The 70,580-nt window shown below is 33.6% G+C and overlaps 7 protein-coding genes across 16 annotated transcripts; 4 read left to right on the top strand and 3 right to left on the bottom strand.

Moving 5' to 3' along the window:
* Positions 1-7,294: 7,294 nt before the first annotated feature.
* Positions 7,295-17,742, top strand: LOC111012888 (P-loop containing nucleoside triphosphate hydrolases superfamily protein). 3 transcript variants are annotated; one of them, XM_088118624.1, is made up of 7 exons: positions 7,295-9,228; positions 11,326-11,466; positions 11,591-13,352; positions 13,871-14,095; positions 14,186-14,265; positions 15,594-16,444; positions 16,530-17,742. In XM_088118624.1, exons 1-7 carry the CDS (start codon positions 7,720-7,722, stop codon positions 17,698-17,700), a joined length of 5,739 nt encoding a protein of 1,912 aa, XP_087974750.1. In that variant the 5' UTR covers positions 7,295-7,719; the 3' UTR covers positions 17,701-17,742. The 3 variants fall into 3 exon arrangements, with proteins under 3 accessions (XP_087974750.1, XP_022142883.1, XP_022142880.1); XM_022287191.2 differs by having other exon boundaries at positions 13,871-14,265; positions 16,530-17,190; positions 17,330-17,484; XM_022287188.2 differs by having other exon boundaries at positions 13,871-14,265.
* A 1,782-nt stretch (positions 17,743-19,524) lies between these two features.
* On the top strand, positions 19,525-21,736 carry LOC111012817 (UDP-glycosyltransferase 79B6). The gene is made up of 2 exons (XM_088118978.1): positions 19,525-20,104; positions 20,535-21,736. The coding sequence occupies exons 1-2, from the start codon at positions 19,543-19,545 to the stop codon at positions 21,311-21,313; spliced, it is 1,341 nt and encodes a 446-aa protein (XP_087975104.1). The 5' UTR covers positions 19,525-19,542; the 3' UTR covers positions 21,314-21,736.
* Positions 21,737-30,843: 9,107 nt separating this feature from the next.
* On the top strand, positions 30,844-34,302 carry LOC111012857 (uncharacterized). Of its 2 annotated transcripts, none has more exons than XM_088117456.1 (4): positions 30,844-31,114; positions 31,228-32,320; positions 32,861-33,258; positions 33,831-34,302. In XM_088117456.1, exons 1-3 carry the CDS (start codon positions 31,092-31,094, stop codon positions 33,251-33,253), a joined length of 1,509 nt encoding a protein of 502 aa, XP_087973582.1. In that variant the 5' UTR covers positions 30,844-31,091; the 3' UTR covers positions 33,254-33,258; positions 33,831-34,302. The 2 variants fall into 2 exon arrangements, with proteins under 2 accessions (XP_087973582.1, XP_022142842.2); XM_022287150.2 differs by having other exon boundaries at positions 31,186-32,320.
* Positions 34,303-35,384: 1,082 nt separating this feature from the next.
* Positions 35,385-40,245, top strand: LOC111012858 (uncharacterized). Of its 4 annotated transcripts, none has more exons than XR_015788514.1 (6): positions 35,385-35,863; positions 37,356-37,574; positions 38,204-38,229; positions 38,309-38,553; positions 39,482-39,580; positions 39,886-40,245. XR_015788514.1 is itself a non-coding variant. In XM_022287154.2 (5 exons), the coding sequence occupies exons 1-4, from the start codon at positions 35,507-35,509 to the stop codon at positions 38,550-38,552; spliced, it is 846 nt and encodes a 281-aa protein (XP_022142846.1). In that variant the 5' UTR covers positions 35,385-35,506; the 3' UTR covers position 38,553; positions 39,482-40,245. The 4 variants fall into 4 exon arrangements, 1 of the variants encoding a protein (XP_022142846.1); XR_015788513.1 differs by having other exon boundaries at positions 35,386-35,863; positions 38,309-38,607; XM_022287154.2 differs by having other exon boundaries at positions 39,482-40,245.
* Positions 40,246-41,504: 1,259 nt separating this feature from the next.
* Positions 41,505-44,146, bottom strand: HCF243 (Serine/Threonine-kinase pakA-like protein). The gene has a single exon (XM_022287234.2). The coding sequence runs from the start codon at positions 43,949-43,951 to the stop codon at positions 41,696-41,698; it is 2,256 nt and encodes a 751-aa protein (XP_022142926.2). The 5' UTR covers positions 43,952-44,146; the 3' UTR covers positions 41,505-41,695.
* An 11,583-nt stretch (positions 44,147-55,729) lies between these two features.
* Positions 55,730-64,528, bottom strand: LOC111012829 (GroES-like zinc-binding alcohol dehydrogenase family protein). 3 transcript variants are annotated; one of them, XM_088118650.1, is made up of 7 exons: positions 64,389-64,528; positions 60,919-61,146; positions 59,007-59,080; positions 58,407-58,566; positions 58,143-58,262; positions 57,958-58,066; positions 55,730-56,218 (listed from the first exon to the last, which is right to left on the bottom strand). In XM_088118650.1, exons 1-7 carry the CDS (start codon positions 64,422-64,424, stop codon positions 56,031-56,033), a joined length of 915 nt encoding a protein of 304 aa, XP_087974776.1. In that variant the 5' UTR covers positions 64,425-64,528; the 3' UTR covers positions 55,730-56,030. The 3 variants fall into 3 exon arrangements, with proteins under 3 accessions (XP_087974776.1, XP_022142792.2, XP_087974775.1); XM_022287100.2 differs by lacking the exon at positions 64,389-64,528 and adding an exon at positions 61,418-61,793; XM_088118649.1 differs by lacking the exons at positions 55,730-56,218; positions 64,389-64,528 and adding exons at positions 56,347-56,378; positions 61,418-61,796.
* SHH2 (DNA-BINDING TRANSCRIPTION FACTOR 2) lies at positions 64,133-70,366 on the bottom strand. 2 transcript variants are annotated; one of them, XM_022287099.2, is made up of 10 exons: positions 70,033-70,366; positions 69,051-69,136; positions 68,868-68,913; positions 68,627-68,780; positions 67,635-67,704; positions 67,395-67,446; positions 66,505-66,648; positions 66,138-66,257; positions 64,787-64,996; positions 64,133-64,695 (listed from the first exon to the last, which is right to left on the bottom strand). In XM_022287099.2, the coding sequence occupies exons 1-10, from the start codon at positions 70,084-70,086 to the stop codon at positions 64,678-64,680; spliced, it is 954 nt and encodes a 317-aa protein (XP_022142791.1). In that variant the 5' UTR covers positions 70,087-70,366; the 3' UTR covers positions 64,133-64,677. The 2 variants fall into 2 exon arrangements, with proteins under 2 accessions (XP_022142791.1, XP_022142790.1); XM_022287098.2 differs by having other exon boundaries at positions 64,133-64,996; positions 70,033-70,365.
* Between the last annotated feature and the right edge of the window lie 214 nt (positions 70,367-70,580).

Below are 70,580 nucleotides of genomic sequence, written 5' to 3'. Positions count from 1 at the left end.
ACGGGTAAATTTGCTAAGTGGATTGAAGAGGAAGAGGGAGGAGAAAATCGAAGATTGAGAGGGAAAAAAAGTAGAGATTCAAAATGGAAGAAAATGAAACCGAAATCAATTTTAGTTAAATCCTCACGAACAGTCTCGTTTAAATGTTAAATTCATAAGTGTCCTAATTAAAATAAATATAATATTTTTTTAGTCCAATTATCTTATAACAAATTGTGTAAATAAGCTCAAATTCATGTGTCTTAAATAATAAGGTTTGGAGGCTAAGTATATACCAATTGCATGTCAATTTGAAGGTAAGAATTCAATTACATCACAGCAACTTAATCCATCATTTTTAAAAATTAAAAACCAAATTAAAACCATCTCATATATTTAGCTTAAAAAAATACATAAAGTGATTTTTTTTTTTGTCTACTTTTAGATTTAGATAAGGAAAAATAGCTCATACGCATCCAGGGCATTTGTATTTAAATCGGTGTTTTGATTCACTGTTTTGATATGATTTATTAAGTCTCTATTGGTTAAGTTTGAATTTGTTAAGTCTGTGTTTAAGTTGATGTAGGAAATAGATTTACTAAGTCTCGATTTGTTAAGTCTGTGTTTGATTGGTGTTAAGTTTGACTTTATTAAATATGTGTGTTTGTATTTTGTTAAATTGATTTTATTAAACTTGTGATGACTAGGTTGAGTTTTAATTTATTTTTTTAAAAAAATATAATTTATAAACAAATTATTTAATTAAAATTACATTTAAATTATTTTATAAAAGTCAAAATATTTATGAAAATAGGATACACTATTTTAAGGATATATAAAAATATTTTTAATACATTTATCCTCCAATTATTTTTTCCAATGATTAATTTTTAAAATAAATATTCAATTATTTATGAAAATATTTTTCATGTATTTATCAACGGCTAAACAAGAGTATACAAATTCATTCCATATAAATTTTAACGTAGAGAAAATGTTATCAACAATTTATTTAATTTTTCACTATTTACTATCTTAAGTAAATTTGATTACTTAATTATTCTAAAAGAATTGATTACTTAATTATCATCAATTTACTATTAAATTTCACTTATTTTTATTTGACAATTACGTTTTATTACAAAGTAAAAATATTTTAAATAATACTACAAAATTATAATATCTTTTACAAATATGATAGTGATAACAAAAAGTAAATAAAAATAGTAGAAACAAAATGAACAACTATATAAATTTTTTTAAAAAATAGCTAGAAATAGATACCAAAAACAAACAAAAAAAAAGTTAGTTTTTTCTGGGATAATTTGAGAAAAAAACTAGAGAAAATTTGTCTATATGAATTAATTATTTATACCATGTAAATTTAATTAAATTTTCATTTACTTAATTATAATTATAATTATAATTAATTAATTAATTTCCTCATTTATTAATATTTTTAATTAAAAAATTAATGCATTTAGAAGAGAGAATAGAGACAAAATATACACTGTAACTAGAGGTGTTCACGAGTTGGGTTGGATCGGGTCGGGGTATTTTTGGGACCAACCCGAATTTTCGGGTTGGGAATTTGTGGGAACCGTCGGGTTATAAAACGATGGCCAACCCAACCCAAATGGGTCGGGTTGGGTCGCTGGATTTTTTTTTAATTGATTAATTAATTTACTTTTGTTTTGTTTATAACATGGACAACAAAAATATAGAAAAATCAAAGCACAAATTCAAATCCTAATTGGAACCAATACGTAAGTCCTAATTTAATACAAATTTTAAAATTTTACATTATCCAAAGTTTATATAAAGTACAAATCCAAATTGAAACTAACATGTAAGCTCTAATTCAACAATATTAAAAGCTTACAACAGAGATGGGGGAGAGGAAAATGAAATTGAAAATGTTAGAAAAGAGAGAATCAATGATTCAAAATGAGATGATTGAATTGAAACCTAAAATCAATGGTTGAGATTTAATGAAATGGATGGATGAGATTGGAAATAAAAAATAAGATTTTAATTAATAATTATTAATTTATTATATATATGTAATATTAGATTATTAGTAAAAAAAATAAAAAAAATAAACCTTATAATCTCGGGTCGGGTCGACCCGGGATTTTCAAGGATCAACCCGAGACCTGACCCAATCCGGTCGAGTGGGATTTTTCCAACCCAATCCAACTCAATATTAGATTCAACCCAACCCAATCGGATTGGGTTGGATTTGTTGGGTTGTCGGGTTCCTTGAACCGTTGTAACAATTTGGAGAGTAAAGATAAAAGTATAAATCTAACTCCTCATTTTGAAAACCGGAAACCAAACGCCCCAAAAACAGTGACAAATTGAAAACTAACCCACAAAATTCCTAGTGGAAAAGAATAAAAATAAGACGTACATATTTGGCGGCAAATGTTTGGTACAACAGCGAGTCACAATACCGTACCCCACTCGCCACTTAAGCGCGTGCTTTTCACTGCTCATATTTTAAATCACGTGGAAAATTTCAAACTGTGTTATGGGCCCCCTGACCGTTGGATTTTCTTTTGGATTTTTCTTAAAATTAAAAATTCAAGTTTTTGGAACTTTAATTTTTGTAACGATTAAATTAAAAAAAAAGTAATACTTTAAATGAAAGGAAAGATAGAGAGATTTGTACTAAAAGAAAATGACAAAGTGATTATAATTTCACATTTATTTAGAATTAAAACCAGAAATATCAATTCCAAATGAACATAATTGGGGTTTGCAAAATATAAATAAACTTTAGATGTTTTATTTAAGGGTCAGTGACAAATATAGCAAAAATACTTAGTAAAATTGTTAAAATAGCAATCATATTTAGTTTCTTCAAATAAAGTATTGTTTTAGATCAAGATCCAATTTAAAAATGACAACTTTACCGAATGATATACATCTGTAATATATCTGATTACTGATATATATATCTGATATACTACTGATACGAGTGTCTTATATATACTTGCAATATGTATGTGATATATGTCTGACATACTACTGTTATATGAGTGCCGATATAAATCTAATATATTACGGATATGAGTGTCTAATATACTATAGTATCTGATATAAGTGTAAATTTTTGCTATATTTGAACATTTTAAAAATAGGTGACATATTTTGAAATACATAAAAGATTTTTACTACCTAGTGCAATTTCTTTTTTTTTTCTTTAATCCAACATAGTAATGTATTAGATTAAAATATAGTTTTGGACCTTTGCTCTTTGTCATTTACTTTCAACCATCAAATCTCTAAAATTTAAAAACCTCATGTTTTAGTCTTTCAAAATTAAATAAAATTTAACATCAGTCTATTACTTTTTAAAAATCTAAGCTGGGAATTGATGAAAAGATAACATGATATGTTATATTGTCTAATAATACCAATGTATAATTAATAGCAAAAATATAGACACATTATGCATTACTCGAATAGAATTTGAGAAAGTATTGGATTAGAATGTGTTTAATAGTCGAAGGAATAAGTTGAAATTTTTTAGTATTAATTAGGAAGTCAAAGTCGTACTATCACATATATCGAGTCTAGGGAAGTCCCAAATTAATTAGACATGATCAAGTCAAAGTCGTACCATCACGTATATCGAGTCTAGGGAAGTTCCAAATTAATTAGACATGATCGAGTAGTAGTTGAACCTTGAATTAGATTGTGTTTGAATCTATTATCTCAAAGTCTTTTTACTTTTTTCACATGCCTTCGCTACTAAAATTTTGAGCTTTTGTGACGTTAATGAACAGTAAAACACTGTTGAAATTTGATACAAATTATTGTATGGATTTTGGATTTTAATGCCAGGAAGGCCAAATGGTTTTTTAAATGAGAACGAGAATCAGATGAAAAGCATAAATTCGATACAAATTATTTTTCTAGGTTAAATATATGTTTTGTTTCTATTTATTTGTATGGATTATTTTTTTCAAGTTAACTCCTTATATTTTGTTTTTCAAATTACGATTATACCTTTTTCGTTGAATGTCAAATGTGGTTGGTGAAGCAAAGGTTAATGGCAATAGAGAGAGTCTGAGTATGACCATTGAAATGGGATTCACCCAATTGATTATTGAATTTGATTCTGCTAGGCTGTTATCGTTGATTCAAACAAACAAGGAATATTGTTTTCTAAACTAGAGTTGATTGTTCAAGAAATTATTACTTTAGTGAAAAATTTAAGGGAATTCGAGTTTTACCCATTGTCGAAGAAGATGTAATCGTGTGGTGCATGCAGCAGCGAAACTCGCAGTGGATGGGAGCGTGAAATTAAAAACTTTCACTTCCTAAGTAGTTTAGTTTTTCCCTTAAATTTACGCCAACTTTATAAGTATATCATGTCATAAGTTTTCATCAACCAACTTTGACATTCACCTATGGATAGGGCATAATTGAAAATCTTTAAAACACTAGGGAGTAAATTAAAAGTTTTTAAATGCTAAATTAAAAAATACTCCAACATTATAAATAAATAAAATTAAAATATATATTTAGCATTTTGTTTACCCCTGGTGGTTAAATTGCATCCAAATTTTAGAGAGAAAATTTAATGCTTTCCTGTTTACTATTCCCCTAATAAAAACACCGACGGTTTTGCTATTTTTTTATCATTCGTAACTCACAAAATCATAATAAATATACCATTTTTAAAATAGTTGAATAATTTTGAATATTTGATATCATAACAATTTTTTTATTGCAATATGTCATAGAGTAATAATAAATAATAACTTACAGACACATTTTTTTTTAATTTATCAGTAAAATAATAGGAAACAATAAATAAAAATGAATTGTAAACATTTTTCTTTTGGTTAATTACACAACTAGCCTATTTTTAACATCTTAATTATAAAAGTGTCTTCAATCTCGAATATTTATACATACTTTTGTTAATACAGAGGCTGGTGATATATTTTTAATAATAAAAAAAAGAAATATAAAAATAAAATTATTAATTTAAGCTACATTATAGGATGAAATCTCTTGATTCTCTTATCCATCGCAAATCCTAATCTATTTCTTAATAATTCTTCAATTCATAAATTTTGCAAGGTTAAATCATACTTCAATAATATTGTTTTGTAGACAACTTATAACGATAGCGTTATGAATGATTAGAGAATATATTTTGGATAAGCTATATATACTTTGTAATAAAATGTATATATTATATAACCTAATAAAATGCATGTATTATATAACCTAATTACTAATTCCTCAAGTAGATGATTTGAACTCATTTTTTCTTAATTAATCATAGTCTCTTAGATCAATGAGTCACCCAGGATAGTTTATAACTTTATCATATTGTAAATTAGACTGAAAAGTCTATTTTTATCCTATTGTAAATTAGACTGAAAGGTATATGTTATATAATTATGGTCGTAAAACTAATGGTTGCCGAACAAGTGAATAAGACCTCGAAAAAATTAATGGTGAATTTCACAAATCTTGCATGAACATGGATAATTCGTGAGCTATTAGGTGAAATTTGAAAAATAGATTTTGATAATTAAAATAAAAAATAATGAGAATAATGAAACATCCTATCTATATTTGTTGAATACTTTATTAAAATATAAGCATTTAATAATAATTACAAAAGTTAGCATTAAATGACCATTAAATCATTTAGGGTATCATATATTGAAAAAAATATATAAAATAGATGTAATAAGATGATATTAATCGAGAACAATTTAGAGATAAAAAATCTTAATTTAAATTCTCAAAATCTATATTTATAAATATTAAAAAGAATGAACGTTTATGAAATATCATATATTAAACGACTCACTCGAGAAAATCTCTGTTTTCTTTTTCTTTCATTTTTTTTTTCATGGGAAAATAAAAATAAAAAGCGGAATGGAATAAACCACATACTTGCAGTTGTCAGCCAAATAATTTTCAGTTCCCTATAGAGAATTTTAAAACGAGTTTTTTTTTTAATAATAAAATCACTTTTGATTTTCTTACTTATTAATAAAAAAAGATAAAGTGTATCTATATTTTTTAGTACGGGATGATAATTCGAACTCACGACGTTCTGATGGTGTCTTAACCAATTGAGGTCGTGTGTACGAATTCCTGCCTTATTGTTAAGTTTAATGGTACCTTAAGTACCAAAAGTTTTACTTTCGATTTCACTCAAAAGGTATGAGAAGTATAATGGTACTATAGGTATCCAAATTTTTACTTCCGATTTCACTCAAAAGTACGAGATAATCAACTATATATGATCGATCTCTTATCTAAACAATTTAAAATTTTGTTCACACCCATTGCAATTCAAAAACCCACATCTTCTTGTACCAAACACAAAATTTAAAAGTTTAACTAAAGAAACTACTTATTATTAGGGAAAAAGTTAGAACTTTTAATAATGTTTTTTTTACACACTAATTCAAAAAATACACGTTCCACCAGAATAATGTTTGGAAATAGTTGGTCGTCTTTTCAAGAGACAACCCATAAATAATCTCCACTCTCCAAACGTGACACTTTGTTGGCGCTATGTTTGATTAAGAAATGTTTTTTCTTTTTAAAATTCTAGTAAGTCGTCTCTTCAGGAGATGACTATGGAATGCATGTCGTCTCTTGAAGAGATGATCATCACTAGATTTTTTATTTTTATTTTTTTATCTTGCATGTCCCAGGTTCTTCTCATTGTCTATTTAACTAACGAAGCATTCAAATTTAAATTAAATCTAAATTGTAAAAAAAAAAAAATTAAATCAAATGATACGTTTCCATAAATACTAATGAAAGAGTAAAGAAACGACGATGAATAGTTACCATGTGGAAGCTTAGAACTCAAGTCTATATGAAGTAGAGTATTAATTTTCACCGAAGTTGTTATTTGCAGGAAGGGAAAATGAGTAGTGAGTGATTGGACAGTTTGAAGTAAATGACTCAAACACTTTATTGAGATAATAGAATAAGTATATGTTTGAGTTATCACGTGATCTATTTTATTTTTTTTAATTTAAATATTTAATAATAACTAGTTAAATTGAATTTTTTATTGGTTTAGTTTTAAGATTTTGTTAGTTAATTTAATTTAAGGTTTGTTTTTTTTTTAAATCGACAATCAATTTATTTACGATTTTATTTAGTTAAATTTAATTTAAAGTTTGTCTACAAAAATAGATTTCTAAGTTTCAAAAAATTGGGTTTACATACACGCGCTATAAATATCGCGTGGCGTAAATGCCAAAAGGGAACAGTGAGAAGTTTGCTTCCTATAAGCTCACGCCCTAGTCTTTGTGTATATGAGAAATTTCAGTGAGAATTTTACATTCTGAGAGGTGAAGAAGAAAATCTTACCCAAAAAACGGGGGAAAATGGTTGAAGCCGGACCTTCAATCTTCTCGATGACTTGCGGAAAATCTCGGAGAGGGTTTTGGAAAGCCGTGTAATTGATTTCTAGGGTTCGTTTATTTCTTTCAAATCCGCTTCTCTCTTGTTTTTATTTGAGATAGATTCATATCAGTTCTCAATTGGTGATTTCCTTCTACTCGTTCGTCGTGGCAATGCTTGTATTATCTGTATCTGGTTTGTTAGAATGTGTAATTGGATGAAGAAGAGGATCTTTCGAGTTTCGGTCGACCAAACAATACGTTTCTATGCGGATGAGTAGATTATAAGTCAGGGACGACGTTTGTGTTATCAATTTTATTTGTGATTCTTGTCATGCGATTGTCGTCGGAATCTGTTTCATCGTCATTGAAGCAGAGCGGCAATCGGTCTGGGTCTAGGCTGAAGAAGAAGCACAAGAGGCTTGATGCCATATGCGAGAAAGAGTATAGTCGAAACCATGGCGATGTGAATGAGAATGGTAGTGGGTTGGGAACTGCGGAGGTTGACTTTGGACTTCGACGGAGCAACCGTGTCCGTCGGGCCCCAGTCTTGCTTGATGCTTCACCGTCGCCAAGGAAGAAGCGACGGAAGATTCATGGGAATGGAACTTTGGGCATTAAAAAGAGTGCCGAGACTCTGGCTCAGTTGAGTGACGATTTGAATGATGAGGCCCAGGGCAATTGGGGAACAAGGTTGAGAGCAAGGAACAGTAATTTGGGGCTTAGAGTGGACAAAGGCGCTCGTGCAAGCAGGAAAAGGAAGCTTTTTGATGCAATAAGTGATGTGAAGGTAAAAGATAGTGGAATGAAGATGGATTTGGATGAGAAAAAGGGAAAATTGGAAGATGGGGAATCTATGGTTGGAAGGTCTAACCGATCAAGAAGGAGGAGGTTTGGAGCGATGAATGGTCCAATTAGAACTGAAAAAGAGGTGAAGTCTCCTGAAATTAAGGATGATTACGACAGGGAACACAAGTTAGCGATTAATATTGAAGATGAGGAGCAGGAAGAGGAAGAGGAAGAGGAGGAGGTGGAAGAAGAAGAAGAAGAGGAAGAGGAAGAGGAAGGGGAAGAAGAAAAGGAAGGGGAAGGGGAAGAGGAAGAGGAAGGGGAAGGGGAAGGGGAAGAGGAAGAGGTGCTGGAGCGCAAAGAAGTCATGATTGCAAAGGAGGAGAGACGGGAGGATGTTTTGCCTTTGGAAGATGAAGTGGATGATGAAAATGTAAAAGCAGCAGATAATATTTTCCCTCAGTTTATTGAAAAATTGGAGAAAGAAACTTTGAGTCATTTGCACATAGATGAGGCTTGCAGTGCTGATCACAATAAAGAACCAGCCAATGCAGTCGACAATTCAAACAACGGTGAGATACAGGTGGAAAAATTAATGTTCTTACATGATGGTGAAAATGAAATACATGATGTAGAAGCTGCTGGAGTTTCAACAAATGAAGTGGTAGGTGGAAGGTGTTGCAAAGAGAAAGATGTTGATTTGGGCAAGTTTGCTGAAAAGTCTATGCAACACGGTGGTGATTTAAATTTAAAGAAGTTTAGAGATAGTTCCACTGGTAGATCGGGTAAGGCTCACATTAAAGAGGGAAGAAGGTGTGGATTATGTGGAGGAGGAATTGATGGCAAACCTCCCAAGAAGTTAGTTCAGGATTCAGGTCAGAGTGAAAATGAAGCTTGTAGTGGCTCTTCAGCTTCAGAGGAACCAAATTATGACAAGTGGGATGGTTTTGGTGATGAACCTGGATGGCTTGGACGCCTATTAGGTCCCATTAATGATCGTTATGGCATTGCTGGAATATGGGTCCATCAACACTGTGCAGTTTGGAGCCCAGAGGTGTGCCTTCTAACCTGGAACCACCGAGTTCTCCCAGACTGAGTAGTTTTAATATTATGATTTCTTTTCTGATAGGAAACTGACTGACTTTATTATTGTTACTTTATTTATTTAGATGGTTTTTGGATCAGAAATAATAGCTTTGACTTGTAAGATCTTTATAAATTATTAATTTGGATTTGTTTTACTGTATTGCTACACTTGCTGCTTACTAGCTTGATCTACTTTATTCCTCGCTCTCCACCTTCCTTCCCAAAGAGAAAGCTGAATTATATGTTGTTGCATATGTAGTAAATATGACGAAGTTTGCCCAATTATTGCCTTCTGTAGAATAGTATCATATTATGTCTACATAAGAACTCTCAGACTAGCTGATAGGAGAATATAAATTCATATTCGGTCCTTTTTGTTACAATCTCAGATGCATTAGTACCTCTGAACCCTTAAGATGGTAGGGGAAAGCATGCCAACTCTTTTAGCGCATTTGGTCCTACATAAGAGCCTTAAAGAGCCTTTAAGTGATATGTGGGCTGCATTAAACCATCTCTATCCTTTATGTTCATATTATTTGTTATATTTTAATGCACATGACTCCTGTCCGTTCATATTTAATTTTTTGCACTTTCTTTTTTCGCTTGTTCGTCAAGCTTTCGAGTAGAACCAAGTTTTCAAGAAACTGCTCGAGTGTTAGTCCTAACCTAGTACGTCATAATTGAGAAAGGGTTTAACCATGTGCTGTGCTGTGGATCGGTGCTCTCCTTAATGTCCTTATAGGATAACTACACAATTCTTTGATTTAAAAAGGCACAGAGCAACAAAAGGAACTAGTTTCCCATGCCTCTTTAAGGTCCCACTTTATACCCTATGTTTTCTTATTTCTGATTTTCCTCACTACCTACAAGCTTGCCATGATCACTACCTCACAGCCTTCTGAAGGACCGAACGATGCAACTTCAAATATTTTAGAAATAATAATTTCGGAGTAGTATCTTCAGCTGAATGGGGAGTCATTCTAAAGATGAAATGGTGCTAACTACTAAATAGATATGGGGTAGGAATTAGGATAGGAGATCTACAGCAAACAAAACCATTTGAACTGATTCTTTTTTGAACTTTATTGAACCCTGCTAGAAATTTGTACCCTATGCTTGTCTATTGCAATTGGAATTTTCTCGTGATGTTGCTATTTTTTTGTTAGTGTTTTTATATTTTTTGTGGTAGAAAAATTTCCACTCTATCAACTATGAATAAAATGGTTCTTTTTTAATTGAGAATTGGCCAGAAGAAGCTCACTCTCTTACCCCATAGCAGCCCATCTTCTCCCTTGACTTTATGACCATGTTTTGAAGGTGAAGGTCACGAGTAGGAGATGGGAGGCCCTGCACCTACTTGTTGACTATAGCAACGGGCGTTTGGCTTGGACACTTTTTAGTCCCCTTTTTGACACTTTTTTGAGCTTCGTGAAGAGAAAAGCTATCTTCAAGTTGTTTATTGAAGAACATATTCTCTACTAATTCTTATGAAATAATCTCTTGGGCTTCAAAGTAATTTATTTATTTATTTTATAAGATTGAGTATTTCATCGATGATATGAAATATACAAAAAGCCAAGGGCTAGTTACCAAAATTCCTTCCAATTAGAGACTAGGTCATTTAGATAGTTTTTCATTTTTCATTCATTATATTATAATGAATTTTATCCTCTGTTATGATTTGTAATTTTTTTCTCTACTTTTTTGCAAATGCTCCACACTTCACTTAGATATTTGCAATTATCCTACTCTTTTGTTTCTTTTTGGCCTTTATAACCCCAAAGATTGTTGTAATTATCCTATTCTTTTGTGTTTGATTAGCTTGGATAGATCTCGTGAGTCATTGGGAAGGGATGGTTTGGACTTTTCATTCCTGCCCTTATGGCCTTTTTGTTTATCCACTCCCCCACAGAAAACACACATACACACACAAAGAAGAATCTAGGTTTCTCCTTTTCCTAAGTTCTCTGTTGCTTTGTTATTTGCTCTATATTCTGGAGGATATATAATTCTTCTAGGGAACTTTTTGGATGTCAATCTTAATATGAGCAAAACATATTTGTAGGTTTATTTTGCTGGATTGGGATGCTTGAAAAATGTAAGGGCTGCTCTTTGCAGGGGAAGAGCATTAAAGTGCACTCGCTGTGGGAGACCTGGTGCAACCATTGGATGTCGTGTTGATCGATGCCCAAAAACTTACCACTTGGTCTGTTTTTCACTATCATGCTATTAGACCTAGTTATCTTCTGGCTTAGGCTTCTTATATGCATTGCTGGATGTACGATTCTTTAACACACCTTTCTTGTTCCTGGTATTTTGTTATTTTGCAGCCTTGTGCACGTGCTAATGGTTGCATATTTGATCACCGGAAATTTCTCATAGCTTGCACAGATCATCGCCAAATCTTCCAACCTCATGGTAATCAATATTTAGCTCGGATAAAAAGATTGAAGGCCAAGAAAATGAAATTGGAAATAAAGAAGTCATCAAATGATGCTTGGCGAAGGGATATTGAGGCTGAAGAGAAATGGTTGGAGAACTGTGGCGAGGATGAAGAGTTTCTGAAAAGAGAGAGTAAGAGACTTCATCGAGATTTGGTAAGAATTGCACCTGTGTACATTGGTGGTTCAAACTCAGAAGGTGAGAAATTATTTCATGGATGGGAATCTGTTGCTGGGCTTCAAGGTGTCATCCAATGCATGAAAGAAGTAGTATTCTTACCTCTTTTGTATCCTGAGCTTTTTGATCGCTTTGGGATTACACCTCCTAGGGGCGTTCTTTTGCACGGATATCCTGGAACCGGTAAAACACATGTTGTGCGAGCATTGATAGGTTCTTGTGCTCGTGGTGATAAACGTATAGCCTATTTTGCTCGTAAAGGAGCCGATTGCTTAGGGAAATATGTTGGTGATGCAGAACGTCAGCTAAGACTTCTATTTCAAGTTGCGGAGAGATGCCAACCTTCCATTATATTTTTCGATGAGATTGATGGGTTGGCACCTTGTCGTACAAGGCAGCAAGATCAAACCCATAATTCAGTTGTGTCTACATTGCTTGCTCTATTAGATGGTCTAAAATCTCGGGGGTCTGTTGTAGTTATTGGTGCAACAAATCGCCCAGAGGCAGTTGATCCAGCTTTAAGGAGGCCTGGGAGATTTGACCGGGAGATTTATTTTCCTTTGCCATCGGTTGAGGATAGGGCTGCTATTCTCTCCCTTCACACTCAAAAGTGGCCAAAGCCAATTGATGGGCCCTTACTCCAGTGGATTGCTAGAAGAACTGCAGGGTTTGCTGGTGCTGATCTTCAGGCTCTTTGTACTCAAGCAGCCATGAGTGCTTTGAAAAGAAATTTTCCTCTTAAAGAAGTTTTATCAGATTCTGGTGAACAAGCATCGAGAGATAACCGCCCTCCTCTTCCTTCCATTTTAGTGGAGGAGCGAGATTGGTTAGAAGCTCTATTATATTCTCCACCTCCATGCTCACGCAGAGAAGCAGGAATGGCTGCCAATGATGTGGCATCCTCTCCTCTTCCCTCCCATCTCATTCCTTTTCTGCTTCAACCACTGTCAACTTTACTTGTTTCCCTGTATCTTGATGAACGCATCAGCTTGCCAGCTAATCTTTTCAAAGCTGCAACTTTAATTAAAAGTGTGATTATTTCTGCTTTGGATGGAAGGAAAATTGTCACTAGTTGCTGGTGGTCCCATGTTCACGATTTTGTTAGGGATGCTGATATTGCAAATGAGATAGAGATAAAGCTGCAGGGTTCTGGAGTGTTACTTGGGGATTCTACTTTTGGTTGTTCTGGTGTTGTCAACAATGATTCCTGTAATGAAATTTCGAAGTTTGAACGGTCTGTAGGTCATCGTGGTAGCCCATCCACGACCATGGTAGAGCACACATCATTCGACTTGGGAAACAAGTCTGGCTTTCGTATTTTGATTGCTGGGAATCCTAGATCTGGACCTAGGCATCTTGCTTCTTGCCTTCTTCACTGCTATATTCAACATGTTGAAATTCGGAAAGTTGATATAGCCACAATTTCACAAGAAGGACATGGTGATTTGGTGCAAGGCATATCTCAGATATTATGTAAGTTCTTAATTCTTTATGTGTGTTTTATGTTGTCTTACTAATTGCTAATGTAGAGACTTTGAATTTGTGAAGTTTATGCCTTATTTACACATTTGCAATATTCTCTGCAACTTATGGCTGCAGTATAACATATAGCTTTGAAGGAAGAATGCAATCAACAGTCTATTGTTGGGTGTTAAGTTACATAGAATCCTTGAACTTCTAATATACATACATACATACATGATACATATATATATATATTTTAACCAGAAAACTGTTGTGGTGCCTATTCTTTTGTCCCTTAAAGGAGAAGAGGACTAGGAGTTGTTGCAGAATGTAAATGGAAGATGTGCACTGTACTGTCTGACATTCTTCCTACTTTCCTATCAGATGTTGCTTTTCATGATATTGATGGTCCTACTTCAAACTTCGATGCATGAAATACTGTGCTTTATAGGATTTGGTTAATGTGCATTACATTGACTGCCCTTGATTCCTCACCGTTTCTTTAAAAAAAATTATTTACATGACAGTGAATTGCCCTAGCACGGGATCATGTATTGTGTTCATGCCAAGAATTGATTTGTGGGCTGTTGAGATACAAAATCAAACACCTGAGGAGTCTGATTTCTGTCTGAACGAAGATCAGTACCCCAATGATGGAATTAGTGTCAAAGATGGTTACGTTGGTGGAAGGGAAAACCATCGTTGTTCAGACGCAGACCAAAGCAAATCAACGGAGAGGACTGGATTTCAAGGTGTTATTTCTGGGGCTTCACATGCTTGGGAAAACCATCGTTGTTCAGACGCAGACCAAAGCAAATCAACGGAGAGGACTGGATTTCAAGGTGTTATTTCTGGGGCTTCACATGCTTGGAGTTCATTTGTTGAGCAAGTTGAATCTCTATCTACACCCTTGATGATTTTGGTATGGACATGTTCTCTCTTTATGATTTCTTAATTGAGATTACCTTCCCTCCTGCCATGTTTTACTTGGTCCACTTACGTCTGTAATTTCTTATGCACCTACCAGTTTGCATTTCATTAGTGTTTTTCAAAGAAACGAATAATTTCATTAGACAAAAACTATGCATGGAGAGATATTGGAAGCCAACCCAAAGCCAAAGCTAAAGTTAGCACAAAAAAGGCTCTCCAGCTAGTCGAAGCATTTCTCAATAGATCATGTTGTAAATGACTTTTTGGCTGTCTATTCTGTTCAGTGTTCAGTAGAAAATTGAAAATCTAATGCTAATAGTGGAGCCATCTAGGCACCTTATTTCCATAGATTCCCTTGAAAATCTGTATTTCGTCTTTTTCATAATTTTGGAAGATATTTCTCCTCTTGGTTGTTAATAGACTCATTGAAGGTGGCATATCTAAGAATATGATGCAGACAGATAAACCAAAACCGATACTGGTTGATCTAATTAAGAGTTGGATGACATTGAAGATGCTGAGCGCTTTAAATTGTACATACTCTTCAGATGTTTGTAAACTTCTGCCTCTTTAGGTGGTAAAAAGATGGCGTATGTAATGGTTGAAAATTTGAAAGGTTTTTCTTGAAAGATAAATTTTACAGTTTAACCCCCCTTCAACTTCTATATTGTAATTTTGAACTTTTGAGGACTAGAGGTTGCTGCACTGAGAACATGAGATTTGATTGGAAAAATATTTTAGGATGTAACTGCTCGTTCAATGAGTTTACTTGGGTTAACTTATAGTACCTGTGCCCAACAAATGGTTGCTGTTTAAATTTGATCCCCAGTATCTGATATGTAGAACTTGCATCCGATTTGGCCAATAGGATAGATGAAGGGATCCATTGAAACATGTTTGGTATGACTAATTCCTCATAATAATGATCTAAGAATGGAATAGTTAATGATAGGATTACTATTAGGATAAATTGGGGATATTATTAGGGTATATTAGTAATTGGGTTAGGGATTTGGTTATAAATAGTGGGGGAAATGATGAAAAGCTAGACAATTGGTTGGTTAGTATGATTTAGGCTTGAGTAAGAATACTCAAGAGAGGGAAGAGTCCGAGTACCTCGATTACTTGGTAGCTATTTACTTGGTAGTTCTTATATCTTTTATATATCAATATATTTCTAGTTGTTCGGGTTCTATTAGTCACTTCTGTTCATTTGGTGCATTCTAAATAATCATGCAGATGAAATATAGTCTCTGATAGTCTGTCTCTAATTCTCTAACTATAATGTCCATTGACTACGATACTTTTAATTGTGGAAAGGCCACATCAGAAGTTCCATTTTTGCTACTTCCACAAGAGATAAGGCAGTTCTTCAGGAATGATTTATCAATTTGTCGGCCAACTACTTCGGAGCACACAGTACCTAGATTCTCTGTGCAGATTGATGGAGGTTTCAACCATGACATGGTGATCAATCAGTCTGCAGCAGAATTATCAAGGGACATAGCAAAACTTCTTGTTCATTTGATTCACCAAAAGTCTCACACCAAAACATCTGCATGCACAAAGTACCAAATTTCTGTCATCCAAGGTGAGAGTAATGCAGCAAATCAGCAAACAGATAAAGAAACAGCCAATGGGCAAGCTGGGGAAAAGAAGTCCCCTGACGTAAATCCTGTTAGAGTTGCGCCACTACCTGGCTGTAGAACTATAAGAGTGAAATCAAATTTGGTTTCAGTAATATCTACTTTTGGCTATCAAATTCTGCAATACCCTCATTTCGCTGAACTTTGTTGGGTGACATCAAAGTTGAAGGAAGGCCCATCTGAGGACGTTAGTGGACCATGGAAGGGATGGCCATTCAATTCTTGTATTATTCGCCCGATGAGCGCATTGGAGAAGGTAGCATCAAGCAGCTTGAGTAATGGAAAATCTAAAGAAATTTCAGGTATTGTAAGAGGCTTGGTTGCTGTTGGTTTATCAGCAATCAGAGGGGCCTACACATCATTAAGGAAAGTCTCTTTTGATGTACGATTGGTTCTTGACCTCCTAGTCGAACAAATAAATGCAAAAATCAGTGCTGGGAAAGACCGGTATCAATATGTTCGCCTTCTATCGCAAGTTGCATATCTGGAAGATGTAGTTAATAACTGGGCCTTCACACTGCAAAGGTACTTTTGCTATGACTAAATAATATAATTTTTAGTCCAAGTTCAATCTGCAGGCTGTTACCTAATGAAAAATTATTCCTTTCAGCTTGGAACAGGACTCTCAAAAAATGGAAGCGTCAAAGAATCACACTTCGGGTGGTAATGAGTTCCAATGTAATGAGGTTCAGTGTGAGGAAAGTATTCGCGTTGTGTCCGAGAAAAGCTCTCCTACACATGAAATTCTGGAAGTCAGTCGTCAGGGACCTGTTGATGAGAAAGTTGTATGTAATGGTTCCTTGGGAGATGGAGATGTTGATCATTCCCATTCCAAGGACGGAACATTCATATCAGAAGGATGCGGTGAGAAGAATTTCTGCTTCTGTAATTCAGTCTTTAATGAGTCCCATCACGATGCTGCTGCTGCTGCTGATGATCACTTAGCTTATAATATTCCATCGAATCATAATGATGAGGCAACAGTAGTTGGACCTGATGATTTGGGCAACGGAAGAAACTGCACATCGGTTGAAACACCTTTAAATTTGAGAACAGAATCAGTTGTCGATTTAGAACATCATCATAAAAATTCAAGTGAGTTATGTGCTGATGAGTTCCTTAGTTGCACAAAACCCAGCAGCATTGGTAATGGGCACTCCTCCTTAGAAAATGGTTGCAAACATGTTGATAGTGAACCCGATACAAGCAATCGTGAAGTGAACATTCACTTGTCTCCGTGCAGAAGTGGCCCCTCTACTAACTCGGCATTGGTATGTTCCATTCGTTGCTGCACTGGTTGTTTAAACATCATCTATGATGCGACAAAAAATATTCTTCATAGCAAGTTTGGATTAAATCAGAATAATTGGACCGTGGAGGATGTTCATGATTTTGTTGTGGCGCTTTCAGTTGATCTTCTTGCAGCAGTAAGACGGGAATTTGTTGATGGAAGCAACAATCGTGCATTTAACGACAGACGAACGGGAGGAAAGGAGGACAGGTTTGAATCCTTGGACTCAAGAACTTGTTGCAAAAGTTCCAAAGATATGGCTTTGATGCCAGTGGAATGTATTTGCCATTCTGAAAATGAAACTTCAAGCGAAAGAGTAAATCCCTCTCCTTACTCGGAATTCGGGCTCGACCCAAACTTTATATTCAGAGATGGTGTACTGGTTAATTTAGATCCTGAAAAGAATGTTTCGTTTCACTGTAAATTGGAGACTTTGTGCCTCTGTTCTCTTACAGAGTTGATAGTAATGGCAAATAAGCCTTTTCGTTGATCAGATTATCTTAAAAGAAGAGTTTGGATCAGCCATGGCACATCTTTATGCCTCAGCAAAGGTTAGTCGATATATAATCTCTCTCCCTCTATATATTTTTATATATAATGTTACTAAAGAGAAATTTTTGAGCTGGTGTGAACACGAAATTATTTAATTCTTTTTCCCCAATAGTTGAGGAATTATGGTGTTTCATTTTCATTGATTTTGCTATCTTAGGATTCTGAGAAGGAGAAATGTGGGGGTAATTGTTCTGTAGTTAAAAATTATTCTCTTTTTTGAAGGCTGAAGGAAAGAGAGTTTAGTGAATTGTGTGGTTATTCTTAGTTTTTGGTATTTTAAAAAAAGAGACAACATATTTCTCTCAAATAAATTTCTCTCTAAAATTATTTTCGGCCATTTTTCTCTCTAAAAATGTATCTCTCTAAAATTTTCATCACTATATATTTTTATTTATTTATTTTTTTCTTGATATATGACTCATTTTTATGTCTCTAAAAATTTAAGGATGCATTTGATTAGCGATTTGAAAATAAGTTATTCAATGGAAAATAGAGTTGTATTATTTGTTTACACAAGACCTCTAAAGTAATAATATAATTTTATGCTCTTTTTTAGAGGGACGTGGTTTCACTCATCCAGATGTTAATTTGTTGGACTAACAAAAATTGAAACTTTTTAGAGGGACGTGGTTTCACTCATCCAGATGTTAATTTGTTGGACTAACAAAAATTGAAACTATCACGATCATAGAGATACCTAAATCAATAACTTATTTCATTTGGAATTCTTCAAAAGTTATTATTAATTAATCATTTATTTGGTTCCTATGAATAATGTATTTGAAAATTAATAGGAACCAATTACAATTTTGGTCTCTGTTCGGTTGCCAAGATTCAAGATTTGACAGTTTAGTTCATAGTCTTTACAAGATGGTTCTAAATGGTCTTTCACAACAAAATATCATTAATGTCTTTAATAAAAAAAATGATGTGACATTTAGCTCTTGAGGTATTTTTAGATAAGATGTCAAAATATATTAATTTTATATTCCTTCCAAGGCTTACGTAGCAATCTTTCCTTTAGCATATAATCAAGAATCAAGAGATTGGCTATACTCATTTTGACTCTCTCCCTCTTCAATATACTTAAATGTTAGAAAAATTATTTTGAAATTTGTATTGAGGAACATAAATCAACATATTTTTTTTTACAACAAATGTGAGGGTAGAAATTTGAACATTCAACTTAAGAAAATGATAGATCCTTGACCGATGAGTATATTCATTTTGACTTATTAACACGTTCACTTTGACCAACGACTTTTAACTATCGTCGGTATCAAAAAAATTTCAATCATTAAATTATAAATTTAGTTCATGGTTGTAAATTTTTTCTTTACGTTATTGAATAAATGTTGATTCACATCCAACACAAATGTGACAACAAATGATAGTAAATTGACAAAATAATGTGGCACATGCAAATACACTCTTCTGAAGTAATATATAAGATTTCATCTATAGATAATAGGTCACTCTATTTCTCTTTTACCTGTCCCCTCTCTTTTGACATATTATCTAGCAAGCCATGTTAAATCGATCGGTCCAATTCAAAGTTCTAACCGAAACTTACGAAGATCAAGCCACACAATTATGTTGATAATTTTACCACCTTGTAATACTTTTTTTTAACATTTTTAGTGGCTAACTTTTATTGCAAAGAAAAAGCTCCCTCCTCTTCCTCCGCCCGCCATGCAGTTTTCTCCACATATATTTCCCATGAAATTCTCAACACCAGAGAAAAAGAAGAAAAATGGCAGATTCCAAATTGCATGTTGTTATGTTCCCATGGTTTGCGATTGGCCACATGACTCCATTTCTCCACATCTCCAACCAGCTCGCTGCAAGAGGCCATACAATCACCTTCCTCTTGCCCAAAAAGGCTTCCTCTCATTTTCAACATCTCAATCTTCACCCACATCTCATCTCCTTTCGCATCTTGACTGTTCCTCCCGTCCCCGGCCTCCCTCCGACCGCTGAGACCGCCTCCGACGTACCCTTCTCTCTCAACAACTTGCTCGCCATTGCTTTCGATCTAACTCGGCCCCAGGTGGCGGACTTCATCCACTCTGCCCGCCCCGATCTCGTCCTTTACGATTTTGCCTATTGGATCCCTGAAATCACCACTCCGCTCAAGATCAGATCAATCAGTTATATCGTCGTTAGTGCAGCGTCGATCGCCGTCGCTGTCTTCTCAGGAAGGAAAAATGCAAGCATTGACGACCCCTTGACGGAGGAGGAACTGCAACGGCCACCACCTGGTTACCCGTCATCCACTGTTGTCCTTCGTGCTGGCCGTGAAGCACGGTCCTTGCTCTTCTTGTCCAAGCCCTTTGGCGATGGTATTGTTAAACTACCTTTGAATTTATAAAGCTTATAAGAACGAATTATTGTATATTTAATTATTTATTTATATTCTTAATACTCTCCTTCATTCATGATCTAAAAACTAAGCACAAAGCTCACACGAGAGTATTAATATTAATGTTAAAATATATTATTTTAGTCTCTATGGATTTGGTTTATTTTGGTTCTTTAATTTCCAAAATGTCTATTTTTGTCCATCTACTGTTGATTTTGATTGATTTTAGTGACGGATTTTTTAAAAGTGATGATTTTGGTCTTTATTTTCAAAATTTCTACATAAATTCTGCACCTTAAATCCTTTAATATAAAATCATGGTTACATTTCAAGAAATATATTAGATGTAGTATGGTGTTGCGAAGATCTATATGGAAGGATGATTTTGTTGACGGTTCTTCTTTGGACAGGCATAACATTCCACGAGCGCCTAATGGCGACTTTGAGTGGAAGCGACGCCATAGCCGTAAGAACATGCTCAGAACTGGAAGGCGATTTCTGCAGCTACTTGGGCACTCATTTCCACAAGAAAGTTCTGCTGACAGGCCCCCTCATGCCCCCGCCGGACACCACCACATCTCTAGACCAAAAATGGTCTAAATGGCTATCCCAATTCCCACAAAAAACCGTAATTTTCTGCGCCTTTGGCAGCCAACTGGTCCTGGACAAGGGCCAGCTCCAAGAGCTTGTGCTGGGGCTCGAGGAAACAAAGCTCCCATTTTTGGTAGCCCTGAAGCCCCCAACGGGGTTTGAGTCGATCGCGGATGCGCTGCCAGAGGGGTTCGAGGAGAGGGTGCGGGAGAGAGGGGTGGTTCATGGGGGTTGGGTTCAGCAGCCGCTGATTCTGAAGCACCCATCGGTTGGGTGCTTTGTGAGCCATTGTGGGTTCGGGTCTATGTGGGAGTCGCTGATGAGTGAGGCTGGGATTGTGGCGGTTCCTCATCTTGGGGATCAGATTTTGAATGCTAGGCTGCTGTGTGAGGAGCTGAAGGTGGGGGTGGAGGTGAAGATGGAGGAAGATGGGAGATTTACAAGGCAAAGTGTGAGAGAAGGGATTGAGAATGTGATGGTGGAGGGAAATGGGAGTGGGGTTGGACAAAACCATGCCAAATGGAGGGAGATGTTCGCAAACCCTGGTTTTATGGAGGCTTATGTTGACAAGTTTGTGAAGGATTTGCAACAGATCTAGTTGGAGCTAGATTGGTTATTAGGTTTTAAGGGTTGGAAAACTTCGGAGTTTTTGTGTAGTTTTGAAGTTAATTAGATGGTTAGGTTTTGAGTGGGAGCAATCTTGTCCGTCCATCCTTAAATGATTGACAGTTAAGATAGATGAATACAAAAGAAGTGACTTTTTCTTTTTCTTAGTTGTCAAAGATTTAATAAATGGGGTAAGGATAAAACTGGTCTCACTCCTAGTTGGGAGTCCTAGTTGGGAGGCAAGTATTTTCTAAGAAATAATGAGTTGTCAATTTTTCAATGGTGGTGAGAATAAGATTTTGTCTTCACTATTAATTTGATTTTAAGTGGGAAAATATTTAGCATCGTTAAATATGTGACAATTTAAGGGAAAAAATGCAAAAACAAAGACTTTTCTTTTCTGGTCGAAAATAATGAGTTGCCTAATGCATTGATTGTTAGTGGGGAAGATTTTATGGTTCAAATTCTTATTTGAAGTTCTCAACTTATTTTCATTCATTAGACTCTACAATAATCCAAATATTGATCTTTGACCAAAGATAAATAAGAATAAAGAATCAAATACAAAGATATTTATGTTTGGGTTAGTTGTAATAAGACTCAAGATACTCACAAATATTTTATGGAGCATTTTCTTAGTTAATGGTTTTGTTCCACATTGGAAAAAAAAAATCAATCAGTGGTTTATTAATACATACTATTTAGAAAGAAAATTACCCGATATTAATATTAAAGGAAAAAAAAAAAAAGCAAAAGCCTTGTGAAACGGTTGAGAATTTAAACCTCATACTTAAAAAAAGAAAAAAAAAAGATGTTTTAACCGATAAAATTTCATATTTTAAGATGAGGTAGGCGTGTAAGGATATACTAATACTTCTTCATTTATATTTCCCATATACTATTATCAATTTTATTTATTTTGTAGATCCTACATTATTAAAATGTTAATGACATAGATCAATGAAAATAAAAAAACACGTAGGTGGGAATTTAAAGTATTGACATTTTGGTCGAGAAGACATACCTTTGAACTATGCTTAAATTGATGGGGAAAAAAAAAGGAAAAATTAGATCGTTAAGACTTAGGACTTGATTTATATTTATGAAAGATACTTTAATTTCTTGAGATTTAAGAAATAGTTTAAAATATTTTCGAAGTTGGAGTGAGGATTAGTTGACTCAATATTTATTAATTATTAGGCTTTACAATTTTGGATGATGTGACCAAATTGGTGGGTTTCACTACAAGAATTTACGGTTATATCGACGGTATTTTTGCCGACGTTAATAAATTCGTCGGGAGAAACACACTTTTCGCGACGAAATATAAAATGTTGACCAAAACCCCCAATTCCCAACGTTTTTTAAGTCAACATCAGGATAAGTAAGCCCTTGCCCGACGTTTTATACAAAACGTCGGGAATAAAAATTGAAAACCCCTTGTTTCTCCAAAGAAATGCAAAATCTCCCCAACCGTGACGTTTCTTAATAAACTGAATTGTTTTTTAGGGACCACTAGTGGGTCTATTGGACAGTCTTACACTCGATGTGTTGAGATAGATGCAGAGGTAGCACGTAAAGGAAGAATTGAAATGACGATTGACCCTCAATATGGGAGTCCTGTATGTGAATGTGGAATGCGTATGGCAATTGCTATGGTTCGATCGTCAGGGAAAATTTTGACGTCGTGAAGTACGCAACGTGGAAGTAGATACCAAAACAAGACATAATAAAAGCTAGAGATCGTGTAGTCATAAGTTATTAATTTCCCTTGCGTTATAATTTGTCGGAGTGTGCAAAGATAAATTTATTTTGAACACTTGTATTGCTCCAGAACTGGTTCAAAAAGTGAACAGGTTAGATCATTACATTAAAAGATATGTGTACAAGACACTACAAACTACGTTTAAAGAATTTAGGGTGGACCTACATACCTACTACAAGAAGCGAGCAAGTCCTGCGACCGCTCGTCTAAAACCACCTCCACGTATTGCGAGTTTAGAGGAATGGGCTAAGTTATGCGATAGATGGGAGACTCCTAGGTGGAAGGTAACTAACTTTTATCCTTGCACGTTTAATTAATATGTTAGCTTCATGAGGTCACTAATGCATGTTTTCATTAGAAAAAGTCAAACACTAACAAGAAAAGTAGGTCAAAGCTCCCTTATAACCATCAAGCTGGGTCAAAATCATTTGTTCGCTTATAACAAGAATTGGTAAATTTTTCGTATTTTTCTATTTTGTTTACACATGAAAATTAAGTATCGTTGTTATTAACATTTCAAATGACTTTTGTACTTAATACTAAATGCAGAAAGCCAAACAGAGCGTTGAAATTGGCCCAATACAACTATTCAAAGAGACGAGATATCATCCGACTAAGGGGTGGATAAACCCTGCTGCTGTAGAAACATATGTAAGTTTTATTTTGTCAATTTAGCTTTACATGTTTTCTAATTATTTTGATATGTATTGTTCGTAATCGATAAATGAAGGGCAAGTTGGTCAGGTTGAAAGAAGAATCACCCACAGAACCACAAGTGGCCAGAACTATATTTGGACATCGATCAGGATATGTCATGGGCATGGGGTGGGATGTCATGCCAGAACCCAAGAGAGGAGGCTCATCACAAGTTTTGTTCTCAACGAACACAAGCATTGGAAGAAGAATCAGCCCTGACAAGAGCTGCATTAGCCAGTAATAATGCTCGAATGGATATTATGCAGGAGAACAAGCTTAAGACGCGTGCAGAATTAGCAAATTTTCGACGCGTGTTTGAAAATTACGTTAGTAGTCAACAGGGCCCATAAATAGATATGAATAACCTACTTATAGTATTTAGTTGAATATGCATATAGTTTATAATCTAGTGGGACAATTGTGTGGCTATCCTGCACCAAAGTAGCCAATTAGTTAAGACTTCGTATTTATATTTGTGTCTAGCTTAAAGTATTGTTGGATAATTGTATGACTATCCTGCAGCAAAGATAGCCAATTAGTTTAGACTCCGTATTTATATTTGTGTCATGCATGTAGTTTAAAGTATGTAGGTTTGGTGCATGTTGAAATTTTTAAATAAAAAGATGTAAATGTCTCGAGGTAGACAGGTCTTGAAGTAAATGTTGAAATTGTCAGCCATATGAATCTCTCTCACCCTCTCTAGGTGTAAAGGTGGAAATTGGATACATAAAGAAGAAACATTTGAAGATATCTCGTCTTTGATGCAAAATTACTAACTAAAACACACTACCATATATAATGTTTTATGAAATGCTTGTGATTATGAGTATACTTTAAGTATATGTATCAATAATAGGGATTGGTTTTTTGAGAAACTTGCCTTAGAGAAATTGGATATAGGGAGAGGGAATAGTGTAGTATGGTATATATTGAATGATCAAAGATTGAGGATGTTTTGTAATATAACATTGAATTGAACCCTCGTAAAGACATATATTATCTTCACTTTATGTCACCTCTTCGTCTGTTGGATATTGTGCAATTTATGGTTATTATTTTTGTTTACCATTGTAAATTTGTTAAATTATAAAACAATAGTGTCTTACGGATAATGTCTTTTACATGCTTGTAGGTACAAAGGTATTTGAAAACTAATTTTGGAGATATTCTAACACGAAAGAATATCAAAGCTTCCAGGAGTCAGGAATACTAATTTTTTGTTCGGTATATTTTTGGAATATCTTGTAATAGAATTGTTTTATAGAGAAAAAAAAGACAAATCGACGTTATCAATACTAATGTTGGAAAATCCAATTTATAAGGTGTCGCAAAAAAAAAAACGTCGGGCAATTTCCGACGTTTATGCAAAGCGTCGGAAAAAGGGTACCTTTTCCGATGTTTTACAAAAACATCGGGAATATCGAGAATTTCTCGACGTTTTTCAAAATTTTCGTCAGGAAGAGCTATCCCAACAGCCTTTTCTCGACCTATTTTCTGACGAAAAAAACGTTGGAAAAAAATTTTCTCGACGTTTTTTTGCGTCGGGAAAACCCTCAATTCTTGCAGTGTTTTATGTTAAACTAGTAATTTAACACGTGCATTGCACGTGGTATCTTAATTTTATCGCATTGTATATTGACGTTAATTTTAATTATAAAAAATTTATGAATCTATCGAATACTACAATCATTCTTATTTATAACAAAATAAATTATATATCAATAATAAATGATTTTTTTATTAATTATTTTTAAAATTTAGTAACACTTATTAAAATAAATATTCACTATTTGATTGAATAAATTAATTTATATATATTTACAACAATCTCATGGTTGTATAAACGTGCATCAACTGTTAATCAACTATGCTCTAGTTGGCCTTAAAAATGTTGTTATTGTGTATCTAACAATAAAATTTACTTTCAAACAAAGTTTTAATTACGAAGATATGTTACTTTTAACTTTTTATTTTAAATAAAATAACTTTAGATAATGGTGTACTTGTTTTAGTAAAATTATTTTTTTTACATTACATTCGTAAAAAATATTATTTAATTTTCATTGAAAGTATATCATAAAATAAATGATAGGATGATTATTTTTTCTTCATGTATATAAGAAAATCAAATATTAATCCTGTTGTATTTAAATAAAACAGACAACCTAACAACTTTTAAATATGTAAAAATATTTAAAATAAAAAATAATGATATTAAAATTAACTACAAAATAGTCCGAACTTAAAAATATAGCAATATTGTTGGAGATTATCATATATTTTCATAAAATATATTTACTTCTTATTAATGCTTGAGATCAAACTAACAAATGCTTGCAAGATACACACAATGATCAACAATTGCTAAACAACGCCGCTCTACAACGTAAAAAAGAATATTGAAAATGTTAGTATTCTATCACAAAATCTAGAAACCAAGATACCAAGATGAACTAAAGATAAAAAAAAAATATGTATAAAAGAAAAGAACAAATTAGTGTGAAAATGAGGAGGAAGAGAACCACTTTTACAAAGCAAAACTTTTGATATTCTTAACCTTTGAGGTTTCATTCATTCGATCCACCTTGTGATGCATTTAAATTTTGTTCCCTAAAAATTTAATTATAATTAAATAAGTGAGAGACAAATGTAAAAAAGTGTCACCTAGGAGGGAAGGATGAGAGAGAAACATAAATTTAAGAGAATGATAATTTTGGTGTTACACAAAAAGTAAGGGTCAATATTGTCAAAAAAATGTTTTTTCTACGTCCGTACCTTTTAATATATTATAGAATTATAGATTAGAGTCTAAATATATAATTTAGAAACGTTTGAGATTTTCTTTTCAATTTAGTCCTTACATTCTTTTTAAAGGTGATTTTTTTTTTGTAATCAATAAATATTAAAAAAAAAATGAGGATGTATCGAATCCAAAATTGATAATTTTTCTGAAGTTGAAAATCGTCGATATACCACATTTTAGTAAGATCATTTTTCTATACGATAGTAAGCAATTTTAGGTCAATTATGTCAAACGTGCTATGTCATATGAAATTAGCAAGGTTTCTATTATATGTGTGAGTAATATTTCTATTTTTTCAACTCAATTAATAAAATGAGTTTTGTTATTATTTTGAAGAATGGTTGGGGTCTGTCCTTTTATTAGATGAATCGATTGAAAGAAGTTAGATTTGATTATGAGTCTCATTCCGAATGCCCAATATTTTCGTTAACTAAGAAGAGGAGACCATCCAAAATTGCTAGACATTTCGCTGTCATGCTTGCTTGGCACCTCTATCCTTGCGACCTCTATCCTTGCGAGTTACTATCCTCCCAGTTCAGTATCGGAGTTCAACTTACTCCTCGCGTAAATGGGGGTGGAAAATGCTTCATTGCATAAAAATCGATCAAGTTTCTCTCTAATTTGAGCTTTGTCCAGTCTTCCATCTCTATAAAATTGAAACCTATGCATTTCCAACACATCAATATTTAATTTAATTCCTATTTTGGGAATGTTTTGATTGATTTCTCCCTCTTTGAACTCTCCCATTCTCTCTCTAAATTTCCTGTCGTCTCTCTTTCCCACTCTCCCTCTAGATTTTGTGGGCCTCTACCCTTTTTCTCTAAACTTCACCATCATCTTTGTAGGCCCAACAAGAAATATTGAGGTGGTCCATGTTGAGGCCCAATTACATAAAGCCCAATCAATTACGAAATGTGTAATGTGTGCCTTTATTTCTAAGTTTCTCACTATTTATTTGCAAATATGTATTTCTACAAAGCAATTATACTAAATATACTATTTTTAATCATTATTTTTTATTTTATTTGATAATGGCTTAATTTATATAACTGTTGATTAACTTAAACATGACTTTTAAGAATTAAGTTAATTAACACAATTTTTGTTCCAAGTACATGTTACATATTTGAATGAGTGTGACACACAAAGTCTCTTGTACTTCGTTGTATTACAAACACTGATAAACCTAATTACGTTTACATCATAATTTTTTGCATACTCAATAAGTTTTACTTCTGGATGAAGCTTACCAATCAAATAGAGATTTTGATACTCTCTCACTAATGTGCCTCACTCCTCAGGAGATCGTTAATCCTGCGTTTGAAATCTCTAATTTGCGAGGATTACAAATACGCGTTGGATTTGGAATTAAAAGTAACAAATTCCAAAATTATCCTATAAAATAGGTAAAAAATAGACTTTTTCATATTTTTTTAAATAAATCACTCCACCTTTTTTTAGACAAATTGCATACTATTTTCTGTTTTGTCTCCTTCTACGTACATCTTTATGGATTACTTTTCAGTCAAAATATAAATTAATTTTATGTTTTGCTTTGTAATGTTAGCTTTGTTTCTTTTTATTTCAATTTTTATCACTAATTTGGGTAAAAATAAAATTCAGTTCCAAATAAATTGGTAGTTTCATACATTTAAAATCTCTATTTTTTTTAACTATTTTTTTGCTTTTTTATATTTTTTTTGTTAGTGTAAGTATTATTTTGAGAAAAAAATGAGCATGAAAATAAAAAGGAAAATAATGAAAAAAAGATAGGGAGAGTTGGATTGTGGTTTAAGTTTGTTTAGTTATAACAAACGTATTGATTATTTTGGTTTAAATTTAAAATAATTCACAAAATATATATTTCAAGAGAGAAATTTATAAGTTTTTTAATTTCAGTTTTAAATTATTAAATTATTAAATTAAATGATTTTATTTTTATATGTAGGTGAGATTACTATTTCCTATTATAACATTAAATTATCATTATTTATTTATACAATATCATGCAAACTGGTAAGAGAGCATAACAGTAAAATATTATACTTTCTTTTCTTTTTTCGTGAACATCCAAACAATAAATTTTAATTTCAATGATTTCAAATTAATTTGGTTCCAAACACAATTAAGAATTCGAAATCATTTTCATCTTTCGAAATCCTGGAATTTGAAATCATTAATGTCAAATTCCAAAAGCCAATCGGAGCATAAAAGAGATTTTATTCCATGTTTTCTCTTAATGCAAGCTAAAAACATGCTTAAGAACAAAATAATAATATAACCCTATGTTTTAGGGGCATATTAAGAAAATATAGCTGTCACACAAATAGTGTAGAAAAATATTAATATGGACAAGCTTGTTTTTGCATATAGAGAGGATGCCTCACATGGGAGTGTGCTGTAATCAACCTGTCTTCTTCCCTTCTATGGCTGTAGGGCTTCAATGCTACCTTTTTTTATTCTCTTTCCAACAGATTATATGAATTAGAAAATTGTTTTATATATATATATATATATATATATATTTTGGTCAATAGTTTCGACTTTGATTCATTTTAATGTATCTGAATTCAAAATGTCTTCTTAATCTCTGTAGTTTCAACTTTTTCAATCCATAGACTTTCAAAACGTCTATTTCAGTCATTTTAAAAAGTTATCATTTTGGTTACTTTATTTTTATTTTTGTCTTTTTTTCTATTATAATTTTAGTATAATACTTTACTCTTATTGAGATATCATGTATGGATTAAATTTACTCAATCCAACAGTTACTTTTGGATTAAGTGGTGGTTCGTCTTTAAGATTTCTTGAAATTTAAACATAAATTTGTATTGTTTAAGAACTAAAATGAACATAAATTAAAAGTACGGGAACGACAAAAAAAAGGAAAAATACATGACAAAATATTATTTAAATCAAACATATAATATTTTCCCCTTCATTCTCTCTCATGGCCCTAGAAATATTTTTGTGTCGTTGAAAAGTATTGGGAGGAGAGACATTTTTTTATAGTACATAAAATCAATGGATATGGAAAATCGTGGAGGAAATATTTATATAACATGTTTTTGCTTAAACTATAATTTAGACCCTAAAATATTATTTGGAGATTGTTCTAATCTGGTTCTCAGAATTGCTGTTAAAATTTGTTTTTATACTTGTAAAAACAAATCAAGAGGAAAGGTGAAAATAAAAATCTAGAAATAATAAATTTTAATTTGCGCAATTTATACCTAACTGATAAAGAATAGTAAGAATTTATACTAGGTCTATTTGTAACTTCATCTTGAAAAATGGCCAAATGATTTTTGTAAATAAAAAATGTCAATTTTTGTTTTTCAAACTGTTTCAAAAGTCCGTGGATTAAAAAACTTGCAGATTTTTCTTTTAGATATGAGGATGAGAATTCGAACTTACAATTTTAGTCGGAAATAGGTACCTTAAATAGTTTAGTGATTCGTACCTATACAAATTCAATTTGTGATTCCTTCAAAAATTTTATTCGTTTTAATTAATTTTTGAAATCTTATCAATTATATGTGAAAAATCCTTATAAGAAAAATAGAGGAGAATAATTCACTACCATTTAAAAAGAGTACAAATCCACCATCAGATGATACAACTCTTTGCTTTGATCATCACAAATAAAAAGAAAAAAAAAAGTGTGTTCAGGTTTTAATACAATTTTGTTCGTTTTGGTCTTTATATTTTCAAAATCTTTATTTTAGTTCATGTACTTTTTTCTTTAGTTTATTTTGAAACAATTTCAAAACATTCTTTTGATCTTAACACTTTTAAAAGTTAACTATTTTGGTCCCAATTTGCATAATTTTAACACATATTTAACACAATAAAAATTCATTATTATAAATTTATGGCTACATTTCAAAAAAAATTAGTGGGTAAATTATCCTTCTAATTTTTCAACGAAATAAATGAGATAAAAATGAAAATGAACGAAGAAGACATCCATATTTTTAAGTATTGTACAGCCAAAACATAAATAAAAATAGATTTTGAGAGTATGTAGACCAGAATAAACTCAAACCGTGTTAGGTTATCTATAAATGAATTAAATTTACTCAATTGATCGGTATAAATTTTTGGGTTGAGCGATAGATTTATTTATCTTCTAAAACTAGGGTGATCAAAATAATATTTCAGAAAAAAAAAAGAAAAAAAGTGGGAGGGCAACCATAAAAATACAATATGGCCTCCATTAACAAATCAACCATTATCAATTTCTCAGTTTAAAAGTGGCATCTCATACTTTGTCATTCAGAGTGGAGTTCAATTCACACAACAAATAATCTATAAAATGGTAATGTGACCCCAAAAAAAATCTGTCTCTATTCTCTGATAGCTAAGCTATGTTGTCATGAAGTGAAAAAAAATGATAATAATAATGTATTGTGGTTGGAGATCAAAGGACAGCGCATGTTACACAATCTCACATGGCCTCCCCTGCTCTTCCCTAATCATAAAATCCCATTTTCATAAGAATTCATGATGGCCACTCTCATTCCCAGGTACCCAATTCCCCTGTTTTTCCTTTTTTTATCATCATTTTCAGTTTCACTGCTCATACTTCTTCTGCCAGGGGCGCCCCAATGAATGCCTCTGTTGAATCTTCTCCTTTAAGGAACGAGGCTCGGATTGATGAACTTTTGGAGCTCTACTGGTTCTTTGAGAATCTGCTTATTAGGAGGAGCCCAAGAATTTCGAGCTCCCGCTCTGATCCTTGTCTTTCTAATGTTGCCCACCAGGTGTTTGTTGAAAGTCCTGCTCGGGATGTCTGCTCTTCTGGTTTGGATGTGGGTGTTTCGCCTGGGAATGGTGGCGCTAAGCGTAGGAATCTGCTCCGAACGCCGTCGTTGCCGTCGCGTATGGATCGAGAAGAAGGAATTCGAGAGAAAGGGAGTGGTTCCAGGCCATTGTTAGAGCAGGGTGTGCTTGTTCAAAGTCCTGGTGATCATGTCAGCTCATCTGCTTTGGATATGGATGTTTCGTCGGGAAATGGTGGCAGTAAACATCGGAATCTGCTATCGTTGCCACCCCGTAAGGATCAAGAAGAAGGAATTCGAGAGAAAGTGAATGGTTCAGGGCAATTATTAGAGAATGGCGTGCTTGTTCAAAGTCTTGGAGATTATGTCAGCTCATCTGCTTTGGATATGGATGTTTCGCCGGGAAATGGTGGTTGTAAACATCGGAATCTGCTCCGAATGCCATCGTTGCCATCCCGTATGGCTCAAGAAGAAGGAATTCGAGAGAAAGGGAATGGTTCCAGGGCATTATTAGAGCATGGAGTGTTTGTTGAAACTCCTGCTGATAATGTCTGCTCATCAGCTTTGGACAAGGATGTTCCGCCGGGAAATGGTGGCAGTAAACGCCGGAATCTGCTCCGAACACCATCACTGCCGGCCCGTATGGAAGGAGAAGAAGGAATTCGAGAGAAAGGCAATGGTTCCAAGCTATTGTCAGAGCATGGTCTGCTTCAAAAACCAGCCAAGCCGCCTTATGTAGAGAGGAAAGAAGAAGGAACTCACGGCAAAGAAATCAACGGCACTCGAAGGAGCAAATCGGCAAGGAAACCGCAGCATAGTAATCTGCTAAGAACACCATCTTTGCCACCGTGTATAGGAAGGGAAAAGGAATTTGGAGAAAAGGAAGCTGCTGCTAGAATCAGAAACTCTACTCAGCCAAACCTTTCTGAGTTATTTCCCACAAGACAAGAGGTACTACAAGAATGATGTTCTATTTAACTGTCTCATATCATTCTTTATTGTGTGCTTGAATAACATTCCATCTTAACTAATTTTTGTGTGAATAGATCACCTTGAGGGATGGTTTAATACGGTATCATAACAAGAAGTCTTGAGATTCAAACATTTTGAAATGTTATGTAATCCATATGTTGAGCTCTATGCTAATGTTTTGGCCTTGATATGATTGTGGAAAGATCACATTTGACTTAGGCTTGGGATGATCGGAGTTACCATTTGAAGTCAAGATGAGAATTAATAAATTCCAACTAAAACTTTTTCACAAATTGGTAGAGTAGACCATAAGCATATTACGGGCAAAAGAATCGACTTTGCTTAGCATAGCACCTTAATTAACACCCAATTGGTTTATTGTCTGAAAAAAACTATAGAATGTTCAAATGTCCAAAATGAGTTAAACACAATGCATTATCTTGCAAGATAGAATGACTAAGAATAAACTTCATATGTTCTATTCTTCCTTTTCATACTTTTTGGTGCCTGTTCACACAGATTCTAGAGAAGAACTTCAGCCTCCCAATGTGTCGAATCCCGACAAGCAACGACGAAATGTGGCATCAATTTCTGGTCCAAATGAGGAGGAGGAGAAGCCAAAGGGAACTTGAATCAGAAGAAGTACAGGGTTTCAAGGACTTGGGATTCACATTTGACAAAAAAGATATAAACCCAACAGTGGCTGATATAATTCCAGGCTTGAGAGAGAAAAAGGAGGAAGATTTGGAGAGTGAAAGGGGTAGAAGTAGAAGGCCTTATCTTTCTGAAGCATGGATGCTCCAAAACCATCTCCTCCCTCCAATTCCAAAATGGGATTCTAGAAGATCTGCACAAGACATGAAACAACAAATCAAGTTTTGGGCTAGAGCTGTGGCTTCTAATGTGCACTAAAAATGGTGAGAGCCTTTTAAACTGTATTTAGAGTTTCACTTTCTAAAATATTAACACATAGAATAACAAATTTGGTCCCTAAACATTTAGGGGCATGTCTACTTAGTCTCTGTTCATAACAAATCCCTAAATACAAATTTGTATTTATCTAGTGCCTGTAGTTTAAAAAGCTTCTAATAGGTTCTTAGAAGCTATAGTTTAATGTGTCTATAGTTGTGTCTAAAAGGTTCATGTCGTTAACTCCGTTAGTTTAATGCTTTCATTCAAAGATTATATGATAAGCTAATTTTGGACAAGTTCGAGCATTTGGTGGCATAATCATTAAACTAGTGGAGTTAACACAAAATTAATGTATAATGACTCGTTATAAACTGTTTAAAGTACAAATGGCTAAATGGACAACTTTTAAAGTTTAAGCATCTGGTTAAAACTTTTTAAATTTCAAGGACTATTCAATGGCTAGGCTTATAACTTAACCTTAAAATACCATAATCACCCATTTTTCTCTTTGTTTATAATCATATTTTGTTAACATATATTTTTGTAATATTTTATCTCAAATATGCTAAATTTGCAGCTACTCGAAACTCGGGTTGGATTGGGTTGGAGTTCAAATGAACCTCATTTTATTGGAGAAAGTAGAGTAAAAGCTGCGGGACAGACAACCGAGGAGAGCAAAATATAGAACTTTTTGTCACTTTTTTTTAACACCAAGTGATCCATCAAAGAGAAAGATGGCCTCAAAATGCAATGTTTGCAAATTGCAAACATGCTGGTTTGTTCTGAAGCTACAAAAGAAAAAGAGTTTTGCTTCAAATCTGAGTAGATGAGGTGGCTTGCATTGGAGATTTTGGCTTCATCATCGTCTTCTATTCATCAAAAGGGAAAAAGTGAAAATTGGAATGTGACATTTGGAAATAAGATAATTGTATTGTTACTATATTAGAACAAGATTTGTAAGCTTTTTTCATTTATTATTTGTAATTTAATTTATTTTTTTATACATCAATTAATCACATAAAGTTAAATGGGAATAAATTTCTTTCTAATCCCAAACTTCTAGAAATAGTTTTATTTGGTTTCTAAGTTTCAAAAAGTTTAACTTTCAAAGTTTCGAAAAATGCTCTAAAAACAAAGGCATATTAGTTCCACAAATGTCATACTGCAATGATCATAGTAAATTCCTTTTCGTTGTATCAAAATAGAGATTTGATTTAAATAACCAGATACAACAAGTGTTACAATAATACGTATAACGTAATTAACTCAATCTAGATCATCTTCTTGATAGCCCGCAATAAACATTAGAAACCAATCTTCTAACAAAATTACTCATATGATGTTAAACGTCAAAAACTTCAATTTACAGAAATACCAATATTAACAAAAGTTTTTAAAACAAATAGAAAAATGAAAAAGTTGTTTAAATCAATAAATGAAACAAATATAACACAATGGTCAAGACATTTCTACTTCTCCTCCAGAGTAAAAGTTTGACTAACGATGTAATATTCTTTAAAAAAAAAAGTTACAAAATGTGTTAATCTAATCTAATGGACCACATACATTCATATTATATAAATTCAAACTTAAAACAACCTTACTTATTTTTTTCCTTTTTTTTTTGCTTTGAAGAAGTTGGAATTTGAATCTCCAATCTTTTGACTAATGATATATAACTTGAGTCATGCAAAATTGACTTAAGAAATTCACTTTTTTTATATTGCATACTATCCTTTTCAAATTATAAACTAAAAAATAAAATATAATTTACCCATTGGGTAGCCAGGGGCGACCCTCCACGTAGCAGAAGAAGAGAAAACAGAAGGAGAACGAGGGACAACACCCTAAACTTCAACATGACCTCAAATGTGTCCGAGGCTAACTTAACGTGCCTCAAGGTTCATATTCTGTCAACTTTCATCTGTGGTGGTATCTGATAATCATTAAGTGAACCTTATTAATCTCATTATAATTAAGAAAGAAGTATTTGTATCGAGGTACACGTGATTGATTGCTCATCTAGAGAAATCCAAACTTATTAAACCGAGGTGCCAAACATTCTCTAGATACTTTTAGACATGTTATTCAAGATTTTTAAGAAATATCTATTTAGAAAGCTAGGAGATAGAGAAAGAGAGCTTGGAAAATCAAATCCATGGTAGTGGATATTTGGCTAAGAGGAGTAGAAAATCTTCTTCATTTTTTCCATCTCCAAAACTAGCAAACCCCATATCCACTAAATCTCCTCAAATGTTGCAGACCCACAACTTTCTCTCCTCCATCTTCCCTTCCACTCTCTCTCTAACCCACAAATCCTGTCTCTCTCCTCCCTCCCTCTCCTCTCTCCACAGACCCATCACCTTCCCCTTTCTTTCCACCCACCGTCGCCTCAGAATTCAGCAATGTTCGCCCCAAATTTCTGAACTATCAGAGGCCACCGCCACTTTTGATGAAGACGACGGCCCAGTTGAGCTTCCACCCACCATTTTTGCTACCACGGATGACCCTTCTTCTCTCCAAGTGGCTACCAGTGTTCTCCTCACGGGGGCCATCTCCATTTTCCTCTTCCGCTCCCTCCGCCGCCGCGCTCGGCGGGCCAAAGAGCTGGTACCATTTGCTGAATTACTTTTGAATCTTTTGGCTAATATGTTTTTGTGTGCTTTTCGAGTTTAGATATGAATTGGGTTTTTTTTGGCTGCATTCTTCTTCCTTTTCCACATTTTTGCGTGCCATGTGTTTGATGAAATTCTCCACAGAAGCTAGCTGCAGTCGCTAAGTCATGACTTTAAGTATTTTTAGAATTTTGAAAATTATTTTTATTATCTAATCAGACACTTGAAAAAGTGATTTTAGTGACTAAAAGTACTTTTCACCATTCTCAAACTCATTTTAAACTACCAATCGTTGTGATTTTCTTGGTCTTACGTATTCTCATTACAGTAGAAAGTAGGATTGTTCAAGGAATTCTAAAAGATGAACCAAGTATAAGTCATCTGAAATGGTGACCGGCCATGGCTAGTGGATAGAGTTGTTTATGAATTAGAAGCCATTGAACTAGTTGGATTGGAGAGCATTAGGTTCTTTCTAGTAAATTATTAAGAATATGAATAACATATTAAATGTAATTTAACCTGTTAACTATTAAGTCTTTAAGTCTTTTGGTCCAATGATAGTTTAGCATGGAATCAAAGTAAGAAGTTCTAAACTGGAGTCCCTACAACGTCATTTTCTTCTTCATTGATGTTAATTGTTCAAGAGTTGAATTTTGTAAGTCAAATTAATACTGAGACCACACGTGGGAGTAGTATTAAGAATATAAATAAAAGATATGATATACTCAAACCTATCGACTTAAGTTTTAAGTCTAGAGGTAGTCTAAGACTAAGATAAATCATTCTTGTTATATGTGCAACATGACGTTTCTTCTCTTTTACTTCTTATAAGCAGCCTAATCTTAGTTCAAAGTATTAGAATCTCCGTAAACTTTTGCAATGTCTAGTTGCATTTCTTTTATTACTGGAACATCTTTGAATGATATTTATAGATTCTGGAATCATAATACGTTGCTGTAAGATTGGGAAGCGAGGGTGGATCAGAGAATGTTCGAAGGAAGCCGTCTAGATTTGGAGGAGAGGGTTAATCAAGCAAAATACTTTGAAGCTTGATACCTGGAAATGTAGCTACAACATAGCAACATACTATGCATCCTCATCCTCTAGGCATTCACTCTCGAGTTCTTTTTGTGACTATAATTCCGGTGTAATAAATATTAACTGGGGTCCATTTTTTATAAATGGATTATTTTTGTAACTTTTTGCCTATGCAATGAAAAGTTTTTGTTCCTATCCACTCATCGCTATGTTCAACTTGTTCTGTTTTCTTTTCTAGAAGTCAAATTTTCCCTTCAGAGATGCTTTTTTGTTAACCAACATTTTACTCAAACTCATTCCATAACCAACATTCTAGAAGTCAATCGCTATGTTCAACTATGCATCCTCGTCATGTTTTTGTGCCAATTCTCTTATCCGATCTTAGTGGATTTGAATTTATAGATCAATTCAGTTGATTTCTTCTATGACTTTTTATGTGGCTATTTCAGAAATTTAGGTCTGTTGGAGTAAAGAAGTCCTTGAAGGAGGAAGCATTGGATAGCTTGAAAGCAATCAGTACAGGTCCAATTGAATCTAAGTCTACACCTTCACCGATACAAGCATTCTTGGGAGCAATAGCAGCTGGTGTCATTGCGTTAATCTTATATAAGTTCACCACCACCATTGAAGCTGCTCTGAACCGACAGACAATGTCCGATAACTTCTCGGTATGCACCCATAATTAGTTTTATCTTTACAATATGTTTAGACTGCTTTTTGCAACTATGGGAGGATTATCTATTCCCGTTCATATCATTCGAACAGCTACTATTTCAAATAAATAACACAGAGGCTCCTGGATATTAACATGATTCGAGCTAGAAGTAGTTAGACGAATAGCCCTTCTTTTTCACTCAGAAAAGTATTCAAGTAATATCTTCTACATCTCATTAATAACTTAAGCCTCATTTAGTAACCATTTTATTTTTCTTTTTCTGTTTTTTTAAAATTGAGCTTATGTACACTATTCCCACCTATGTGTTTCTTTGCTTTCTTATTTGTTTTTTTTTAAATGTTTTGAAATCTTAAGTTTTTAAATTTGGCTAAGATTTCTGTACTTGTAAGAAGGGTGAAAAACAATATCAAAGAAATTGAGAGGGAGTAGGCATAGTATTTAAAAGCATAGAATTAAAAATTAAATCTTTTTATCAAACAAGACCTTAGGAATGCATGTTAGACAGTAAAATTAACAATCAAGGAAAGATGATAACTCCTGTAAACCCATATTTTCCTGAGGTTTGCATTACTTTATATAATCAAATAATGTCGTTTAACACTTGTTTTCCTGCTCTTATAGGTTCGACAGATGACAATAACCATAAGGTATATTCCTCAACTTATGATAACATTGGTTGCAGCTCGATAAAGGAGTATTGATCATTTCTGTATCTTTTATTCGCAGAACTATTGTGAACGGAATATGCTACCTTGCAACATTTGTTTTTGGAATTAATGCTGTTGGTTTGTTCCTTTACTCCGGTCAGTTGGCCGTAAATTCCATAATGGAAGATGGTTCCACAGATAAAGAAACTGCAACTATAGTTGACAAGCAAGTTAGCCCACCAAATTCAACGGTTGAAACAGCGCTTGATAGCACCGAATCAAGCAGCAACAAGGATGATCAAAGTTCAAGTAATTTGCAGTAATGTAAGAGGACCCACTCTGATCTAATTTTGGCTGTTTTGGCAACCATTTGTAAAGGTGATCTGCTTGATTTGGTCACACATCTTTACGATCATCTTCTTTCATTTCGGTACTCTTTGTCATCTGTGATCATTATGTGGTAAATAACGCACAGAAAAAGAAAAAAGTAGTGTTTATATTTAGGCTGTATCTGAAGAATATATCTCTATTCTTCCTATATAAAACCATGGATGAACAGTGTAAAGGAATTTTCCCATTAAGTTCATCGCCCAGTTTTTGAATCCATATTGAGCCAAATTCTTCTGTTGTTGGGTTATTACAAGCACCAAATTCATCTACCAGCACAACTCAACTCATGGTCCATTTTTCCAGTTTAGTTAAATCATGAACCAATGAATTGCACCATAGGTAGCCATTATGGGATGACTCAAGTGGTCAATGAGGGTCAATGTAAATAACAAAAGACTTAGAGTGACCGAGTTCAAACTATGGTGGCCACCTACTTAGGATTTAATATCCTACGAGTTTCCTTGTCAACCAAACCTAGTAGGATTAGGCGGTTGGCCCGTGAATAGTCGAGGTGCACGTAAATTGGCCCGGACACATGGATATCAAAAAAGAAAGAAAATGAATTGCACCATAGGTAGAACTTTGGGTTTGCATACTCTTTATTTGTACTTTTCAAAGGGACTACACGAATTATAGAAACCTAAGTTTGTGTATAACTTAGTATTGGGTTTTAAGTTAAAAGGTAAGTTTTGCAAGTCCGAATTTTGTATAGTTTGTTAGATCGACAAATTTTTTGTTTGAATTAGCGGGCCTACGTTTTAAACATAGATTTGGCTTAGCTTAATTCATAAGCCAAACACACCTCTTAATATTGTGCTAAACGACTTCGAAACTTTTTATGATATATGATCATGTGATGCAGGATATCAGGTGGCATACTTTACGAAATTGGATTTCATGAAGAAGTAATTTAAACATCTTCCAGCCCCATTGGTCTGCTTAAAGAGAGCCTAAAGCTAAGGTATGGAAGTGAAGATTAAAAGAATAATAGTAATACTAGAAAGTTGCTGCTGCTTTTATGGTGTTGAGAATCACATCTATATAGATCTATTATTGGCCTCTCTCTTTCAAAAGACACCTACAGGAAAGTTTGTACACTTTTCTTCTCTTTTAGTACATATCTTTACTTTTGGAAATTCATTCAAAACCGAACTGACTTAGCAAACCACCACAACCTGATCGAAATGAACCGAATGAACCAACCAACATATGTTGTCAAAGGTGACCAAATGACTCACCTCGGTGGGTTTTTTTTTTCGGTTTCAGCGTGCACTCGTTACCGTACAGGTTAACCTATGGCTCGGCTCAACACGTCTAGTGGCAGTGGGTCGAGCAGCTTTCATTGAAACTCATGGGGTGTTTTTTTTAGTAGGAAACATGAAAAAGTAAGGAAAAGTAAAGGCTATCCAGCTCTGCAATCAAATTCCAAGGCTGTGGCCAGTGATATGTATATTTGTTTTCTGCAGTTTGCAGTAATGCAGTCTTTACACGTTTGAATTGTTTAGGTTTTTGTCATAGTGACTTGTGCTTGAATTTGAAGGCTTTTTGTGTGGGGACTTTTGCTTCAGAACACATCAGGAATATTTTTGAAACATATTTCATTGTTATCACACTTCAAACTTGAAATCTCTCTCTTGCAAATCGCCAAAGGGAAAAACAGCCTTCTTCGACCCCATTTCTATCTTTTTGTTCGGTTTTCTTTGTTCTTTCGAGAAGCGATTTTAAGTGAAGCAACGATATAATTAAGGGAAAAAGTTAATTGCATTTTTTGGAAAACGTTTTTTAGTTGTCTGAAAGACGTTAATAAGTATGTTGGTTAGTGTTAGTTTTTTTACTAGAATTCACACTTAGAAAAGTACATTGTAATTGAATTTTTTAATTAAGATTAAGAAAGATCCTTTTGATTCATAATAATCAAAGATCAAAACCACTTGAAGATCTTAATGAAAAGCTATATCATATTTTAGATGTTAGTTTGATGATTTCATTTTCAGTGGAAAGATATTCTCATCAACTCTTTTAAACATTAATTAATACTTTTTCAAAAACAAATGTCAAAAGACTAATTTTCAAAAAGGAAAATAAATTATAAAACCTTTTTTTAACAAAATTACAAATCATTGCTAAAAAAAATGTGCAACTTTTATTTTCATGTGGGTAACACTACTTTTTTTTTTTTTTAATGATAAGATACCAACAATGACAAAAGCAAACCAACAGGAAAAAAAGTTAAGTTTGACAACTTGAGAATCTTTCCCTATGCCTTCAACATTATTTCACAAATGGCAGAAACTTTTATTCAACAAAGCTTCAAAGAGCAAACCTCCAAATCATGCATCCCCATTGGTAAAATTATCCCTTTTAAAAAATATATTATTACTTAATTTTCTTCAATTTTGAAATAAAAATAATAATAACTATTCAAAATCAACTAAATTGTTTTCATTTGAAAATTTTAGTTCATATGATTGGAGAGTTTTCTTCTTTCTCATCATAGGAGTAATGATAATTCATGAGAAGAGATCACAATTTTTTCTATTATTATAAGTACATTGAATGTTATAATTAAATATCATTTCAAATCTTTGCTTATATTCTTAAAAAAATACATGCAATTTCTTTAAAAAAAAAGGAAACAAAATTAATATTTCCTTGACAGGGAGAGGAAGTAAATTCTTGAGTAGCAATTAATTAAATTAGTTTGATAAATTTCTTTAAAATTTTCAAATTTTCACCTGAATCCCTAATAAAATCGATAACATTTAGGGATTTCACAATTTTTTTGGTTTTAGGGATTCCAGAATTATTTGGTTGAAAATAGATGCTTGACCTATTTTCACGTCGTAAATTTTTCTTAATTCAGTCTTTAATAAATTGACAAAATATTATCGATCATATAAATTTGTTTCATTCAATTTTCTATCATAATAAATTTGAGACCAAAAAGAAAAAGAGATAGAGATGGAAAAACACAATTGTAGCTACACTTACAAATTTTCTAACCAAAATACAAATTACTACCACGCTATTTTTACATTTCGCTATTTTTTTTTTTTTTACCTGGGGGGTTAAATTGTCAAAATCCAACTCCAGCCGCGCCGACGCCGAACGTAGCCGGGCGGTGCGGCTCGAGCTTCCTGTCCTTCCAAAAGCAAGCGTCCGGCGCCAGCTTAGCCGACGACCTCATCGGCTCCGACTTACACCGAGTCAGCACAAACGGCTCGTACCCCTTCGCCCTCACTAGCTTCTGCTCTATCGCCGCCGCCGCAGCCGCCGCCGCAGGAAACGAACACGACCACCTCGCCGGCTGCACCACCGCCGGCTGCGTGTTCTCCGCCGCCTTCGCCTCCCGCTTCTTTGCCGCCGCCGCCTTCTTCTCCCTCGTCGGAACGCACCTGATGAAATCCGTGCTGCAAACCCACGTCTCCTTCGAAACCTCCATTGATAGCTTCGGTTCGTACATCATCAGAAGCAAGCAATCTGGGAGCACGCCGGTTTCTGCTTCTCTCTTCGCTTCCGCCGCCGGAGTTTCTCGCTCCTTTGACTCCTCCATTGCGCCGCCGTCTCCGATGTCGGGTCTCATTCCTTCTTCCTCTGTCGCTTTCTCTCTGTCTTCCCAATGAATCGTCTCTTCTTCTTCTTCTTCTTCTTCTTCCCAATTTACATCAGCTTCAGTTTCTTCCATGTCTTCCGCTGCTCTTTCTGTCTCAACTGATAACGAAGGCGATGCGGGATTTCCGCCATTTTCGCCTTCTTCTTCAGTCTGTTCTTCGTCGTCTTCTATTTCGTTGATGGATTCGTTTCCATGGAGAAATTTGGATTCGTCTTCTTCTTCTGCTGATTCTACTTTCTCTGCATCTTGAGCCAGCTCCGGATCACAGTGGGATGGAATCGCCCTTGTTTCTTCTGCTAATTCCTCTGGCTGATTATCTTCGTCGTTGTTGTTGTTCTCGTGTTCTTCTTCTTCTTCTTGTTCGTCCTCTGCTGGTTCTTCTTGATTGTGGTGATTTACAGTAATGTCTAATTTCTGTACATCGATTTCGTTATCTGTGGCTATTTCTAGGGTTTCCTCCTCGTTATGTTCTTCTTCTTGCTGCAAAACTAAATAATTTTCTTCTTCGCCATCAGAAACAGATTCTTCACTCATTTCTTCATCGTTTTTAAGCTTGACATTTAGTTCAACTTTCGTTTCTTCTTCGTCTTCATCGTTACTCAGTATCACAGTGAGAGGCGCGTCCATTTTTGCTGCTTCCTTTTGTCTGGATTTCTCTTCCTTGTCTTTTTGTTCATCTTCCTCGTCTTCTTCTTCTTCGACTTTTGGCGCAGGAGATTCGCAGAATCGTTTGGCCAGCTCTGCCACTTTCACTGGATCAGATCTGCACCTCATTAGCAACAAGGCGTTCTTCGGAGGAATGCAAATGCTGATCCTGGATTCTTCTTCTTCCTCCTCCACAACTTCGCTCTTGTCTTTGAAATCTACTCCCTCGAAGACATGCCGCCTCTGGCTCCCGTTATCCTTCTCCATTCGAGTTTCTTCGTCTCCGACCACCAGCTCGATCTCCCTTCCCTGGCCGTCGCCGTCCTGCACTGCCACCAACCACCGCGCGAACACCGTCCCGCAAGAACTCTCGCTCTCCGACGACTTCGCGGCAGGCTTTGATTCCTTATCCCTGTCGCTGGTACACGAGGAATGGCACGGCAAGAAGCAGTTGAGCTCTGCTCCAAAAGCCCTAAGCGCCTCGCAAATCGTGAACGGCAAATGCACCCATCGCTGGTTCCGATGCGACAAGCACTCCTGCTGCTGCGAGTTCTGAATCTGGAAACCGTTTCCCCCACTGCTATTACTATTCTGACGATGAAGATGAAGATGGTGATGCGATTGTTTCGCGACGAATTGCTGGTCACCGCCATTGGTCTGCGGTTGAACCTGCTCCGATTTCCGAAAACTCGCCTCGGAATTACTCCTCCGCTTCTGCGATCTGGCCCTCATCTTCTTCCCCTGCTTCTTCGTCTTAACCCTAACCTGTCCAATGCAGGTAACCTTGGGCGACGAGGGCTCGGGATTATCAAACGCGCAGCCGCGCTTCTTGGCGCCGGTGGGAAACATCGGCGAGGCCTGGCCGCCCTTGAGGCTGCCGCTGGTCTTGAGGCGGCGGCTGAGAGAAGTAGAAAGGGAGATTTGGGAGGGTTCTCTGGCGCGGCCGGGGCTGAGAATGGATTTGGAAGAGATCTTCATGGCGGAAGAAGAAGACAAGCGAGAAGTGAAGCAGATGAAAAGCTCGCTGGAGGCAGTGCTGTTGCTGGTGGTACGAAAATGGCGGTCAGAATCCATGAAAATGGAAATTGTCACCAGTGAGAAGCCATGGGGAAAGGATTTGAGAGTAAGTTGTTGGTTGTGGTAATTGTTGAACAGTGGGATTGAACCCAATGGAGGAAGAAGATAGGTTTTTCAGATTGCAGAAGAGAGAGAAAGAAGAGTTAGATTAGATGGGCTACAACATACTATAGAGGGTGGACTCTCACTTTCTCCCACCTCAACCTTTTTTATTTGTGCAGTGCAACATGTGCGGTAGAAATTTGAACTGATCACGATTTTAATTACTTACCAATTAAGCTTGAATTTTATCGAAGTAGATTATGTTATGATAATATAATGGTATAATTATAAATTTGTTAATAACATGTTTAGCAATTCCAAGAGTGATATTGTTGAGTAAGCACAAGTCAAGTGAGATCTATTTCGAATTTGGGTGGAAGAAACACTCAGCTAAAATAAATCCAACTAAGGTCAGAATCATGTCCAAATCGGCCTTCTAGGTCACCCAAAATCGGTGCACAGGGAAGCTGTCCTGGCACGTGCATTGTGCGGTCAAATACCATATAGTCGCACGTCGAACGACTGCGAGGGGCATATTGTGCGTCCTGCATCCGAAAGGGTCGTCGAGCCCCATAGTGCGACTTGTTGGATCGTACGCTACAGCGGAGTCTGGACACCTATCTTTTATGGTCATGCCATGGAGCTGATGATAGGTGCACACCCATTTCCATCCCATATTAGACGGCTTATAGCTGTGTAGACACCTTTGCATCATATTGAGCAACTTATAGATACAAAATCACCTACACCCCATATTGAGCAGCCTAAGGTGTACAACCACCTTCGCACCATATTGTATGGTTTATAGGTGTGCAGCCACCTATGTCCCATATTGAGCGGCCTATAAACATGCAGTCACCTCCACGCCATATTGAGTGTCTTATAGGCCGACCTTGTTTTAGCCACTGTTATAGGTCAGCCTCACCTCAGCCACCATTATAGGTCGATTATAGCTCGGCTTATAGGTCGACTTCAACAGGTCAACTCTGCCCACGTCAATTCGTTCACACTACTACATCTCCTATAAATAGAAAATGTCTCTCACCTTTCAAGGTATGTCATTTCCTCTCGAGCCATTATTTACTTATCCCCTCTTAAGCTCATATACTGACTTAAGCATCGAAATGTGGTAAGCCAACATCATGTCGACATCCACTCACCTTCTCTTTTTGTAGGTTGCATTCAGCTCCACTTTGAGAGCCAATATCTCATGTAGACTATCAACTCCCTCGATCTTCCAAATAATAAGGTCTCGTCATTCCCTTATTCACAATCCATCGAGTCACGGCTTCTCCTAACTATATCCAACCTCTCCTTGATCACTCGACAGTCGAACCGCTCGGAACATGCGTTTCGATTAACCCCGACTTTCGATCGGATCAGTTTCCAAAAATTCCATCAACAGATATCAACGTAAAGAGTTAATTTAACAATGATATACATATATTAATGATGTAGTTCGTATTTTGTATATAAATGATATAGTTTACCAATGAGGCGAAAGTAGTATATTAGTAGTAATAGTATAATTTATATTGGTATATTACTGATAACTTTTGTCAATCATTTCAGAAATTGCATATCAACGATTTACTTTATATTTTATATTGGAATTTGAGTGATAAACTTAATTGATAAAAAAAAGGGCATATTATACTATAAGAGAGAAATTTTTGTCATATTTAGAAATTCAAATTTACAATTTAATTTACTAATATGATGATTAGTTCTGCGATTCAGTTGTTCTTTTAAAAAAATGTCAGTTGATTTAGCAAAAATTTAAATTTAGAATGTATTCTTCCTTAACTTCTCTATTTCTTCTTTATATTCAATTTTTCTATTCACCTTATATCAAATTATCACTCGTTAATTTAACTTTTAAATTATGTGAAATTCTTAAATAATCGCAATTCAAAGTTTAAAGATAAAATTGAAATGTTTGAATGTTTAAACGTTCGAGACTAAATTTATAATTTAACCCAATAAAATTGAAAAACAATGCAGTAATTTGCAAATCTAACAACATTGTCATTTTATATTTTTAATAAAATTAGTACATGTGACTAATTTTATGTGGCATATAAGTCTACCCAACTTAATTCAAAGTCAATTTTGATCGAGTTGATAGCTCGATCTATTCATACATTAAATTGTATAGTAATAATAAGTGTGATCCTAATTACTCTTAAAACTAATCAATCTTTTGAGTTCGTAAAAATATTAATGTACTATTATTTTAGTGTTAAGTAGACGTTTTTCTTTTTTAATTAAGTTTATAATTTAAATTTATTAAGTTGAGGCAATACTATAGTGATCCACTTAATAAATTTAAATTATAAACTTAATTTATCACTTTAGCCCTTCCCTTTTTCCTTCTTCCCTCCTCTTTTGATAAAGGTTTGATAAGAAACTTCCAAAAAACTTTTGTCCCTTGAAAAAGGCTTCTTCAAAAATAGATAAATGGAATAAGGGTCTTCTTCTTTTTTTTTTTAGGCTCTAAAGATTAAGTTTACAAATATTATTTTTTATCTAATAGGAGTGTTCAAGGAACCCGACAATTCAATGAATCCGACGAACCTAACCCAATCTGGGTTGAATCTAACATTGGTTTGGGTTTGGTTGGAAAAATTCCAACTCGATCGGATTGGGTCGGGTCTCGAGTTGACCTTTGAAAATCCTAGGTCAACCCGATTCGACCCGAGATTATAGTTTTTTCTTTTTACTAATAATCTAATATTACATATATATAATAAATTATTAATTATTAATTAAAATCTTGTTTTTTATATTCAATTTCATCCATCCATTTCATTAAATCTCAATCATTATTTTAGGTTTCAATTCAATCCTCTCCATTTTAATATTCGATTCCCTCTCTTCTAACATTTTCAATTTCATCTCCTCTCCCCCATCTCTACCTATAATAAAGTGTAATCTTTTAATATTGTTGAATTAGGGCTTTGTTGGTTTCAATTTGGATTTGGACTTTAGATAAACTTTGGATAATGTAAAATTTTAACATTTGTATTAAATTAGGATTTACATGTTGGTTTCAATTAGGATTTGAATTTGTGCTTAAGATTTTGATTTTTCTATATTTTTTTGGTCAATGTTATAAACAAAACAAAAGTAAATTAATTAATCAATTAAAAAAAAGAACCCGACAACCCAACCCGAATTTATTGGGTTGGGTTGGATTTGGGTTGGCCATCGTTTTACAACCCGATGGTTTCCACAAATTCCCAACCCGAAAATTCGAGTTGGTCCCAAAAACACCTCCAACCCGACTCAGCTCAACCCATGAACACACTTACCTTTAATCCTTCTTTATTTTATTATCTACTTTTTAAAAACATTTTCAAAATTAAAGTAAAATTTAAAACTAAAAAAATCAGGTTTCATCCCATGACCATTTTATTTTTGGTTTTCTATTTTGAAAATTAAGCTTCTAAACCTACTTTCACCCATGAATTTTATTTATTTATTTTGCTATCTACTTTTTTCAAAACATTTTAAAAATCTATGCTAAATTTTGAAAACTTAAAATAAAAAAAAAAAACTTGTTCAAATGTATTTTGAAGGGATGTGATAAACATTATTAAAACAATCCAGTTGAAGCAAGCATAATTCTTAAAAACTAAAAATTAAAAATGAAGTCATTATCAAACTAAGTCATAGTTTTTAAAAACTTATTCATTTTTCAATTTAAGTACTAAACTAAACATGTGCATCAAAATTAATTATTTTTTCAATATTATTTTGAAGGAGAGAGAGATTTTTTTTTTCAATATAATATGAACAGCTTAAAAAATTTTGATTTTTGAAGGGATAGAAAGAGAGAATAAGAGTCATAAAGTAAAGGTATGGATTTTGTTGAACAGATAAAAAGTGATGGAGATTGCTCCTTTGAATAGTTAATAAAAGAAAGTAAAGATATGGCTTTCATTCCACTTTTTTTTTTTTTTTTGTTTCTTATTTTCTTACTAGGAAAATGACAAGAAATATTATGTGAGGATATTACTTTCTAATTTGGGAAAAAACTTAATTTTCACTCATAAACTTGACAAGCTATATCAAGTTCCACCCTAAAACACTTGAATAGGCATAGTAATTTTTATCCTATATCAAATTTCTTCAAATTCACTTACTCCGGAAGGAAAAATAAAGTAAAAATGTGTCAAAACGAGTATAGTTCAACGATAATTGGCATATACCTCCAACCATGAGGTTGTAAGTTCGATCCCCCACTCTGCATGTTGTACTCAAAAAATAAAGTAAAAATGTAATACTCCAGCCTCGAGCTTTGAAATCTAGATTCGACACTTAATTACCTCGACATTTTCTGGTTGCACTACCATCTTTATATGAGATACTTATAAGTGTTTTTTCTTCACTTACATGTTTCCTAGTAAATCAACTATGAGGTCACCCGACCTAAGTTGCTCTCAGCCAAACACGTTAAATTTTGGAGTTCTTATGATTGAACAACAGAAAATGAGTCTTTCTTAATCATGATCTCAGGATCCCTTTCATTTAGATGTGGTATCGGTTCATCCATTTACTCCACTACTCTATTCGGGCATCATAAAAACTTTTAAAAAACTCACCAATTTCAATAAAATTAAGTTTGGCACACTAAATCAATTTTTAATAATTCAGTAAAAATTTATAATTTTAACAAAAAGAATCAATTCTAATATTAATTTTCTCTAAAATCTTATGAATTTTGTACCAAAATATGTATATAATTTATTGACCGCAAAAAAGAAAACTTTTCCTAATAATTCTTCTAACGAAAACTAAAATTACAACATGTATTTAAGTTAAAGATTGCCATACATATTTAAGTTTTAAGATGAAATTTGATTAAATTGAAAATTTAAATATTTTTTCTTTAAAATATTTTCATCTTTCCCATTTACAAATTAAAAAAAAAAACGGGAAACTACAAAAACAAGCTTACAAATTACTCAAGATCACAATCTTCGGTCACATGAAGTACACGTGGCCAGATCATAGAGATATATAGAAGAAGGGGAAAATAAATAAATAAATACTTAATTAATTAAAAAGCAAAAAAGAAAAAAAAAAGTATTGGAAATATCAAAAATTGCAGACGTGGGCGTCCTTTTCTCGCTCTATCCCTTACTTTAGACACCCCTTTTTTCAGTGGTCGTTTTCGGGCAAAACGACAAGGGGACATATTCGTAATTAAAATAAATTTGGAGGGCAATTTCGGGAGTGGGATCACATGGGGGGCTGACACGGACGAGGTGAAACAGAGAAGCAGCTCGAACCCACACGTGACGGTCGTGTGCGCTGCATTACAATGATGACTGAGGTTTCCTCTTTGTCCACGCGCGCCTTGGAGCGCGTGATCATCATCGCACATTGTTTTATTATTTCTTGGAAACTGTTTTTAAGGAGGCAAAACAAAAACAATTGGTGAAAGCATATTTGATTTCTTTTTTTTTTTTAAGTTAATTGTTTTTCTTTTGATTTGTTCCCTTCACCTTTGTAGTTAAAATATTTTGTTGGTAAATATTAATTTTAAGTTGTACTTTAACATTCCCCTCCAACGAGATAGAATGATTTTTTTTTGTTTTCTTTTTTTTTCTCAATAAGTTTAAAACGTTGATTTCGAGATTTGAATTTTCGATCTTTTGATACCCGATATATGTCTTAATTAATTGAATTAAGCTTAAATTATACCTTAAATATTTTCTAGTTGGATTTCTAGATTGCGTGTTGAGTTTGGATACCTTTTTACTCCCGTTTAATTTTGTATTTAAATTTGTGTAATTTTCATTTCTTGATTTATGTTGCTGGGTGAATGTTAAAATTAGTGTGGATACTAAACTTATATGTCTATTATATTTAATGAATCAGTAGAAAATGAGGGGATGAATTAGGGGTTTTTTTTTAATATTGTTGTAAATGAATCTTATTTTAAAAATATAGTTGTTTAATTAAAAATATTAACAATATTGTAGATTTTGAAATATATTTTAAAAATATTGTAGTTTTAAAAAACTCCACAAGAGACGACCATTCAGACATGGCGCCACGCAGGCGCCATGTAAATTTTTTTAAAAATTTGAACGTCGGTTCATTTCTGAAAAATATATATATATATAATTTGTTATATTATATATTATTTAGTAGTTTTAATGTAAAAAACTTCTGAGTGGTGTAGTTGGTTAGGGTCGCACTACACCACTACACCACTAAGAAGTTTTTTTTACATTAAAACTACTAAATAATATATAATATAACAAATTATATTTTTTTTCCAGAAATGAACCGATCGGATAGTCGTCTCTGTTAAAAAAAATTTACGTGGCCCCTGAAGAGACGATCCACCTTCAGTTTTTTAAAACTATAATATTTTTAAAATAAGTTCAAAATCTACAATTTTTTTGATTAAACAACTATATTTTTAAAAATAAGTTTCATTTACAACAATATTAAGAAAAAAATCCATTAAAATATTAGTACTAATCATAGACAAACTTGTAGAAATCACTATTTATTTTAATATAATATATAAAATTAATATTCATGATCTTTTAATCAGAAATAAGTATTTTAATTCATTGAGTTATTACTATTTTTAATATCATATGTCGTGGTTTTTAATATTTAATTAACAAATTAAATTAAAAAAATTAAAAAATTATAGATTAAAACATATATTTAACGAAAGAAAAAATAGAAAGATGTTGGAAGTCACGCGCAAGGGGAGAGAGTGGTGAGAAACCATAAGGCGTCGCCTCGTTGGCGCATTATATGGAGAAGCGCGCGTGGGAGAGAAAAACGATGGCCGGAGCTATGATCCTCTGCGACCACTCACACCATATCAACTTTCCTCTCTCTATCTAAATAATATATAAATAATAGTTCCCTCTTTTTTTTTTCATTTACTTATTTAATTGGATTATTGGAACTCTAATTCAATCATTGAATTGAAGGACATGAATCTTAGATGTGCAAAACCAAAATTTGGAAAAGAAAAATAATATTATTTCATTTTATGTACTTTTCATTTTGGTTCGTTTTGGTCTATGTATGTCTTAATTTTAAAAAGAAACTATTTTGATTCATCTATTTTCATGATTATCTCATTTTTTTCGATTATAATTTTAACATGATGCTGCACTTGCTAAATTTCTTGAAATATATCCATAATTTTGTATTAGATGAGTTTTGTTATGTACTTTACAAAGTATATGAATCGAAACAATTGTTTTGAAAATACAAGAACTAAAATGAACATAATTAATTGAAAGTACAGTAACCAAAAGGAACGTTTTGAAAATACAATTATCAAAATGAACCAAATTCAATAATATGGGAAGAAAGTAGTATTTAAACAAAATAATAACAATAATAATAAAATAAATAGTATTGTTAATTCAAATTTTAAACCTTTGATGAGACTTGTGGTTGAATTTAACTTGGTTGTTAAAAATTTATTCCCTAAATTTTGATATATCTATTTAATATAAAATTTTATTTATATCTCTAAAGTTTTTATTTTGAAGCTACGCTGTTGGTTAAATGTTGACATGATATATTAATTAAATTTATAAATGATGAATTGACATGATATGGTAACGAATTCCACGATGTGTATGCTAACTAAATAAAATGAGGTGGGTAATAAAAAAAATTTACTTTTAAATGTATTTTAGTAACCCTCTTCATCAAATTTGTTAGCTCGTCTATCATTTAGGGGTCGATAAATTATAGCCTCAATAATAGTATAGGTATAAATCAAGAGATATCAATCGTTTGACACATAACACAATTTATTTTTACAATGAATTCTATTAATATCATATTTACCTAATAAGAATGAAAATGAAAATCATATTTAAAAGATCAAAGAAATTGATTCTCCTAAAAAAGAAAATTAAACTTCAATTTAGGACGAGACCCACTAAGTTAAGAATAATCATCATGATCAATAGAGGGAACAACACTCATTTTCTACATTCCTACCAAGTAAAAACCTAATTTCCATCAATTTTTTATACAAAGAGAAAATAGAAACACTTCTTTGAAAAATGAAACAAAATCTAAAACTATAAGAAACCGATATTTCTACATCTTATTTTAAAAAAATGATAATCATTCTTATCAATACAACATAACCAACATAGATATATGGTATTTATTAATTTTGGTAAACCAATAATATAAATGAACACTACCAATCCTCTTGAGAAAATAAGGAATTGGTTATTGCTCATTTACTTTCAAGAACTCGTATACACTAAACTCGAAGTCTTATCCATTGATAGATGGAACTTCAACCACAGTTAGGTGTAGAGGGAAGCTGTGAGCATTACTTTCATGCATAACTTCCATACCAAGATTAACACACTTAATAATATTAGCCTATATATAAATTACACGACCTTAACTATCAACTACAGATTGGTTGAAATTAAAACCATTTAAGTTGAAAGTTTAAAACGGTGAACGAGATACCTCCTGCAAGCCAAGCAGCTAGGAAGAAATGTAAAGAACAAAGAATTGTTGAAACTAGTTATCTTGATCCTCTATTTTTAACAGTATTTAAATGCTCACTTGTCAACTACAATTGTTTAGCTTTTTAAAAATTTCTTTTTATACATGATCAGTAAAAGACAGCGTTAGATCAGTAAACAACCAAACATTTTTATTTCAAATCAAACATAAAACTCTAGAATCTTTTGAAGCAAGGCACCATAAAATTGTTCAACTACCTCACCATAAGCATCAAATATTTGGGGATTCATTGCCCTATTTTGTAGGCAAAGTGAGGGAGTTCCAACTTCCAACTCACATCATCATATCATACACTTTCAAATTCAACATAAATTAATGATGGGCCAAGCTGGCCCAATTTCATAGGTCACAAAATCATTTTTTATTTTTTATTTTCTTTTTAGAAAGAAAATAATAATGATAGAGAAAATTATGAGAGAGAGAGAGAGAGAGGGTCAAGGGACAGTTTGGTCTTGTTTTGACCAACATAATACAATACAACTGCCCACAACAGATGCTGACAAAATCACCATAAAAAGCACTTAACATTAAGACACCCATTAATTTAATGCCAAAATGCAATTAGTGCCTTTTTAAAAAGCCCCATTTTTTAACCTTAAAAAAAAAAAAAGGGTAATGGACCCCTAATTCCTGCCTTTTGAGTTTTTGTTTGATGGGTCTAGATTCTGTCATGTTGTTTTGTGAGCTGTATTTATTATAATTATTCTTATTATCTTGGACAAATATTCTAATACATAACAAAATAAATTAAATAAAAAAAAAGTATGCTTCTAATCATTAATGTTTCAAGAGATTAGACACTTTTAATAAGACCATAAACAAAAGTTCATAAATTTTCTATAAATAGAATTCCTTCATTAGGTTAAATATTTTCTTAGCTAGCCCTCGTAATACTTTAATTTTTGTTATATTTTTTTAGTATTTATACTTTAAAGTTAAGAATCATGTTGTCTATCTATCATGTATATATTCAATTCACTCAATTAATTTAAATTGTATATTTTTTTATCATCTGTCTTTCATGCGGTATTAAATAGTTAATAGACATGTCATTTGGTATATTTTACTGGATTTGTATTTTGGAAAACATCTTTAGCCTTCATAATAGAAAAATAGATATTATAAGAAAGTATATTTAAAAGATAAAGGCGAAAGTTTGTAAAAGTGAAAACCGTTATCATTCAGCTTCGACTAGAGAATATAATTTATCTAGATTTCACCTTTCATTTCATTTTTTAAATACAAATTTTGTCTTGATAATAAAAGGATAAGAAAATAAATTATGAAGCAATGAATGATTTTTATTAACAAAAAATGAAAAAAAAAAAAGGAACTCAATATCCATGTGGAGTGAGATAGAGACATAAAGGAGACAAAGATGAAACTTTTCTAATCTCTCTACTTTATGATGACTCTCATAAATCTAAATATTAATGAAAAAATATGTGTTACATTGTGGATTTTTTTGGCAGATACACCAACCAGAAAAACAAAAACTAGCCTAATTGCTCTCTATTTTTTTTTTTTTTACTTTTTCAATAAGAGTAAATTTGACCTAAATAATAGGAAATTTAATCACATGATAAAATACTTCACAAATGTAATAGCCCCTATAACTTTCTAAACAAAAAAAAAGTGATATACTATATTTGTGAAGTATCAATGACATATTTTATTCAATGATGGATATATGAATCATATACTTTATGACATAAATGGTTTATTGATGATATACTTTATTAATTATGTAAAAATGTTATATTAACGATCTATGAGTAAAAAAATGATTTGCAAATGTGATAATGAGGGATAACGTTATCATTTCTTGTTTCTAGTTTTATTGAGAAATTTAAGTATTTAACAATTATTTATTTCTTGTTTTTCATTTTTAAAAAAAAAAAGTTTATATAAATCGTATAGAACTAGGAAAAACATAATTGCATTTGGAGAAACATGCTTGATAACCTTTCTTCTCTGACATTTTAAATTAAAAAAGGTAAAAGTTTATATGAAAATTAATATTCCAAATTAAACATTCACAATTTTTATGTTATATTTATTATTTATTTGATAGGTAAAAAACAATAAAACAATATTTTTATCTATTTTTTGGAAAAAAAAAAAGAAACAGAATTTTATTTTGTTGTTTCCAAATAAATGTTGAAAACATTTCTTAGAAACGAAAAATTGAAAATAGGAACCAAATGCTCTTGTTTCTCAAAAATTAAATTAAAAACGATGAATAAGAAACAAAAAGCAAGCCTAATTATTTAGGTTTAAATACTATTTTAATCCTTGTACTATCAGCATTAATTCATTTTAGTCCCTGTCATTTTAATTTGGTCCCTATACTTTTAAAAATTAACCATTTTAATCCAGAAAATTTTAACATAAATCCTATACATAACAAAAACTCTTTAATTTAAAATTATGACTACATTTCAAGAATTGTGATCGGAAAAAACAGAGATAAAAAGTAAAATGAATGGACCAAAACGATCACTTATCATTGTGAAAGTACGGATGATAAAATGGACTAAAGTTAGAAATAGAGGGACCAAAATGAACAACTTAAAATAGAGGGATCAAAATGAACAAAAACTAAAAGCATGTGGACCAAAATAGTATTTTAACCTTGTTTTTATTATTTATCCATTTTTGTAGCAGGAGGGTTTGTTTGGATTTCGTTGAAACCGATGTTTAACCATTGAATTTGATGGACCTTAATGGAAGATCATAACAAAACAGACCCTCTTGGCCCCCTCTATCCTTCAATTTCTTCAAACAACTCCACCCCATTATCCACTTCCCCTCCAACAGAATTCCTTGCTGTTTATAAATATAATATCTAGAATTAGCAAACTAGACTCGACTTTGTTTTGTTCTTTTCTTTTCACGAAGAACCAAGCTTTCATCGAGAAAAGAATGAAAGAGACCAGAGAAAACCCACCACTAGAATTAGCAAACTAGACTCGATTTCTTAATCCTATCTGCAACCAAACATCTTGATTGAACCTTTAAGATCAGAGGGGCCAAGAAACTTCCACATATGTTTTATACCATAGATCCACAGTCTACACTACATTTTCTCTAACATTCCATTGTAGTTCAGTACTACCATCATGTCTAATGATGTAATGGAAGAACCATGATTATGGAGCAATTGCAGCCGTAGGAGAAGTAGAAATGAAATTTCTTATTCATCATTAAGAAACACTATAGTGTCTCTAACAGCAGGCCAAATTGAATCTCTTTTCTAACTTTTCCCACTTCTAATCTGGCAAAATCTATAGACTTAGCGGTTAAATCGACTACAGGGATGCATTCTCAAACTTTTACAGCTTGCAAACTAAATCTACTACGTATAGAACTTTCACATCCTGTAAAGTTCCGAAGCGATATCAATGATAACGGCTGAGGAAACTATTTACAGGATTCAATGCATGTGAGTCAGCATATTAAGCATACATGAATTATATCAAAGGGAATCCAGCTCTAGCACCACTTTACCAGGAATGAGGTTCTTATCCTTCGCGTTGTGGGCTTCTCTCACTTGTGAGATGGGAAATGTTTTCTCGACTGGTATTTTCAGCTTTCCAGCTTCACATAGCTTCCTGATCTCATGTAAACCTTCAGAATCCGCCCTCATGTATGTCCACCAATACTCTAAAAACAATAGTAGGAACAACAGAAACAACAATTAAACAACAGCTGCATGAAGTTGATTGATATGTGCTTATACATACTGTAAGAGCCACACTGATGTCGTGATTCACCTTGAAACAATCGATGTCACTGATTAAGATAATCTAGAACATTATATTTTCTGTGGAAAAATGTGCATGAACAGACAAATTTCAGTTTCCAGAAGAGAGAATAAAAGTTCATCTAGGATATTATATGTATGTTGTTATGATAAAAGGTTGGCCCGATAAAGGGACTGGAATTGTGAACTAGAGATTTGAGAACTTGATCGAGATCAAACAGACAAATTCAGTTTCCAGAAGAGTGAATAAAAGTTCATCTAGGATATTATATGTATGTTGTAATGATAAAGGGTTGGCCCGATAAGGGACTGGAATTGTGAACTTGAGATTTGAGAACTTGATCAAGATCAAACAGACAAATACAGTTTCCAGAGAGTGAATACAAGTTCATCTAGGATATTATATGTATGTTGTAATGATAAAAGGTTGGCCCGATAAAGGGACTGGAATTGTGAACTTGAGATTTGAGAACATGATCGAGATCAAACAGACAAATTCAGTTTCCAGAAGAGTGAATAAAGTTCATCTAGGATATTATATGTATGTTGTAATGATAAAAGGTTGGCCCGATAAAGGGACTGGAATTGTGAACTTGAGATTTGAGAACATGATCGAGATCAAACAGGCAAATTCAGTTTCCAGAAGAATGAATAAAAGTTCATCTAGGATATTATATGTATGTTGTAATGATAAAAGGTTGGCTCGATAAAGGGACCGGAATTGTGAACTTGAGAACATGATCGAGATCAAAGTGGAAATTACTATCGACAGAGGTTACATATTTGGGGAGATTCACCTGCGCAAGCTCCCAAGTCCCAACATCTCCTACTAATCAACTCTACCAGAAAGTTCTCCCCCCTCTTTCCCTTCTATTATACTTCCTCACAATTATTGGTAGTTCCATATTACGAGATTCTCTCCAGCCCTTACTCTACTCATGCCATATTTGCCTCCTCTTCCCCTTCCAATTTTAAGGTTGATGAATTGGAGGCCTATTAAAATATATTCTACTTCTCTTAACTCTGAGCCAAGGAAAGATGAATTCATATCCGATGAATAAATATTTTCTTTTTATGAATTCATATCCGATGAATAAATATTTTCTTTCTTTCTTTTAAAGGGCAGAATTAGATTGGGCGATCGTAATCTTGTATTAATAAGTATGACAAGGTTTAACTCCATATATATGCTTTCAAAACAAACTTTCTAGAACTGAATTGAGAAACATAGCAATAGTATTATTGGTAACCTTCAAGGCATGGGTTAAGCAAAATGAGAAGTATTAGTCCTCCAAAACAAATGGTGAAGGGAATATGTACATCTAAGGCAATATCATAGGTTTTGTCCTAGTATTCATAATGCACGTCCAATATGGATTTCATTGGCAACAATAGGACTGTTCAACTTCTGAAAGGGCTAAGAAACTTGCTCTTATAACAACTTAAGCTCAAGAATACAATTAAAAAGAGGAGAAAAAAAAGGCAAGCTTAAGCACAAGAAACTAGGAGACTGAGGTCCTTTAAAATATTAATGCATTCTGACCATCCTTATTCACATATAAATTGATAGGGAAAATTTCAAGCAGGAGGGAACACAATGTTGAAAATGTAAGTGAAGTACACAAATTTTGATTATTACCGATTCCATGAGAGTATCTATACTGTATCTGTTTCTTCGCCAATACACTTGTAGCTATAGGGAGCCCGAAAAGTAGCCCATATTTATCAGTGAATGATGCAGCCTCACCCTGAAAAAATGGGAATTAAAAGCATGAATGTGAAGAGCACTTCAATTACTTCGAGAAAGATTGGTTAGCTCTATACCTGAAGTGTCATATAGTGTCCACCTCTCTTCAAAAGACTGATGCCAATTCGTTCAGTATCTGGCGCACCAATGGTATCCAAAACAGCATCAAATTTCCCCTTTATTACCAATTCAATGTCCTATAAATATTCATGTCGAGCCAAAAAAGAAAATTATTCAAGCTCCCAGCTTCCAAATGCAAACCATCCATGCAATCCAATAACATTGGCAAGATAGTAAATAAATATGGTGACGAACAGACTGGCTACTGTATGAACCATCACCTCGGTAGTATAGTCAACTGCTTGCTCAGCACCTGCTGCAAGTAATTTATCTATACTTTGACTTCCACAAGTAGTTGTGACGTGGCAGCCTGAAGCAACTGAAATCTGAACTGCAGCAGAACCTACGGCTCCTCCACCACCAATTACTAATACCCTATGCCTGCCACAAAAGAAGATTAGATTTTAAGGAAAATCACCAAAAAGAATCCTATCAAAAGAATACAAACTACAAATAAGATTATTTAATATATTTTCAATACAGAACAGTGAAATCACAGAAAGTGTAATTCAAAAACGAAATACAATTATCTTTTTTTTTCTTCTCTTTATAAGAAACTGAACATTTCATTATCAAAAGAGGTACAAAAGGATGGAGATGAGCTATCCCCATCAAGCCAAGAGGATTACAAAAAGGCTTCCCGGTCGGCATAAATTTGAGAAAAATGTAATTACAAAACAAATTTGAAAGAGAGCACTAAGAAAAAGCAAAGATTTTGACTAGATCCCAAAAATGAAATACAATTATCATAGATATTATATGATGATTAATATATTCAGTTGGAACAAAACGCAGAAACTAATAGAACAAAGTAAACATACCCCTGGGTGATTCTAGCAGTACTTTTTAGAGCCCGCCATGCAGTCAGTGCAGCAAAAGGAATGGCACTTGCCTCCTGATAGAACAAAAAAATTGCAAAATGAAGTAAAATGGCAGGGTATATTCTTTTTTTATTAGGTAGGACTGCTTGTCCTATCTTTCATGAATGAATTCTCTCTCATTGAAGTATAAGGATAAAAAGCTATGTGAAATGAAAAACCGATTAACTAAATATAATCTAGTTGTAGAATGAGAGTACTACCAGGTTTACATGACACATCAAAAATCTAACCAACCAACAATCTAACACCAATTTATTTCACTTAATAAGGATATTTAACGATTACTTATATGCAGTGGCGTCTCTCTTAACAATAACCCTGTCCCGATGAATGTTAGAATTTGAAGTCAATTTTTAGTTGAAATACTTGTTAAGAAGTAGGTTAACAAGTGATTAATTTTTTCTCCAATTGCTGTAATATTCTCAGTCAATTTGGGAAGGAGATTTTGTCGTTCAATAAACCTTATCACAAATAATCCAAGGGACAGTAAATGCTTGACACCTCAACCCCTTCATTCCCCCTAATGCTTTCAAAAAGAAATGACCTTTCTCTCCTTGATTATACCTGAAAATGACAGTCGTAGAATAAAGATAACCGTGTAATTTTTTGTTTAAGTCTGTTGTTTGTTGGATTAGCTTGTTAATTGGTTGCAGTAATAGTTAGATTGTTAGGTAAGAAGTTTACTAGTCTTGTTTTTTAGTTAGACAAGCTTATTTCATTAGAGAGTTTATATTCTCTACAAATAGGACAGATTGCTTGTTAACAAGGACAAAGTCAAGGAAAACCTCTAAAATTATTTCAATATTGAACCTTAGACATATGATAGTTCTAAACCAAATTTCACTAGGAAGTAGATCTTCTATTTGTCTCATGGCAGCCTGCTCTACTTTTCTTATGAAACTTCAATTATTGGGTCAGCTATACAGTTCACATGTTTCTGGAAATTCACATGGCATTTGATACAAGTCTAATGCACTAGAACACCTTTTGAGCGAAATAAAATTTCTATGAATGGTCTTAGAGATTTAGATGGTAGGTTGCATAATTTAGGCAGAATAATGTACCTAAGTCCAATGGGTGTCAACCAACAAAGGCTTAAAAGTCTTGATGACGAGGATTGCAGAAAAGCTTCATGATACTATGCTCAATATCAATAAGTGAATAAAAAACCTCCAGATACCACCAGAAAGGTTCACCTCCGCCAAAAGAAAAATAAGTGTTTTTTTTTTAAGAAACGATGCTTTCATTGTCAAAAAATGACATTACAAAAAAGGGGAGATGAGATATTCTTGCAAGCCAAAGATTCAGAAAAAGGACTCTCAATTGGCAAAGATTTGTCGCTCCAAATAAAAGTTAATTGGAACCAGAATTTGAAAGGAAAAATTATGGAGACATGCTATGTGTGTTCCTAACAGATTGGGAAAACATACAAAGGCATGCGACTCCCACTATTCATTACTCAAAATTTTCCTAATCTCGAACTCCCTAACTAACTCTACTAACTCTACATATAACTAAATCCACTCTAACAAACTCTCAAGTTAATTACTAATATGCCCGCAATAATGTTCCTAACATTTTCCTCCACTTTGATTGGTACAAAAACTTTCAAGTCTTGAGTGAGAATTACATCTGAATTTCCCCAAATAAAAGCTAATGAAGAAACACAGCATAACCACGTAGAAACTTACAGCCACACAAAAGTTTGCAGGATGAATAAATAGATTAGGCTAAACAAGAAAGAACGTTAGACCATGGATTAGAAAAATTAAATACACAACACCAAGAGGACCAAACAGAAACAGTAAATGAATATTCAAGAGAAATCACAAGGAGGCACTTCAATGATTACCACATGTGTAAATGACACTGGTTTAGCACTTAATTCATCGTCTGAAAGTATTGCATAATCAGCGTAAGTACCCCTCACAGCAGTTGGATGCAGAGCACCAAAAACTTCTTCTCCAACACTTACTGAACGAACTGAAGAACCAACAGCCGCAACTTCACCACTGATATCACGGCCCAAAATGACCGGTAGAAGTGGTTCAAATATTGAGCGACCATAACCTGATCGCATCTGGGAAACATTAAGACCCCAAAAGTTATGATTTCATTTAGTTTCAGTACCAAATAGCCACTCAAAATTCCAAGCAAACGCAGTAAAAACCGACCGAATAAAGAAAAAGTAAAAAACAGTCCCCCTCAAGTCATATGCTATAAATTACCAAGAACGGTGAAATCTAGCAACACCCATTTCAATTTTCTTGGAAACATTCGTTTCCAAGCTCAGGCAATCACAGACAAAGCAAAACCAAAACCGGAAGAGACACAAAAGAAGGTAATCTGACTCTGGTATCAAGCGGGTTGATGGAAACAGCACGAGCACGGACGAGAACCTCATTAGGCTTGAGATTGGGGACGTCAACGTCGGGACGGAGCTGGAGCACCTCCGGACCGCCGAAGCGGGGCAAAACCACGGCTCTGCAACTGGTGACGATGGTTCTAAACCAAAAGCCAGCAAGAAAAGGCGATCCGTGCTCGAATTCAGAGGTGCGACATCGCAGTAGAGCTCGCATTTTGTTGGGGTGAAGAGGAAATTGAATCGGAGGATTCGAAAAATGGGGGTTGGGGAGAGGGAATGAGATTTGGAGAGTGGTGGACGTGTCTGTATTTCCATCCGCGCAGTGAAAATGGATGGAGCAATGCAAATGGGTTTATCAGAGTTTCCCACCGGAAGCGAAACCAACTCAAAACCCTTAACCGTTTTTTCTTTTTTTTTTTTTTTTGGGGTTTGAAAGTAGTTTTCAGTTGAAATAAATTTCTAGCGTGTCGTTATTTTCATCTTTTAAATTTTTAAATTTAGTAAATTCTATACATAACTAAAATCATTTAATATAAAGGTTTTTTTTTAAGAATTTAATAGAAAGTTATTATTACATTTCAATAAATATATTAAATACAGTGTCATGTTAAAATTTGAATATTCAAATACCAAAACAAACATTTTGATTGTGCAAGAACTAAAATGAACAAAAAAAATATATAGCGATCCAACAAATGTTTTTGAAAGTAAAGGAACCAATATGAACAAATACTGAAAGTACATTGACTAAAATAGTATTTTAACCTTCTTACTCAATTTCTTTTTTAATTTGAGTTTATTTGTTTAGATTAAATTTCAAAAATCAAGTTTTTACCATCATATAATGTTAAAATTTATTAATGTAAAGTGTTGATATATGACCGACAAAAATACATTTTATTAGTTGAGTTAGTACTATTTTATGTTTCAACTTGATGAGATCGATGCGTTAAAGTCATAAATCTACTCACTCTATATAATTTGAGTTGTAGTACTTATCCAACTTGAAATTGTTCGTTGTTAAAAATAAAATAAAATTGAGACATTGAAAATGTTACTAGTATAAATATAATATATTCTTGATTATCTAAGGTATAGTGATGGTTAAGGCTTGATTTGAGGGGAAAAAATCGAATTAAAAAAAAAGAATGGACTTGAAAAATTATACCAACATTGTTTTGTAATATAAATATTACCAACAAATTTATTTTGGTCTCTCAAATTTCAAATATTTTATTTAAGGCACTTTGCTTTGTATAAAAATCCTATTTTAATTATTGTTTTTAATTTTCTGTTAATAGTTGAACCAAAATCTAAATCCATTCTTAAACCCATTATTTGAGAGGTTTTAAATATTTGCGTAGGCAACATATAAAAATTGTAACAGTAGATTCTGAAATGGTTTTTTATGCTATGTTAAAAGACTGGAGAGAATATTCAAAAGTTTGAGGACCATAAATAAAATAAGTTAATAAGTAAAAGAGTTGGAAAAACAAAAATAAGATTTATTGTGCAATTTATTGTGCAAAAACCCTAAACGACGAAAATTTTCAAAATTAAATTAAAAAGAGCTGCTTTCTAATGCAACAATTGAAGTGGAGATTCAAACTCAAAATAATAAAATATATACAAATGGAATTAATACGTTAATCGTGTATGCACACCCACTCAATATTATCTTTTTATCCTTTTTTTTCTCTTTTCCGGATGAAAAACAACATTTGAGAAAGAAAATAAGAATCTTTAGATGCATTTTTGGAACATTTTTTTTATGATATAGTCTTACTTATTACATCATGATTTTAATGTTCTCCCTCTTACATCATTTTGGTTTTTCGACTATTCTTTTCATTGGAGACTTAGAGACTTAGACTTATTTTGTAACTCCGTTGGATAGAGTTTCTCCCCTTCTTGTAACCCGCTCGATATTGTCATGCTTGGAATTATCATAAAAGCACTTTTAAATGGAAAAGAGAATTTTAAAAGAACACCTTAAAGTGTTTTCTTGAGAGTAGTTTTAGCCAAAATGGTTGGCCAACAAAATATCAAAGTGACTTGTTACTAAAAACGCTTAGTAAAAACACTTATTTCAAATTCACTCTCAAACATACCTTTACCGTCCTAGTTTTCTCATTGCTACTCTAGGAGCAAGATCCTGAATAGGCCAGTTTCTTCCTTCCTCAAAAATAACGGCAGAAATGAACTTTTGTTCTTCCTCCTTTATTCTAATTTTCAGAGATGGTGATGAATTCTCTCTCCCTATATCCACTCAGAATTATAAATTAAACATCCTCAGTCTCTCAGAACTCGTCTGATAATATTCCTATTTTTTATTTTTAATGTATTGCGTGGTTCCAACCTCTAAGAATTCAAGTACGATAAAACAATCTTTTTATTTATATTTTGGAACAAATTGGAAATGGGAACAAGAAAGGAGAAACTAGTTTTTGTTGTTTCCAAAAATCTATACAATTGTGAGAATATTCCCAAAAAATGAGAAACAAAAAACAAAGTTAGTTGAAAAATACTTAGATTTTTTAAGAAAATTGAAAACGAGAAACAAGAAACGAGAATGTTACCAAACAAGCCATCAATACCTCATTCCTCGTCCGGCATCCTAAAAGGGCATCAAAGAAAGGAGGAGAAAAAAGAAACAAGAGAACTACAAGTCTACAACCAATAATGTGTATATGTGTAGGCATGTCAAAAGTTTCATGTAATGCATTAAGTTGACCACTCTTCAGCAAAAAGAACACAAACAATTCCAGTTTTCACATGGCATTCAACAACTTGTACAGAATTCTATTCTAACTCTAACAATATCATTACTCGTTAGTAAAGCTCTATGGGAAAACTAATCAGTAAACTATATCATCAGTCTGCATGGTAAGTGTAGAGCCATGTTTGGCTAAGCAGAGAAGAAAAAGTAAAGAAACGAGAGAGATAATGCCTCTGACCTGTTCGATACTACACTCGAAGCGCAACTTCTGCATTTTTCATCCGTCGAGAACATTCAGCATTCAGAGCTAGTGGATGGGAACCTATAACTTTGAAACATGGGGGTAAAAAACAGACTTCGCTGGGTATTTACTCATCCTAAGAAAACGAGTCAGTCAAAATTTTAAATTGATAAGTTCAGTTAAAATTAGACTGATGAAGAAATTCTTTTCCATAATCAACTAAGTAACTTCCCATCAGACACATTGTCTCCCAACCCACCAGAAACAGAGGTCGTCGCGATACCACTCAAGAAAGCAGAGCTACCTGCGGGATTACCAGAGTTGAATGAGATTGGAGTGCTGCTAGTTTCGATATTCCTTACTTCCTGAGTAATAGTTTGGGCTTGGACGTTTACATTCAAATTTGCATTTGGTGCAACCATGGTTGCATCCTTGCCGAGTGGCTTTTGTGTTCCCTCAAAATTTAGCCTTGGACCGCTGAGCAGTACAGAATCCATGCCAGACTTTGGGGGCTCCATGGATGCCGCTTCATTTACAGCATGAAGCTGTTGCAGCCTATAATCAGTCTCAGGCCGACGGCAAATCTTTCTCAACTGGACAATTTCCTAACATTTATTTAGAGCAAACCAAGTCAATTGTAAAATCCCAAACAAAGCTCCATGCCTGATTAAATCAAACGTTTATGTTAATATCACAATGTGTTCTGTTTGCAAAATGGGGAAATTGTTTAGCAGAGGAAGTTAAACAAATCAAATACACAGTTAAATTCTACACGAGAAGATTAATTTGCGATCGATCAATTAACAAAAATCAGAGGAAAAAAAAAACTTAGCTATCATCATTTGTCTAAAGATTTTGTAACTATACCTTTGTACATATCACTGCCTACTGACATCTCTTTTTCGTAACCGGTGGCCATATGGGATTAAGCTCATTCCCTTTTTGTATGAGCTTCTTTTGATAATGAAATTTATCCCAGTTTCTTATCCAAAAATAAAAAAATAAAAAAAATAAAAAAATATCATCATTTACATACCTAAAAGAGATACTATGAGAGCTTGTGTATTGTCATATACTCCAACATAAAAGATAACAAATATATTTGGCCTGATGATATTGGAAGGTTCCTCCAAGTTTGTTGGTATTAAGCACATCATAACTTTTCTGGAATTTCTACCTATTACGAAAGGTTATTCATCTGTAACTATTATTCTCCACTCCCAGCAGAAATCTAACCGACATCTGAATTATAATTCTATCCTTAAGGATATGAGATAGAACTTTAAATTTAACTGTTTGTTTTGTTTATATTTAAGCATGAAATAACAAAATTCCCACTTATTACTAAGCAACCATTGAACCTATCAACCTGAAGAAAACCAACTACGAGCCTGGTCCCTACAACTCCAAAGAAAGAGAGGAGGATTATTTTCATTTGAACTGGAAACAGAACTCACAGCAGCAGAGCCATTAACAACACTCTAAATTCCCAAATTCTCCCCACTTCAAAGCTGAAGTCTTCAGTTCGTGTGAAATTAACAAGAATGAAAACAATATAATACTAAACAAAGGGAGATTCATTTCTAATGCAATGCAAAACAGACAATGTCAGCCCAAAAAACCAATGATTATATTGATGTTTGTGTTCATTGTATCAATCCCCCTGCCCCCAGGTTGGATGATGGGGCTAGGAGTGCGGATACAAACAACCAAAAGAACCCAACAAAACTTGAGAACTTCACACACCTCAGATTGATCATGATCATAACGGACCAAAAATCTGCAGCGACAACCTCGTACATCATGTCTTCTTCTCTGTGTATCGAGCACGTGGGCATCAAAGTAAAGTGCTTGCTCTTTACCCTCCTGAAAGTTTTGAAGATCAGAAATAGTTCCCAATAATTTCTAATAAAAGATGTTATTCTATAACAACTTGTAGAATGTGTTGTTAAATTTTTCAGTGAGAATGTCATAGACCGTTTCATGCCCTCTTGGAGGGGAGTGGTTTTACAAGGTAGTCATGAATTATATGTCGAACATATAGATCAGGTAAAGAGATAAACTGAATTGATTGCTCCACGAAGGAGATGCAAAGCCCAGGTTTTACTTTTACCTGAAAGCATAAGATGAGATCGCCTGGAAGAACTGCCACACATTCTGATGATTCACAAGGAAGAGAACGAGGTCTAATGTTCCTTCGGATATTAACCCACTCATCTTCCTCCGATCCAAAACCAGCAAATCTAACTAATACTTCCTGACAAACAACAATTTTTAGGTAATACGGGGAGACAGACAAAAGCATGCAAATCAAAACAAGGATTTCTTTTCTAAATGAGAGCCACAATTTTGAATTGCAATCAAATAAGATCTTGAACCAATTTGAGAATGGCCAAAATATCAGTCAGATAAGGTGTTGTTGCTTAACCTTAAATACTTCTGCATAGTCAATAAAACCTCCGAAAATAGGGAGGGAGAAAAGGTTTGGGGGAAGACAAATACAGGGTAATTCTAACTGTCATAAGTCAAAATAGACAATGTAAATGTTACAATTCATTCTTCGTAACACCCAGAATCCCAATAATTCTAATTTCAGGTTATTGAGTTTGAAACCAGGATCAATACCTTACCAAACAACATAAAAAGACTAAGAGAAGTTGGTAACATTGAGAAATGTAATCCAAAAGCTTTTGAATTTGTGACCACACTATTGGATCCAAAGGCCTCTGACATTATGCCCAAGCATCAGGATATGAGACAGGAAATTTTTTTTACTTGGAGTATGACCACTTCTTACAATGTTTTCCTAAAAATGGAGAAAGTGGAAGTGGCTATTCAAGAACTAATTGGCTTAATAATTACATGTTCATTTTTATGATAAAAGCTCAAATAACTAAAGTGTGAAAAAGAGAGCAACAAATAGATTGAAGGGGGAAGAAAGGGAACATAATGCTTCCTTAAATAATGATTTGCGTGCAAGGGAAGGGAATGAGTGCAAATTACCGGGTCACCACTTTCCACAGATTTATGGGATAAGAAGGTAGCAACGTCATACCTGAACATATGAACAGTTAAAAAGAATATATTGTTAATTTCTTGTATCAGGTGTATTCACGTGTATGTACGAAATTCCAATTGCTCATCTACACCTATGATGAAGAAGTTTATCATCCTAAAGCATGAAGACCGGCTAATTCACATTTCACACCACTATTACTATATTTGAAGACAAGCTATACTAACCATGCACCATCCCTAGCAGATTTAGCTTCAAACTCCGATAATGGATTGTCCGGAGCACCCTTCACAGAGCCTGGAATTTGGCACAGATGTTGGTTTAAAAAAATTACGATGTTGACATCAATAAAGTACGTGGTTTGAGTACTTAGCTATTGTTTTTTTAGTTTTAGTGATACAAACGTCTTATATCAAAATATTAAAAAAATATAAATAAATAAATAAATAAAACTGAAAACAAACTTAACATGTTTCTATGAGTTAATATATTATAGAAAAGTAAATCTAAAATCAACAACGCCTGTCTACTTATATGCTTAAAAAGAGTTTGTTGTTTCCCTTTTTCAAAACGAATAAATAAACAAATGCTCAATGAGTGTTCAGCACATGTTCATGTATGATTCGATACACATTGAAAACAGGCATGCTATCCAAACTATAGTGTCCATGCTTCTTAGCTTTTCACACCATATCATGCTACAAATTATTGGGCATAGGAAACAAAATAGCCAACCCAAGATTTATAGGAAAAAAGAAACGACAAAATATCATGGAGAAATTAACAACAAGAATAGTGGAATAAGGTTTTCCAAAACCACCATAACTTGCTGCCTAAAGCATATGCCATGAACAATCTGTTCCAAAAATGAGAAAGTAGATTAAAAAAAGAATACTCACAATAAACACCTAATTGCTAGCCTATAATGAAGATTAGTTCAAAACTACCCCCCTCCCTCCCTCCCCATACAAAGGCAAAGGCTATAAAAGCTCCCAAGATTTCACATATACCTCCCCACAGCTTTGTCAAAAGAGGAAAAGTTTCAAAAATCTTCACGATGGAAACCCAGACACAGGCTTTAACATGAATACCATTCTACTACTAGAGTAAAATTTTGTAAAAAAGAAGCTGACACCAAACAGATAATAAAGAAGAAAAAACAGGATAAGAAAATGAAATGTTTTAAACTTATAAAACATAACAATGTTTTCTTTAATACCTACTGGTGCAGGAGCAGGAACAACTATGGATTGTGGCACATTTCTCACGGGAGTTGACTCAATTTGGACAATTGGAGAAACTGCTAACTTTCCAGGAGCCTTGGTTGACTTTGCTCTGATAGCATAACGTCTATTTTGGAACCAATTCCAAACCTACGAAATAACAATCATAATAATTAGCAAAATACCACTACACACTATATCAAGGTCTAGTACTAGTACAGAACAGAACCACCATACTTGCTTCATTTGCACAGCAATCTTCCCTTTCCGTTCTATTGATTCACTACAACAACATAAAAAGAATATTCTTTTCAAAATTCGATCCTGCCTTTCAAAAAAAAACACACACACACACACGCACACAAAAAGGACAATTCAAATTCTATAAAAGCCCCATTAGGCTACTCCTGAAATGCCCACCTGAACTTCTCAGCAAGGGCAACAAGAACTTCCCGAGCTGGCATTGTATTATTGTGTCCTTGCAATATAGCTTCCATCTCCGCAACCTTAATAAAAATAATAACTGAATGTTACATCACCCGCAGCTTCAAGAAAGTCTAACCCATATGATTATTAAGGCCAGAAACAATTACAATAGTAGCCTTAAAGAAAACAAACTCCATTTGATTAAAATCATTTCAATTCCTTATCAATAATGTGCTTCCTTGTAAAATAGAATACATGCAGCAGCAAAATAAACTTCTTGCAGATTTAATTGCAAAAGGCCAAAAGAATTCGAACTGTTCTGTTGATAAAGAGGAGTCAACACAATTTGCAGTAAAATTTAGATCATTTCATTGGGGTCTGGAACAAATCTTTATCAAAAGCTGTGCTCTGAAAGTTCAATCCCAGCAACTTCAAATTCCCCGTCACCCCATAGCAAAAATGGTCAAGGTGATCGATAATAGCATTCTTCTTCCAAATAGTCGTTATCTGCCAGGCCCCACAGGCCCGCTCTCTGCAAAATGCAGATACCTACGCTAACCACAGAATTGACTCTATGCAATTAAAGGAATCCAGTAACAGAAGTAATAATTGGGGGCGGCGCGCCGTAATTCAAAGGGGGAACACACGCAAGAGAAATTACAAGTGGAATAAGACACGGAAATATGTAAGAAGATAACAAAGCAACTAATCAGTTCAAAAGAAACCGATTAAAATCCGCCAAGGAAGAGCAATGCAAGAAAACAAAGAAAACAAGCATAAGAATCAGTAACCACAGTGCCAAAAAAATCAATCAAGCCAACAGATAATGAAATTGAGTCAAACCCAGAAAAATTCGAACTCGAACATCGCACATGCATCACAGAAGCACCATTTACAATAAGAAAAGAGAGAAACAAAGACGAAGAAGAAGAAGAAGAAGAAGAAGAAGAAGAAACAAAGAAGCGGAGGAAAACACCTCGGCAGCAGTGAAGCGGAAGGCAGGGCCTCCATTGCTCGGAGGCCGACCCATAAGAGCAAGTTTTCGCTGTTTTTCTCTGATTCCCCCGTCGCTATCGCAGAAGGGAAGAGAGAAACTGAGAAAAAGTGCCGGGAAAAATCAGAATTGAAGATCCCGTCTACAGAAATTCGTTATTTTGGGAAATCTTTGAGCGAATGTGTATATATAAGAGAGAGAGAGAAAGAGGGAGAGGGAAGCTTTAAGGCCGAAATTTAGCGTTTTCGGGGGCAAAACAAAATGCCCAGGAGATTCCGTACCCAAATATCAAATTTTTGTACCTCAAAAAAGAAAAAGAAAACCCAAATCTTAGCATGTTCTTATTTAGGTTTAACACTTGATTGGTTCTTCAAACCCTCATCACAATTTTTATTCTTTGATTCTTCGATCTTACATCAAATTTCATTTTAGTGTTTGCTCATGACATATTACATCTTTTATTTTTCTTTTTCTTTTTCTTGTTAAAAAACATGGGGGTTAGAATTCAAACACAAGATTTTTTTTGTACA

The sequence above is a fragment of the Momordica charantia genome (genome assembly GCF_013281855.1).
Source record: "Momordica charantia cultivar OHB3-1 chromosome 10 unlocalized genomic scaffold, Mcharantia_2.0 BLBB01000010.1, whole genome shotgun sequence".
NCBI lineage: Eukaryota > Viridiplantae > Streptophyta > Magnoliopsida > Cucurbitales > Cucurbitaceae > Momordica > Momordica charantia.
Note: the sequence above shows the minus strand (reverse complement) of the source record. Positions and strands in the feature narration are given on the sequence as shown.

Bases quoted from the DNA above. Each gene is read 5' to 3' on its own strand.
- LOC111012888 (XM_022287188.2), top strand. From the start codon at position 7,720: ATGCGATTGTCGTCGGAATCTGTTTCATCGTCATTGAAGCAGAGCGGC. The intron at 11,467-11,590 runs GTCTGTTTTTCA...GTTATTTTGCAG, and splicing joins GCCCAAAAACTTACCACTTG to CCTTGTGCACGTGCTAATGG. The intron at 16,445-16,529 runs GTACTTTTGCTA...TATTCCTTTCAG, and splicing joins TGGGCCTTCACACTGCAAAG to CTTGGAACAGGACTCTCAAA.
- LOC111012817 (XM_088118978.1), top strand. From the start codon at position 19,543: ATGTTCCCATGGTTTGCGATTGGCCACATGACTCCATTTCTCCACATC. The intron at 20,105-20,534 runs GTATTGTTAAAC...TTCTTTGGACAG, and splicing joins GTCCAAGCCCTTTGGCGATG to GCATAACATTCCACGAGCGC.
- LOC111012857 (XM_022287150.2), top strand. From the start codon at position 31,092: ATGATGGCCACTCTCATTCCCAG. The intron at 31,115-31,185 runs GTACCCAATTCC...TTCTTCTGCCAG, and splicing joins ATGGCCACTCTCATTCCCAG to GGGCGCCCCAATGAATGCCT. The intron at 32,321-32,860 runs GTACTACAAGAA...CTGTTCACACAG, and splicing joins TATTTCCCACAAGACAAGAG to ATTCTAGAGAAGAACTTCAG.
- LOC111012858 (XM_022287154.2), top strand. From the start codon at position 35,507: ATGTTGCAGACCCACAACTTTCTCTCCTCCATCTTCCCTTCCACTCTC. The intron at 35,864-37,355 runs GTACCATTTGCT...TGGCTATTTCAG, and splicing joins CTCGGCGGGCCAAAGAGCTG to AAATTTAGGTCTGTTGGAGT. The intron at 37,575-38,203 runs GTATGCACCCAT...CTGCTCTTATAG, and splicing joins CAATGTCCGATAACTTCTCG to GTTCGACAGATGACAATAAC.
- HCF243 (XM_022287234.2), bottom strand. From the start codon at position 43,951: ATGGATTCTGACCGCCATTTTCGTACCACCAGCAACAGCACTGCCTCC.
- LOC111012829 (XM_022287100.2), bottom strand. From the start codon at position 61,645: ATGCGAGCTCTACTGCGATGTCGCACCTCTGAATTCGAGCACGGATCG. The intron at 61,147-61,417 runs GTCAGATTACCT...AATGTTTCCCAG, and splicing joins TCAACCCGCTTGATACCAGA to ATGCGATCAGGTTATGGTCG. The intron at 58,067-58,142 runs GTATAGAGCTAA...CCATTTTTTCAG, and splicing joins GACACTATATGACACTTCAG to GGTGAGGCTGCATCATTCAC.
- SHH2 (XM_022287098.2), bottom strand. From the start codon at position 70,086: ATGGGTCGGCCTCCGAGCAATGGAGGCCCTGCCTTCCGCTTCACTGCT. The intron at 67,705-68,626 runs GTATTAAAGAAA...GCCAAATTCCAG, and splicing joins TCCTGCTCCTGCACCAGTAG to GCTCTGTGAAGGGTGCTCCG. The intron at 66,649-67,394 runs GTAATTTGCACT...GTTGTTTGTCAG, and splicing joins CTGTGGAAAGTGGTGACCCG to GAAGTATTAGTTAGATTTGC.